Source organism: Barbatula barbatula (assembly GCF_947034865.1).
Source record: "Barbatula barbatula genome assembly, chromosome: 14".
Taxonomy (NCBI): domain Eukaryota; kingdom Metazoa; phylum Chordata; class Actinopteri; order Cypriniformes; family Nemacheilidae; genus Barbatula; species Barbatula barbatula.
In genome coordinates this window covers 14,614,492-14,686,580 of record NC_136777.1, presented here as the reverse complement: position 1 = coordinate 14,686,580, position 72,089 = coordinate 14,614,492, and positions in this window count along the sequence as shown.

The following is a 72,089-nucleotide window of genomic DNA, read 5'->3' as shown; positions in this document are numbered from 1 at the left end:
GTATGCGGCTGGCGATCATATACTTTTAATCTTCATGCTGAGAAAAATTCCTCAACGTGGTTGAGTAGGGTGAGAGGAACTCCACCAGCATCCTGTTGTGGGCCGCAAACCATTGCCTGATGATGTTGGAGCGATGGAAACTGACATTGTCCCAAACTAACACGTACTTTGGCAGGTCATCTCCAATCTGCCCCCTCTCTTGTTCAGGGATGAGATCCCTGTAGAGAGTGTCAAAAGACTGTTTAGGTGTGAAAAGGGGCCGTCTGCAACACAGTGAAGTTGTCTTGCAGTCCTATGTGGAAAGAATATAGCAATGCAAAACACTAAATTGAGTAAAATAAAATGCCACTGTTTACTTAAAGTATACTTACTGTATATTGTAAAACTAGTGCTTAAATGTCGTGGGGATTATACTATTCTACAGAGACCCATTATAATGCATTTTGATCAACATGACATAAGCAATTGATAATGTAGGAATCTGCACAGAATTTTGTCATAATCATTTGCATGGATGTACCAAAGCATTTGCAACTTGTTCAAAGAAATGAGAAAATGCTTGTTTGATGTGCACACGTGACACAAGGATGTAAGGATTGAACAAGAAGTTTTGAGAATTTCAAATCGGATCTGAGAAATGTACCAAATTGACTCAGAAAAAACTGTATTTAAAGTGCGGGGGGGGGGTACTTTTGGGGCAGTTTTGTTTCACCCAAGTGACCCATTTCCACCCCTCTCAAACTAATGCATGGATGCATATAGCCAGAAACAATTCATTTGATGCATGCAAAGAAGCAACACTGTGTGTCTCAAGAAGCATTTATTCATGATTACGTAGACATGCTAAAATTTCAAGGCCACACACTACACATTACACATTACACATGACATTACACATTTCATAAAATGTACATTTAGTCATTTAGCAGACGTTTTTATCCAAAGCGACTTACAGACGAGGAAACATTGGAAGCAATTATAACAATATAGGCAACAAAATGCATAAGTTAATTAAATCCAGTCCATTAAAGCCTAGCACAGTATACAAAGCTAAGAATAGTGAGGTAAGTAAAAAAATAATTTTTTAAGAAGACAGAAAATAATAAGAGGTTAAAATCAGTCATCTACATTTTGACGGAAGATATGCATTTTCACACACTACACCGGCCTGTAGTGTTCTAGCAGTGTAAGGTTGATAGTGAGTTTCTTCAGTAGCAGTGTGATGCAGGCCTCTTTGAAAGCAGTGGGAAATGTCCCAGTGGTGAGCAAAGAGTTGATGATGCGGGTCAGACCAGGCACAACTGCTGGAGAGATGGCATGGAGGAGATGGGTGGGGATGGGATCCAGTGGGCAGGTGGTAGGGTGGTTGGAACCAATGACCTTGGAAACATCATCTTCAGACATAGGAGAAAAGAAGGGTGATGGTGGTGTAGAAAATTGGCTGTTGATGGCGGTAGTTTTCTTTACGAAGAACGATGCAAAATAATCAGCCGTTAAATGCGATGAAGGTGTGGGAGCAGGCGGACAGAGGAGAGCAGAGAAGGTTTTTAAGAGTGTGCGAGAGTCAGGAGAGTTGCTGATCTTCGAGTGGTTATAATCAGTTTTTGCAGAGGTGACGTCAACGGAGAAAGTAGAGAGAGAGAGGTCAGTATGGTCTTTTGACTTGTGTCATTTCCTCTCAGCTGACCGGAGGCTGGTGCGATGCTCACGTGGTACATCCGATAACCAGGGGGCAGACAGGGATGCACGAGCTGGTCCAGATGTAAGAGGGCATATGTTGTCCAAGCAGGATGTAAGCGTGGAACACAGAGTGTCTGTGGCACTGTTGGTATTCAAAAGAGAGAGCTCCTCAGAGGGGGGGAGTGCAGACAAGACAGCAGAGGAAAAGCAGGAGGGAGGGACCGTAGGTAGCGCCGGAAAGTGACCAGCGGTAAGACATCTGCGTTGTCTGGAGCGGTGAGGTCGGGGGTGACAAAGAAGTGATCAGACGTGTGCAGCGGAGTGACCTGAGAGTGATGAGTGGAGCATTTCTCGAATCATCCTTGTCATTTGCAAAACAGTAAGTGCATTTCTGGTTTTGATTGTTTGATTGCAAGAGACGGCACATGATTCACGTTAACGCTTTTACTGTTTGTACAATAATTTATTGACAGACAGTGTCATTGTGATGCAGACAGGAAAAGACAGCACTGCATAGCACAAACAAATGTAGAAATCTGAACATAAGACAATCTCCTTAGGGAAAACTGTACATGCATTGCAGTGGAATTACAGTGCAGTCTTCCTACACCTCCTGACGTTCCTGTCTTTGGGCAACGGATTCTCATCCACATCACAACAAATATCTTCTCACGCGATACAGCGTGAAAATCATCTTTCAGAGTGTCTAATCCAGCCTCTGCAGGCATCAGCTGTGATGTCATCACACGTTACATCCATGGCAGCCAGAAGGGTCATCTGTGTATGCGGCTGGCGATCATATACTTTTAATCTTCATGCTGAGAAAAATTCCTCAACGTGGTTGAGTAGGGTGAGAGGAATTCCACCAGCATCCTGTTGTGGGCCGCAATCCATTGCCTGATGATGTTGGAGCGATGGAAACTGACATTGTCCCAAACTAACACGTACTTTGGCAGGTCATCTCCAATCTGCCCCCTCTCTTGTTTAGGGATGAGATCCCTGTAGAGAGTGTCAAAAGACTGTTTAGGTGTGAAAAGGGGCCGTCTGCAACACAGTGAAGTTGTCTTGCAGTCCTATGTGGAAAGAATATAGCAATGCAAAACACTAAATTGAGTTAAATAAAATGCCACTGTTTACTTAAAGTATACTTACTGTATATTGTAAAACTAGTGATTAAATGTCGTGGGGATTATACTATTCTACAGAGACCCATTATAATGCATTTTGATCAACATGACATAAGCAATTGATAATGTAGGAATCTGCACAGAATTTTGTCATAATCATTTGCATGGATGTACCAAAGCATTTGCAACTTGTTCAAAGAAATGAGAAAATGCTTGTTTGATGTGCACACGTGACACAAGGATGTAAGGATTGAACAAGAAGTTTTGAGAATTTCAAACCGGATCTGAGAAATGTACCAAATTGACTTAGAAAAAACTGTATTTAAAGTGGGGGGGGGGGTACTTTTGGGGCAGTTTTGTTTCACCCAAGTGTCCCATTTCCACCCCTCTCAAACTAATGCATGGATGCATATAGCCAGAAACAATTCATTTGATGCATGCAAAGAAGCAACACTGTGTGTCTCAAGAAGCATTTATTCATGATTACGTAGACATGCTAAAATTTCAAGGCCACACACTACACATTACACATTACACATGACATTACACATTTCATAAAATTTACATTTAGTCATTTAGCAGACGTTTTTATCCAAAGCGACTTACAGACGAGGAAACATTGGAAGCAATTATAACAATATAGGCAACAAAATGCATAAGTTAATTAAATCCAGTCCATTAAAGCCTAGTACAGTATACAAAGCTAAGAATAGTGAGGTAAGTAAAAAAATAATTTTTTAAGAAGACAGAAAATAATAAGAGGTTAAAATCAGTCATCTACATTTTGACGGAAGATATGCATTTTCACACACTACACCGGCCTGTAGTGTTCTATCAGTATAAGGTTGAGAGTGAGTTTCTTCAGTAGCGGTGTGATGCAGGCCTCTTTGAAAGCAGTGGGAAATGTCCCAGTGGTGAGTAAAGAGTTGATGATTCGGGTCAGACCAGGCACAACTGCTGGAGAGATGGCATGGAGGAGATGGGTGGGGATGGGATCCAGTGGGCAGGTGGTAGGGTGGTTGGAACCAATGACCTTGGAAACATCATCTTCAGACATAGGATCAAAAGGCGGGTGATGGTGGTGTAGAAAATTGGCTGTTGATGGCGGTAGTTTTCTTTACGAAGAACGATGCAAAATCATCAGCCGTTAACTGCGATGAAGGTGTGGGAGCAGGCGGACAGAGGAGAGCAGAGAAGGTTTTTAAGAGTGTGCGAGAGTCAGGAGAGTTGCTGATCTTCGAGTGGTTATAATCAGTTTTTGCAGAGGTGACGTCAACGGAGAAAGTAGAGAGAAGAGACTGGTAGAGAGAGAGAGGTCAGTATGGTCTTTTGAATTGTGCCATTTTCTCTCAGCTGACCGGAGGCTGGTGCGATGCTCACGTGGTACATCCGATAACCAGGGGGCAGACAGGGATGCACGGTCTGGTCCAGATGTAAGAGGGCATATGTTGTCCAAGCAGGATGTAAGCGTGGAACACAGAGTGTCTGTGGCACTGTTGGTATTCAAAAGAGAGAGATCCTCAGAGGGGGGAGTGCAGACAAGACAGCAGAGGAAAAGCAGGAGGGAGGGACCGTAGGTAGCGCCGGAAAGTGACCAGCGGTAAGACATCTGCGTTGTCTGGAGCGGTGAGGTCGGGGGTGACAAAGAAGTGATCAGACGTGTGCAGCGGAGTGACCTGAGAGTGATGAGTGGAGCATTTCTCGAATCATCCTTGTCATTTGCAAAACAGTAAGTGCATTTCTGGTTTTGATTGTTTGATTGCAAGAGACGGCACATGATTCACGTTAAGGCTTTTACTGTTTGTACAATAATTTATTGACAGACAGTGTCATTGTGATGCAGACAGGAAAAGACAGCATTGCATAGCACAAACAAATGTAGAAATCTGAACATAAGACAATCTCCTTAGGGAAAACTGTACATGCAGTGCAGTGGAATTACAGTGCAGTCTTCCTACACCTTCTGACGTTCCTGTCTTTTGGGCAACGGATTCTCATCCACATCACAACAAATATCTTCTCTTGCGATACAGCGTGAAAATCATCTTTCAGAGTGTCTAATCCAGCCTCTGCAGGCATCAGCTGTTATGTCATCACACGATACATCCATGGCAACCAGAAGGGTCATCTGTGTATGCGGCTGGCGATCATATACTTTTAATCTTCATGCTGAGAAAAATTCCTCAACGTGGTTGAGTAGGGTGAGAGGAACTCCACCAGCATCCTGTTGTGGGCCGCAAACCATTGCCTGATGATGTTGGAGCGATGGAAACTGACATTGTCCCAAACTAACACGTACTTTGGCAGGTCATCTCCAATCTGCCCCCTCTCTTGTTCAGGGATGAGATCCCTGTAGAGAGTGTCAAAAGACTGTTTAGGTGTGAAAAGGGGCCGTCTGCAACACAGTGAAGTTGTCTTGCAGTCCTATGTGGAAAGAATATAGCAATGCAAAACACTAAATTGAGTAAAATAAAATGCCACTGTTTACTTAAAGTATACTTACTGCATATTGTAAAACTAGTGCTTAAATGTCGTGGGGATTATACTATTCTACAGAGACCCATTATAATGCATTTTGATCAACATGACATAAGCAATTGATAATGTAGGAATCTGCACAGAATTTTGTCATAATCATTTGCATGGATGTACCAAAGTATTTGCAACTTGTTCAAAGAAATGAGATAATGCTTGTTTGATGTGCACACGTGACACAAGGATGTAAGGATTGAACAAGAAGTTTTGAGAATTTCAAATCGGATCAGAGAAATGTACCAAATTGACTTAGAAAAAACTGTATTTAAAGTGGGGGGGGTACTTTTGGGGCAGTTTTGTTTCACCCAAGTGTCCCATTTCCACCCCTCTCAAACTAATGCATGGATGCATATAGCCAGAAACAATTCATTTGATGCATGCAAAGAAGCAACACTGTGTGTCTCAAGAAGCATTTATTCATGATTACGTAGACATGCTAAAATTTCAAGGCCACACACTACACATTACACATTACACATGACATTACACATTTCATAAAATTTACATTTAGTCATTTAGCAGACGTTTTTATCCAAAGCGACTTACAGACGAGGAAACATTGGAAGCAATTATAACAATATAGGCAACAAAATGCATAAGTTAATTAAATCCAGTCCATTAAAGTCTAGCACAGTATACAAAGCTAAGAATAGTGAGGTAAGAAAAAAAATTTTTTTTTAAGAAGACAGAAAATAATAAGAGGTTAAAATCCGTCATCTACATTTTGACGGAAGATATGCATTTTCACACACTACACCGGCCTGTAGTGTTCTAGCAGTGTAAGGTTGAGAGTGAGTTTCTTCAGTAGCGGTGTGATGCAGGCCTCTTTGAAAGCAGTGGGAAATGTCCCAGTGGTGAGCAAAGAGTTGATGATGCGGGTCAGACCAGGCACAACTGCTGGAGAGATGGCATGGAGGAGATGGGTGGGGATGGGATCCAGTGGGCAGGTGGTAGGGTGGTTGGAACCAATGACCTTGGAAACATCATCTTCAGACATAGTAGAAAAGGCGGGTGATGGTGGTGTAGAAAATTGGCTGTTGATGGCGGTAGTTTTCTTTACGAAGAACGATGCAAAATCATCAGCCGTTAACTCCGATGAAGGTGTGGGAGCAGGCGGACAGAGGAGAGCAGAGAAGGTTTTTAAGAGTGTGCGAGAGTCAGGAGAGTTGCAGATCTTCGAGTGGTTATAATCAGTTTTTGCAGAGGTGACGTCAACGGAGAAAGTAGAGAGAGAGAGGTCAGTATGGTCTTTTGACTTGTGTCATTTTCTCTCAGCTGACCGGAGGCTGGTGCGATGCTCACGTGGTACATCCGATAACCAGGGGGCAGACAGGGATGCACGGGCTGGTCCAGATGTAAGAGGGCATATGTTGTCCAAGCAGGATGTAAGCGTGGAACACAGAGTGTCTGTGGCACTGTTGGTATTCAAAAGAGAGAGCTCCTCAGAGGGGGGGAGTGCAGACAAGACAGCAGAGGAAAAGCAGGAGGGAGGGACCGTAGGTAGCGCCGGAAAGTGACCAGGGGTAAGACATCTGCGTTGTCTGGAGCCGTGAGGTCGGGGGTGACAAAGAAGTGATCAGACGTGTGCAGCGGAGTGACCTGAGAGTGATGAGTGGAGCATTTCTCGAATCATCCTTGTCATTTGCAAATCAGTAAGTGCATTTCTGGTTTTGATTGTTTGATTGCAAGAGACGGCACATGATTCACGTTAACGCTTTTACTGTTTGTACAATAATTTATTGACAGACAGTGTCATTGTGATGCAGACAGGAAAAGACAGCACTGCATAGCACAAACAAATGTAGAAATCTGAACATAAGACAATCTCCTTAGGGAAAACTGTACATGCAGTGCAGTGGAATTACAGTGCAGTCTTCCTACACCTCCTGACGTTCCTGTCTTTTGGGCAACGGATTCTCATCCACATCACAACAAATATCTTCTCTTGCGATACAGCGTGAAAATCATCTTTCAGAGTGTCTAATCCAGCCTCTGCAGGCATCAGCTGTGATGTCATCACACGTTACATCCATGGCAGCCAGAAGGGTCATCTGTGTATGCGGCTGGCGATCATATACTTTTAATCTTCATGCTGAGAAAAATTCCTGAAAGTGGTTGAGTAGGGTGAGAGGAACTCCACCAGCATCCTGTTGTGGGCCGCAAACCATTGCCTGATGATGTTGGAGCGATGGAAACTGACATTGTCCCAAACTAACACGTACTTTGGCAGGTCATCTCCAATCTGCCCCCTCTCTTGTTCAGGGATGAGATCCCTGTAGAGAGTGTCAAAAGACTGTTTAGGTGTGAAAATAGACCAAGATGGCGGCGCGTGTACATCGCGAGGCTCAGCGTCTCTCCAGTTTTAGCTTTTATATAGTGTATTTCTTGCTCATCTCGGGTCTGTTCGTCCAGAACAGTTGTGCATTTACATCGTACACCCGGCAGGAGCTTTTGGATATCAGTTTACGCATGTCCGGAAGTTGCATCAGCAACATTCAACTCGTCCCTGAGATCGTCAGAACACCCGATGCTACGCACCTCACACGGCCGGGCGGAAGTGCTCGTCGGCGGCGTCGAGATCGTAAACAAAGGCGAGGGAAGCGCGGAGGGCTAAGAGCTAGGCTAAAGCTAACACCACACCGGCTCTCTTTACCCAGCATTTTCCTTGCTAATGTTCGATCATTAGTGAACAAAATGGACGAGATTAGACTCCGCATCATCAACAGCAAAAGACTTTTGAACTGCAATGTCATAATCTTCACGGAAACATGGCTACACAGCGGTATACCGGACAACGCTATTGAGTTAGCGGGCTACAACACAAACCGGGCGGATAGAACGGCAGAGGAATCCGGTAAGACAAGAGGAGGTGGATTGTGCATTTACATCAACAAAACTTGGTGCACAAACTCTGTTATTGTCGGGAGACACTGCTCGGCTAACCTTGAGTTTCTCATGGTTAAATGTAGACCGTTTTATCTGCCACGGGAATTCACTTCCACCATTATAACGGCAGCTTATATTCCACCGGATGCTGATGCCAAGCTTGCTATGAAAGAACTTCATGCAGCCATCAGTAAACAACAGACTGCTCACCCGGAGGCTGCATTTATTGTTGCGGGAGATTTTAATCACTCAAACTTAAAGACAGTGCTCCCTAAATTTCATCAGCATGTTTCCTGCCACACAAGAGGAAACAAAACTTTGGACCATGTCTACACAAACATGGCTAAAGCTTACACCGCGACCCCCCTCCCCCACCTGGGTCAATCTGATCACCTTTCTTTGTTCCTCACCCCCAAGTACATTAACCTCATTAATCGTGTGAAGCCATCAGTGAAGACCATCAAGGTGTGGCCTGCCGGGGCAGACTTTACACTCCAGGAAAGGTTTCAACACACAGACTGGAGTCTGTTTGCTTCTCAGGCCACCAGTGGCTCTCACACGGACATCAACAGCTACACCTCTTCTGTATTGGACTACATAAATTCCACCATTGATAGTGTCACAACCCAGAAGCAGATCACCACGTACCCTAATCAGAAGCCATGGATGAACAAGGAAGTGCGCCTCCTGTTGAAAGCACGTAACACTGCCTTCCGATCGGAAGATGCACAGGCCTATAGTACTTCGAGGGCAAATCTGAAGAGGGGCATCAAAAAGGCCAAGCACTGCTACAAGTTGAAGCTAGAGGAGCATTTTTCCAATTCTGACCCTCGACGCATGTGGCAGGGCATCCAGGCCATCAGTGATTACAAACCCAACCACTCCACCCCCATAGCCACAGATGCCGTCTTCCTGAACGAGCTTAATGACTTTTATGCTCGCTTTGAGAGAGACAACAAGGAAACAGCTACCAAGCTCACACCCTCTGCTGACCACCCAATCATCACACTTAACTCCACTGATGTTCACAATGCACTAAGTCGGATCAACGCGCGCAAGGCTGCTGGCCCAGATGGCATCCCTGGTCACGTACTCCGGGCATGTTCAGAGCAGCTCGCTGGGGTCTTCACGGACATCTTCAACCTGTCCCTCGCCCAAGCTGTGGTTCCAGCATGTTTTAAATCCACCTCCATTGTGCCCATCCCCAAAAATTCAAACCCGACGTGCCTGAACGACTACCGCCCGGTAGCACTCACACCAATTGTTATGAAGTGCTTTGAGCGGCTGGTCCTGGCACACCTAAAGGACTCTCTACCACCCACACTGGACCCATACCAATTTGCCTATCGAAACAATAGGAGCACAGATGATGCAGTGTCCATGGCGCTGCACTATGTGCTCACACATCTGGACAATAAGGACACTTATGCCCGTATGCTGTTCGTAGACTTCAGTTCTGCTTTCAATACCGTCATCCCTTCCAAGCTAATCGTCAAACTTGGAAACCTAGGCATCAACAACCCTACCTGCAATTGGATTATGGACTTCCTGACGAACAGGCCCCAGCTTGTTAGGTTAGGCCCCATCTGCTCCACCACCACCACCCTCAACACTGGTGTACCACAGGGCTGCGTACTGAGCCCCTTTCTCTACTCCCTTTTCACACTCGACTGCAGGCCTGTGAACGGATCTAACTCCTTCATCAAGTTTGCAGACGATACAACAGTGATTGGTCTCATCAGCAACAACGATGAGACTGCATACAGGGAGGAGGTCCGGCACCTGGCCATATGGTGCTCAGACAACAACCTGCTCCTTAACACCTCCAAGACAAAGGAGATCATCGTGGACTTCAGGAAGGCGAAAGGAGACACACACGACCCCATCCACATTAATGGAATGGCTGTTGAACGTGTTTCCAGTTTTAAGTTCCTGGGGACTCACATTTCGGAGGACCTGTCCTGGACCACCAACACCTCATGCCTGGTCAAGAAGGCTCACCAGCGTCTCTTCTTTCTGAGGACACTGAAGAAGAACCAACTGTCTTCAACTATCCTGGTGAACTTCTATCGCTGCACGATAGAGAGCATCCTGACCAACTGTGTCACAGTCTGGTACGGGAACTGTTCTGTTGCTGAGCGCAAGGCACTGCAGCGGGTGGTGAAAACAGCCCAGCGCATCACAGGGACAACACTTTCTGCCATTGAGGACACCCAGAAGAAACGCTGTCTGCGTCGAGCTCGCAGCATTCTCAAGGACTCCTCTCACCCCGCTCATAGACTGTTTACTCTCCTGCCTTCTGGTAGGCGCTTCCGGTGCCTCCGGACAAGAACCAGCAGACTAAGAAACAGCTTTTTTCCCAGAGCTGTTTCATTATTGAACTCTGCCCCTCACTGATTCCAGTACCTCTCATACCCTTAACTCCAATGCTGCTACAACATTGTTTACATTGCACTACAGGGCTGCATGCATGACTGAACTGTACACACCAGTACTTCATGTTATCTGCTCTACCGGACTGTTTACACACACACAGCATCATTTGCACTCTATACTGCTCACTTGCACACCAGGAATATTTAACTGAATGCTCATTTGCACTAATGGACCACTTCCATAACTGCACTAACCTATATACTGCACTGTAATTCTATTAACTACATCTAGTCATCTACTGCACTGTAACTTCAATAACTGCATTAACTAACCAACTGTACGGTAACTCTATTAACTGCATCTACTCATCAATTGCACTATAACTTCAATAACTGCATTAACTAATCAACTGCACTGTAACCTTATTAACTGCATCTACTCATCAATTGCACTGTAACTTCAATAACTGCATTAACTAACCAACTGTACGGTAACTCTATTAACTGCATCTACTCATCAATTGCACTATAACTTCAATAACTGCATTAACTAATCTACTGCTCTGTAACCTTATTAACTGCATTAACTCATATACTGCACCGTAACTTTAATAACTGCATTAACTTCAACTGCATTAACTCACCTATTGCACTGCAATAACTTTAATAACCAATGTCAATAATCTATGCAAACCTAAGTCACTTGCACTATTTTAGTCTAAATTATTATCTTTTCATATCCACCTGTACATTAATGTTCATAGTACACAGTCATCTGTATATATTGTTCATAGTATATACCTTCTGTCATATTTTCATAGAACACACCTACTGCAAATATTTTTATAGTCCATGCCCACTGTATTATATTCTCAATATTGTATTCTGTATTTATTCTAACTGTATATCCTGCACTTGCTAACTGCACTTCTGGTTAGACCTAAACTACATTTCGTTACACTGTACTTGTATATGTGTAATGACAATAAAGTTGAATCTAATCTAATCTAATCTAAAAGGGGCCGTCTGCAACACAGTAAGTTGTCTTGCAGTCCTATGTGGAAAGAATATAGCTATGCAAAACACTAAATTGAGTAAAATAAAATGCCACCGTTTACTTAAAGTATACTTACTGTATAATGTAAAACTAGTGCTTAAATGTCGTGGGGATTATACTATTCTACAGAGACCCATTATAATGCATTTTGATCAACATGACATAAGCAATTGATAATGTAGGAATCTGCACAGAATTTTGTCATAATCATTTGCATGGATGTACCAAAGCATTTGCAACTTGTTCAAAGAAATGAGAAAATGCTTGTTTGATGTGCACACATGACACAAGGATGTAAGGATTGAACAAGAAGTTTTGAGAATTTCAAATCGGATCAGAGAAATGTACCAAATTGACTTAGAAAAAACTGTATATAAAGTTTGGGGGGTACTTTTGGGGCAGTTTTGTTTCACCCAAGTGTCCCATTTCCACCCCTCTCAAACTAATGCATGGATGCATATAGCCAGAAACAATTAATTTGATGCATGCAAAGAAGCAACACTGTGTGTCTCAAGAAGCATTTATTCATGATTACGTAGACATGCTAAAATTTCAAGGCCACACACTACACATTACACATTACACATGACATTACACATTTCATAAAATTTACATTTAGTCATTTAGCAGACGTTTTTATCCAAAGCGACTTACAGACGAGGAAACATTGGAAGCAATTATAACAATATAGGCAACAAAATGCATAAGTTAATTAAATCCAGTCCATTAAAGCCTAGCACAGTATACAAAGCTAAGAATAGTGAGGTAAGTAAAAAAATAATTTTTTAAGAAGACAGAAAATAATAAGAGGTTAAAATCAGTCATCTACATTTTGACGGAAGATATGCATTTTCACACACTACACCGGCCTGTAGTGTTCTAGCAGTGTAAGGTTGAGAGTGAGTTTCTTCAGTAGCGGTGTGATGCAGGCCTCTTTGAAAGCAGTGGGAAATGTCCCAGTGGTGAGCAAAGAGTTGATGATGCGGGTCAGACCAGGCAAAACTGCTGGAGAGATGGCATGGAGGAGATGGGTGGGGATGGGATCCAGTGGGCAGGTGGTAGGGTGGTTGGAACCAATGACCTTGGAAACATCATCTTCAGACATAGGAGAAAAGGCGGGTGATGGTGGCGTAGAAAATTGGCTGTTGATGGCGGTAGTTTTCTTTACGAAGAACGATGCAAAATCATCAGCCGTTAACTCCGATGAAGGTGTGGGAGCGGGCGGACAGAGAAGAGCAGAGAAGGTTTTTAAGAGTGTGCGAGAGTCAGGAGAGTTGCTGATCTTCGAGTGGTTATAATCAGTTTTTGCAGAGGTGACGTCAACGGAGAAAGTAGAGAGAAGAGACTGGTAGAGAGAGAGAGGTCAGTATGGTCTTTTGACTTGTGCCATTTTCTCTCAGCTGACCGGAGGCTGGTGCGATGCTCACGTGGTACATCCGATAACCAGGGGGCAGACAGGGATGCACGGGCTGGTCCAGATGCAAGAGGGCATATGTTGTCCAAGCAGGATGTAAGCGTGGAACACAGAGTGTCTGTGGCACTGTTGGTATTCAAAAGAGAGAGCTCCTCAGAGGGGGGGAGTGCAGACAAGACAGCAGAGGAAAAGCAGGAGGGAGGGACCGTAGGTAGCGCCGGAAAGTGACCAGCGGTAAGACATCTGCGTTGTCTGGAGCGGTGAGGTCGGGGGTGACAAAGAAGTGATCAGACGTGTGCAGCGGAGTGAACTGAGAGTGATGAGTGGAGCATTTCTCGAATCATCCTTGTCATTTGCAAAACAGTAAGTGCATTTCTGGTTTTGATTGTTTGATTGCAAGAGACGGCACATGAGTCACGTTAACGCTTTTACTGTTTTTACCATAATTTATTGACAGACAGTGTCATTGTGATGCAGACAGGAAAAGACAGCACTGCATAGCACAAACAAATGTAGAAATCTGAACATAAGACAATCTCCTTAGGGAAAACTGTACATGCAGTGCAGTGGAATTACAGTGCAGTCTTCCTACACCTCCTGACGTTCCTGTCTTTTGGGCAACGGATTCTCATCCACATCACAACAAATATCTTCTCTTGCGATACAGCGTGAAAATCATCTTTCAGAGTGTCTAATCCAGCCTCTGCAGGCATCAGCTGTGATGTCATCACACGTTACATCCATGGCAGCCAGAAGGGTCATCTGTGTATGCGGCTGGCGATCATATACTTTTAATCTTCATGCTGAGAAAAATTCCTCAACGTGGTTGAGTAGGGTGAGAGGAACTCCACCAGCATCCTGTTGTGGGCCGCAAACCATTGCCTGATGATGTTGGAGAGATGGAAACTGACATTGTCCCAAACTAACACGTACTTTGGCAGGTCATATCCAATCTGCCCCCTCTCTTGTTCAGGGATGAGATCCCTGTAGAGAGTGTCAAAAGACTGTTTAGGTGTGAAAAGGGGCCGTCTGCAACACAGTGAAGTTGTCTTGCAGTCCTATGTGGAAAGAATATAGCAATGCAAAACACTAAATTGAGTAAAATAAAATGCCACTGTTTACTTAAAGTATACTTACTGTATATTGTAAAACTAGTGCTTAAATGTCGTGGGGATTATACTATTCTACAGAGACCCATTATAATGCATTTTGATCAACATGACATAAGCAATTGATAATGTAGGAATCTGCACAGAATTTTGTCATAATCATTTGCATGGATGTACCAAAGCATTTGCAACTTGTTCAAAGAAATGAGAAAATGCTTGTTTGATGTGCACACGTGACACAAGGATGTAAGGATTGAACAAGAAGTTTTGAGAATTTCAAATCGGATCTGAGAAATGTACCAAATTGACTTAGAAAAAACTTTATTTAAAGTGGGGGGGGTACTTTTGGGGCAGTTTTGTTTCACCCAAGTGTCCCATTTCCACCCCTCTCAAACTAATGCATGGATGCATATAGCCAGAAACAATTCATTTGATGCATGCAAAGAAGCAACACTGTGTGTCTCAAGAAGCATTTATTCATGATTACGTAGACATGCTAAAATTTCAAGGCCACACACTACACATTACACATTACACATGACATTACATATTTCATAAAATTTACATTTAGTCATTTAGCAGACCTTTTTATCCAAAGCGACTTACAGACGAGGAAGCATTGGAAGCAATTATAACAATATAGGCAACAAAATGCATAAGTTAATTAAATCCAGTCCATTAAAGCCTAGCACAGTATACAAAGCTAAGAATAGTGAGGTAAGTAAAAACAATTTTTAATAAGACAGAAAATAATAAGAGGTTAAAATCAGTCATTTACATTTTGACGGAAGATATGCATTTTCACACACTACACCGGCCTGTAGTGTTCTAGCAGTGTAAGGTTGAGAGTGAGTTTCTTCAGTAGCGGTATGATGCAGGCCTCTTTGAAAGTAGTGGGAAATGTCCCAGTGGTGAGCAAAGAGTTGATGATGCGGGTCAGACCAGGGACAACTGCTGGAGAGATGGCATGTAGGAGATGGGTGGGGATGGGATCCAGTGGGCAGGTGGTAGGGTGGTTGGAACCAATGACCTTGGAAACATCATCTTCAGACATAGGAGAAAAGGCGGGTGATGGTGGTGTAGAAAATTGGCTGTTGGTGGCGGTAGTTTTCTTTACGAAGAACGATTCAAAATCATCAGCCGTTAACTCCGATGAAGGTGTGGGAGCAGGCGGACAGAGGAGAGCAGAGAAGGTTTTTAAGAGTGTGCGAGAGTCAGGAGAGTTGCTGATCTTCGAGTGGTTATAATCAGTTTTTGCAGAGGTGACGTCAAGGCAGAAAGTAGAGAGAAGAGACTGGTAGAGAGAGAGAGGTGAGTATGGTCTTTTGACTTGTGCCATTTTCTCTCAGCTGACCGGAGGCTGGTGCGATGCTCACGTGGTACATCCGATAACCAGGGGGCAGACAGGGATGCATGGGCTGGTCCAGATGTAAGAGGGCATATGTTGTCCAAGCAGGATGTAAGCGTGGAACACAGAGTGTCTGTGGCACTGTTGGTATTCAAAAGAGAGAGCTCCTCAGAGGGGGGGAGTGCAGACAAGACAGCAGAGGAAAAGCAGGAGGGAGGGACCGTAGGTAGCGCCGGAAAGTGACCAGCGGTAAGACATCTGCGTTGTCTGGAGCGGTGAGGTCGGGGGTGACAAAGAAGTGATCAGACGTGTGCAGCGGAGTGAACTGAGAGTGATGAGTGGAGCATTTCTCGAATCATCCTTGTCATTTGCAAAACAGTAAGTGCATTTCTGGTTTTGATTGTTTGATTGCAAGAGACGGCACATGAGTCACGTTAACGCTTTTACTGTTTTTACAATAATTTATTGACTGACAGTGTCATTGTGATGCAGACAGGAAAAGACAGCACTGCATAGCACAAACAAATGTAGAAATCTGAACATAAGATAATCTCCTTAGGGAAAACTGTACATGCAGTGCAGTGGAATTACAGTGCAGTCTTCCTACACCTTCTGACGTTCCTGTCTTTTGGGCAACGGATTCTCATCCACATCACAACAAATATCTTCTCTTGCGATACAGCGTGAAAATCATCTTTCAGAGTGTCTAATCCAGCCTCTTCAGGCATCAGCTGTGATGTCATCACACGTTACATCCATGGCAGCCAGAAGGGTCATCTGTGTATGCGGCTGGCCATCATATACTTTTAATCTTCATGCTGAGAAAAATTCCTCAACGGGGTTAAGTAGGGTGAGAGGAACTCCACCAGCATCCTGTTGTGGGCCGCAAACCATTGCCTGATGATGTTGGAGCGATGGAAACTGACATTGTCCCAAACTAACACGTACTTTGGCAGGTCATCTCTAATCTGCCCCCTCTCTTGTTCAGGGATGAGTTCCCTGTAGAGAGTGTCAAAAGACTGTTTAGGTGTGAAAAGGGGCCGTCTGCAACACAGTGAAGTTGTCTTGCAGTCCTATGTGGAAAGAATATAGCAATGCAAATCACTAAATTGAGTAAAATAAAATGCCACTGTTTACTTAAAATATACTTACTGTATATTGTAAAACTAGTGCTTAAATGTCGTGGGGATTATACTATTCTACAGAGACCCATTATAATGCATTTTGATCAACATGACATAAGCAATTGATAATGTAGGAATCTGCAAAGAATTTTGTCATAATCATTTGCATGGATGTACCAAAGCATTTGCAACTTGTTCAAAGAAATTAGAAAATGCTTGTTTGATGTGCACACGTGACACAAGGATGTAAGGCTTGAACAAGAAGTTTTGAGAATTTCAAATCGGATCTGAGAAATGTACCAAATTGACTTAGAAAAAACTGTATTTAAAGTGGGGGGGTACTTTTGGGGCAGTTTTGTTTCACCCAAGTGTCCCATTTCCACCCCTCTCAAACTAATGCATGGATGCATATAGCCAGAAACAATTCATTTGATGCATGCAAAGAAGCAACACTGTGTGTCTCAAGAAGCATTTATTCATGATTACGTAGACATGCTAAAATTTCAAGGCCACACACTACACATTACACATTACACATGACATTACACATTTCATAAAATTTACATTTAGTCATTTAGCAGACGTTTTTATCCAAAGCGACTTACAGACGAGGAAACATTGGAAGCAATTATAACAATATAGGCAACAAAATGCATAAGTTAATTAAATCCAGTCCATTAAAGCCTAGCACAGTATACAAAGCTTAGAATAGTGAGGTAAGTAAAAAAATACTTTTTTAAGAAGACATAAAATAATAAGAGGTTAAAATCAGTCATCTACATTTTGACGGAAGATATGCATTTTCACACACTACACCGGCCTGTAGTGTTCTAGCAGTGTAAGGTTGAGAGTGAGTTTCTTCAGTAGCGGTGTGATGCAGGCCTCTTTGAAAGCAGTGGGAAATGTCCCAGTGGTGAGCAAAGAGTTGATGATGCGGGTCAGACCAGGCACAACTGCTGGAGAGATGGCATGGAGGAGATGGGTGGGGATGGGATCCAGTGGGCAGGTGGTAGGGTGGTTGGAACCAATGACCTTGGAAACATCATCTTCAGACATAGGAGAAAAGGCGGGTGATGGTGGCGTAGAAAATTGGCTGTTGATGGCGGTAGTTTTCTTTACGAAGAACGATGCAAAATCATCAGCCGTTAACTCCGATGAAGGTGTGGGAGCAGGCGGACAGAGGAGAGCAGAGAAGGTTTTTAAGAGTGTGCGAGAGTCAGGAGAGTTGCTGATCTTCGAGTAGTTATAATCAGTTTTTGCAGAGGTGACGTCAACGGAGAAAGTAGAGAGAAGAGACTGGTAGAGAGAGAGAGGTCAGTATGGTCTTTTGACTTGTGCCATTTTCTCTCAGCTGACCGGAGGCTGGTGCGATGCTCACGTGGTACATCCGATAACCAGGGGGCAGACAGGGATGCACGGGCTGGTCCAGATGCAAGAGGGCATATGTTGTCCAAGCAGGATGTAAGCGTGGAACACAGAGTGTCTGTGGCACTGTTGGTATTCAAAAGTGAGAGCTCCTCAGAGGGGGGGAGTGCAGACAAGACAGCAGAGGAAAAGCAGGAGGGAGGGACCGTAGGTAGCGCCGGAAAGTGACCAGCGGTAAGACATCTGCGTTGTCTGGAGCGGTGAGGTCGGGGGTGACAAAGAAGTGATCAGACGTGTGCAGCGGAGTGACCTGAGAGTGATGAGTGGAGCATTTCTCGAATCATCCTTGTCATTTGCAAAACAGTAAGTGCATTTCTGGTTTTGATTGTTTGATTGCAAGAGACGGCACATGATTCACTTTAACGCTTTTACTGTTTGTACAATAATTTATTGACAGACAGTGTCATTGTGATGCAGACAGGAAAAGACAGCACTGCATAGCACAAACAAATGTAGAAATCTGAACATAAGACAATCTCCTTAGGGAAAACTGTACATGCAGTGCAGTGGAATTACAGTGCAGTCTTCCTACACCTTCTGACGTTCCTGTCTTTTGGGCAACGGATTCTCATCCACATCACAACAAATATCTTCTCTTGCGATACAGCGTGAAAATCATCTTTCAGAGTGTCTAATCCAGCCTCTGCAGGCATCAGCTGTGATGTCATCACACGTTACATCCATGGCAGCCAGAAGGGTCATCTGTGTATGCGGCTGGCCATCATATACTTTTAATCTTCATGCTGAGAAAAATTCCTCAACGGGGTTGAGTAGGGTGAGAGGAACTCCACCAGCATCCTGTTGTGGGCCGCAAACCATTGCCTGATGATGTTGGAGCGATGGAAACTGACATTGTCCCAAACTAACACGTACTTTGGCAGGTCATCTCCAATCTGCCCCCTCTCTTGTTCAGGGATGAGATCCCTGTAGAGAGTGTCAAAAGACTGTTTAGGTGTGAAAAGGGTCCGTCTGCAACACAGTGAAGTTGTCTTGCAGTCCTATGTGGAAAGAATATAGCAATGCAAATCACTAAATTGAGTAAAATAAAATGCCACTGTTTACTTAAAGTATACTTACTGTATATTGTAAAACTAGTGCTTAAATGTCGTGGGGATTATACTATTCTACAGAGACCCATTATAATGCATTTTGATCAACATGACATAAGCAATTGATAATGTAGGAATTTGCACAGAATTTTGTCATAATCATTTGCATGGATGTACCAAAGCATTTGCAACTTGTTCAAAGAAATTAGAAAATGCTTGTTTGATGTGCACACGTGACACAAGGATGTAAGGCTTGAACAAGAAGTTTTGAGAATTTCAAATCGGATCTGAGAAATGTACCAAATTGACTTAGAAAAAACTGTATTTAAAGTGGGGGGGGTACTTTCGGGGCAGTTTTGTTTCACCCAAGTGTACCATTTCCACCCCTCTCAAACTAATGCATGGATGCATATAGCCAGAAACAATTCATTTGATGCATGCAAAGAAGCAACACTGTGTGTCTCAAGAAGCATTTATTCATGATTACGTAGACATGCTAAAATTTCAAGGCCACACACTACACATTACACATTACACATGACATTACACATTTCATAAAATTTACATTTAGTCATTTAGCAGACGTTTTTATCCAAAGCGACTTACAGACGAGGAAACATTGGAAGCAATTATAACAATATAGGCAAGAAAAGGCATAAGTTAATTAAATCCAGTCCATTAAAGCCTAGCACAGTATACAAAGCTAAGGATAGTGAGGTAAGTAAAAATAATTTTTTAAGAAGACAGAAAATAATAACAGGTTAAAATCAGTCATCTACATTTTGACAGAAGATATGCATTTTCACACACTACACCGGCCTGTAGTGTTCTAGCAGTGTAAGGTTGAGAGTGAGTTTCTTCAGTAGCGGTGTGATGCAGGCCTCTTTGAAAGCAGTGGGAAATGTCCCAGTGGTGAGCAAATAGTTGATGATGCGGGTCAGACCAGGCACAACTGCTGGAGAGATGGCATGGAGGAGATGGGTGGGGATCCAGTGGGCAGGTGGTAGGGTGGTTGGAACCAATGACCTTGGAAACATCATCTTCAGACATAGGAGAAAAGGCGGGTGATGGTGGTGTAGAAAATTGGCTGTTGATGGCGGTAGTTTTCTTTACGAAGAACGATGCAAAATCATCAGCCGTTAACTCCGATGAAGGTGTGGGAGCAGGCGGACAGAGGAGAGCAGAGAAGGTTTTTAAGAGTGTGCGAGAGTCAGGAGAGTTGCTGATCTTCGAGTGGTTATAATCAGTTTTTGCAGAGGTGACGTCAACGGAGAAAGTTGAGAGAAGAGACTGGTAGAGAGAGAGAGGTCAGTATGGTCTTTTGACTTGTGTCATTTTCTCTCAGCTGACCGGAGGCTGGTGCGATGCTCACGTGGTACATCCGATAACCAGGGGGCAGACAGGGATGCACGGGCTGGTCCAGATGTAAGAGGGCATATGTTGTCCAAGCAGGATGTAAGCGTGGAACACAGAGTGTCTGTGGCACTGTTGGTATTCAAAAGAGAGAGCTCCTCAGAGGGGGGGAGTGCAGACAAGACAGCAGAGGAAAAGCAGGAGGGAGGGACCGTAGGTAGCGCCGGAAAGTGACCAGCGGTAAGACATCTGCGTTGTCTGGAGCGGTGAGGTCGGGGGTGACAAAGAAGTGATCAGACGTGTGCAGCGGAGTGACCTGAGAGTGATGAGTGGAGCATTTCTCGAATCATCCTTGTCATTTGCAAAACAGTAAGTGCATTTCTGGTTTTGATTGTTTGATTGCAAGAGACGGCACATGATTCACGTTAACGCTTTTACTGTTTGTACAATAATTTATTGACAGACAGTGTCATTGTGATGCAGACAGGAAAAGACAGCACTGCATAGCACAAACAAATGTAGAAATCTGAACATAAGACAATCTCCTTAGGGAAAACTGTACATGCAGTGCAGTGGAATTACAGTGCAGTCTTCCTACACCTCCTGACGTTCCTGTCTTTTGGGCAACGGATTCTCATCCACATCACAACAAATATCTTCTCTTGCGATACAGCGTGAAAATCATCTTTCAGAGTGTCTAATCCAGCCTCTGCAGGCATCAGCTGTGATGTCATCACACGTTACATCCATGGCAGCCAGAAGGGTCATCTGTGTATGCGGCTGGCGATCATATACTTTTAATCTTCATGCTGAGAAAAATTCCTCAACGTGGTTGAGTAGGGTGAGAGGAACTCCACCAGCATCCTGTTGTGGGCCGCAAACCATTGCCTGAAGATGTTGGAGCGATGGAAACTGACATTGTCCCAAACTAACACGTACTTTGGCAGGTCATCTCCAATCTGCCCCCTCTCTTGTTCAGGGATGAGATCCCTGTAGAGAGTGTCAAAAGACTGTTTAGGTGTGAAAAGGGGCCGTCTGCAACACAGTGAAGTTGTCTTGCAGTCCTATGTGGAAAGAATATAGCAATGCAAAACACTAAATTGAGTAAAATAAAATGCCACTGTTTACTTAAAGTATACTTACTGTATATTGTAAAACTAGTGCTTAAATGTCGTGGGGATTATACTATTCTACAGAGACCCATTATAATGCATTTTGATCAACATGACATAAGCAATTGATAATGTAGGAATCTGCACAGAATTTTGTCATAATCATTTGCATGGATGTACCAAAGCATTTGCAACTTGTTCAAAGAAATGAGAAAATGCTTGTTTGATGTGCACACGTGACACAAGGATGTAAGGATTGAACAAGAAGTTTTGAGAATTTCAAATCGGATCTGAGAAATGTACCAAATTGACTTAGAAAAAACTGTATTTAAAGTGGGGGGGGGGGTACTTTTGGGGCAGTTTTGTTTCACCCAAGTGTCCCATTTCCACCCCTCTCAAACTAATGCATGGATGCATATAGCCAGAAACAATTCATTTGATGCATTCAAAAAGCAACACTGTGTGTCTCAAGAAGCATTTATTCATGATTACGTAGACATGCTAAAATTTCAAGGCCACACACTACACATTACACATTACACATGACATTACACATTTCATAAAATTTACATTTAGTAATTTAGCAGACGTATTTATCCAAAGCGACTTACAGACGAGGAAACATTGGAAGCAAATATAACAATATTGGCAACAAAATATATAAGTTAATTAAATCCAGTCCATTAAAGCCTAGCACAGTATACAAAGCTAAGAATAGTGACGTAAGTAAAAAAATAATTTTTAAAGAAGACAGAAAATAATAAGAGGTTAAAATCAGTCATCTACATTTTGACGGAAGATATGCATTTTCACACACTACACCGGCCTGTAGTGTTCTAGCAGTGTAAGGTTGAGAGTGAGTTTCTTCAGTAGCGGTGTGATGCAGGCCTCTTTGAAAGCAGTGGGAAATGTCCCAGTGGTGAGCAAAGAGTTGATGATGCGGGTCAGACCAGGCACAACTGCTGGAGAGATGGCATGGAGGAGATGGGTGGGGATGGGATCCAGTGGGCAGGTGGTAGGGTGGTTGGAACCAATGACCTTGGAAACATCATCTTCAGACATAGTAGAAAATGCGGGTGATGGTGGCGTAGAAAATTGGCTGTTGATGGAGGTAGTTTTCTTTACGAAGAACGATGCAAAATCATCAGCCGTTAACTCCGATGAAGGTGTGGGAGCAGGCGGACAGAGGAGAGCAGAGAAGGTTTTTAAGAGTGTGCGAGAGTCAGGAAAGTTGCTGATCTTCGAGTGGTTATAATCAGTTTTTGCAGAGGTGACGTCAACGGAGAAAGTAGAGAGAGAGAGGTCAGTATGGTCTTTTGACTTGTGCCATTTTCTCTCAGCTGACCGGAGGCTGGTGCGATGCTCACGTGGTACATCCGATAAACAGGGCGCAGACAGGGATGCACGGGCTGGTCCAGATGCAAGAGGGCATATGTTGTCCAAGCAGGATGTAAGCGTGAAACAAAGAGTGTCTGTGGCACTGTTGGTATTCAAAAGAGAGAGCTCCTCAGAGGGGGGGAGTGCAGACAAGACAGCAGAGGAAAAGCAGGAGGGAGGGACCGTAGGTAGCGCCGGAAAGTGACCAGCGGTAAGACATCTGCGTTGTCTGGAGCGGTGAGGTCGGGGGTGACAAAGAAGTGATCAGACGTGTGCAGCGGAGTGACCTGAGAGTGATGAGTGGAGCATTTCTCGAATCATCCTTGTCATTTGCAAAACAGTAAGTGCATTTCTGGTTTTGATTGTTTGATTGCAAGAGACGGCACATGATTCACGTTAACGCTTTTACTGTTTGTACAATAATTTATTGACAGACAGTGTCATTGTGATGCAGACAGGAAAAGACAGCACTGCATAGCACAAACAAATGTAGAAATCTGAACATAAGACAATCTCCTTAGGGAAAACTGTACATGCATTGCAGTGGAATTACAGTGCAGTCTTCCTACACCTCCTGACGTTCCTGTCTTTTGGGCAACGGATTCTCATCCACATAACAACAAATATCTTCTCTTGCGATACAGCGTGAAAATCATCTTTCAGAGTGTCTAATCCAGCCTCTGCAGGCATCAGCTGAGATGTCATCACACGTTACATCCATGGCAGCCAGAAGGGTCATCTGTGTATGCGGCTGGCCATCATATACTTTTAATCTTCATGCTGAGAAAAATTCCTCAACGGGGTTGAGTAGGGTGAGAGGAACTCCACCAGCATCCTGTTGTGGGCCGCAAACCATTGCCTGATGATGTTGGAGCGATGGAAACTGACATTGTCCCAAACTAACACGTACTTTGGCAGGTCATCTCCAATCTGCCCCCTCTCTTGTTCAGGGATGAGATCCCTGTAGAGAGTGTCAAAAGACTGTTTAGGTGTGAAAACGGGCCGTCTGCAACACAGTGAAGTTGTCTTGCAGTCCTATGTGGAAAGAATATAGCAATGCAAAACACTAAATTGAGTAAAATAAAATGCCACTGTTTACTTAAAGTATACTTACTGTATATTGTAAAACTAGTGCTTAAATGTCGTGGGGATTATACTATTCTACAGAGACCCATTATAATGCATTTTGATCAACATGACATAAGCAATTGATAATGTAGGAATCTGCACAGAATTTTGTCATGATCATTTGCATGGATGTACCAAAGCATTTGCAACTTGTTCAAAGAAATGAGAAAATGCTTGTTTGATGTGCACACGTGACACAAGGATGTAAGGATTGAACAAGAAGTTTTGAGAATTTCAAATCGGATCAGAGAAATGTACCAAATTGACTTAGAAAAAACTGTATTTAAAGTGGGGGGGGGGGTACTTTTGGGGCAGTTTTGTTTCACCCAAGTGTCCCATTTCCACCCCTCTCAAACTAATGCATGGATGCATATAGCCAGAAACAATTCATTTGATGCATGCAAAGAAGCAACACTGTGTGTCTCAAGAAACATTTATTCATGATTACGTAGACATGCTAAAATTTCAAGGCCACACACTACACATTACACATTACACATGACATTACACATTTCATAAAATTTACATTTAGTCATTTAGCAGACGTTTTTATCCAAAACGACTTACAGACGAGGAAACATTGGAAGCAATTATAACAATATAGGCAACAAAATGCATAAGTTAATTAAATCCAGTCCATTAAAGCCTAGCACAGTATACAAAGCTAAGAATAGTGAGGTAAGTAAAAAAATAATTTTTTAAGAAGACAGAAAATAATAAGAGGTTAAAATCAGTCATCTACATTTTGACGGAAGATTTGCATTTTCACACACTACACCGGCCTGTAGTGTTCTAGCAGTGTAAGGTTGAGAGTGAGTTTCTTCAGTAGCGGTGTGATGCAGGCCTCTTTGAAAGCAGTGGGAAATGTCCCAGTGGTGAGCAAAGAGTTGATGATGCGGGTCAGACTAGGCACAACTGCTGGAGAGATGGCATGGAGGAGATGGGTGGGGATGGGATCCAGTGGGCAGGTGGTAGGGTGGTTGGAACCAATGACCTTGGAAACATCATCTTCAGACATAGGAGAAAAGGCGGGTGATGGTGGCGTAGAAAATTGTCTGTTGATGGCGGTAGTTTTCTTTACGAAGAACGATGCAAAATCATCAGCCGTTAACTCCGATGAAGGTGTGGGAGCAGGCGGACAGAGGAGAGCAGAGAAGGTTTTTAAGAGTGTGCGAGAGTCAGGACAGTTGCTGATCTTCGAGTGGTTATAATCAGTTTTTTCAGAGGTGACGTCAACGGAGAAAGTAGAGAGAGAGAGGTCAGTATGGTCTTTTGACTTGTGCCATTTTCTCTCAGCTGACCGGAGGCTGGTGCGATGCTCACGTGGTACATCCGATAACCAGGGGGCAGACAGGGATGCACGGGCTGGTCCAGATGTAAGAGGGCATATGTTGTCCAAGCAGGATGTAAGCGTGGAACACAGAGTGTCTGTGGCACTGTTGGTATTCAAAAGAGAGAGCTCCTCAGAGGGGGGGAGTGCAGACAAGACAGCAGAGGAAAAGCAGGAGGGAGGGACCGTAGGTAGCGCCGGAAAGTGACCAGCGGTAAGACATCTGCGTTGTCTGGAGCGGTGAGGTCTGGGGTGACAAAGAAGTGATCAGACGTGTGCAGCGGAGTGACCTGAGAGTGATGAGTGGAGCATTTCTCGAATCGTCCTTGTCATTTGCAAAACAGTAAGTGCATTTCTGGTTTTGATTGTTTGATTGCAAGAGACGGCACATGATTCACGTTAACGCTTTTACTGTTTGTACAATAATTTATTGACAGACAGTGTCATTGTGATGCAGACAGGAAAAGACAGCACTGCATAGCACAAACAAATGTAGAAATCTGAACATAAGACAATCTCCTTAGGGAAAACTGTACATGCAGTGCAGTGGAATTACAGTGCAGTCTTCCTACACCTCCTGACGTTCCTGTCTTTTGGGCAACGGATTCTCATCCACATCACAACAAATATCTTCTCTGGCGATACAGCGTGAAAATCATCTTTCAGAATGTCTAATCCAGCCTCTGCAGGCATCAGCTTAGATGTCATCACACGTTACATCCATGGCAGCCAGAAGGGTCATCTGTGTATGCGGCTGGCCATCATATACTTTTAATCTTCATGCTGAGAAAAATTCCTCAACGGGGTTGAGTAGGGTGAGAGGAACTCCACCAGCATCCTGTTGTGGGCCGCAAACCATTGCCTGATGATGTTGGAGCGATGGAAACTGACATTGTCCCAAACTAACACGTACTTTGGCAGGTCATCTCCAATCTGCCCCCTCTCTTGTTCAGGGATGAGATCCCTGTAGAGAGTGTCAAAAGACTGTTTAGGTGTGAAAAGGGGCCGTCTGCAACACAGTGAAGTTGACTTGCAGTCCTATGTGGAAAGAATATAGCAATGCAAAACACTAAATTGAGTAAAATAAAATGCCACTGTTTACTTAAAGTATACTTACTGTATATTGTAAAACTAGTGCTTAAATGTCGTGGGATTATACTATTCTACAGAGACCCATTATAATGCATTTTGATCAACATGACATAAGCAATTGATAATGTAGGAATCTGCACAGAATTTTGTCATAATCATTTGCATGGATGTACCAAAGCATTTGCAACTTGTTCAAAGAAATGAGAAAATGCTTGTTTGATGTGCACACGTGACACAAGGATGTAAGGATTGAACAAGAAGTTTTGAGAATTTCAAATCGGATCAGAGAAATGTACGAAATTGACTTAGAAAAAACTGTATTTAAAGTGGGGGGGGTACTTTTGGGAGTTTTGTTTCAGTTTTGTTTCACCCAAGTGTCCCATTTCCACCCCTCTCAAACTAATGCATGGATGCATATAGCCAGAAACAATTCATTTGATGCATGCAAAGAAGCAACACTGTGTGTCTCAAGAAGCATTTATTCATGATTACGTAGACATGCTAAAATTTCAAGGCCACACACTACACATTACACATTACACATGACATTACACATTTCATAAAATTTACATTTAGTCATTGTAATGGAAATTTTCTAGTCTAGCTTCTTGATGTGTCTGTCTATATGTTTACGAAGTGTTTATCTATGTTTTCTTTTCTAATGTTATCATGTTTTTCTCTAAACACGTCATACCACTCTGCCTTTGCCCTCGAGCAGAGGCCAAGATGTTCTGTTTGGAATAACGTAACTTCCCGTAAACCAGCTCGGGATTCTTGTTAGGGGGCAAAGGGAGGGGGTGTCACGTTTTTAATCATATATATACTCTGGGTGCAGGAGGAAAGAGCGCCTTTGCTCTGCACCATGCTCATTGCTCATGATGCAGATTAAACGACAATAAAATACTTTGCAAAGTACTTGATGTCTCTGTATATTGCGTTTGTCAAAATTGACTCACCTTGATTAAGGAATAAGAAAATTCCACAACAATTTGGCGACGAAGTATGGGATCACAAGACTGACGGAGAACGGACTAGAGTTGACTGATCATCCTGGACATCCAGCTCTAACCCCATACAGGGACGAGAGAACTCTACTCCGGACCCCAAGCTGACGTGATCCCAAAAGAACTCAGTGCAAGGCACAAAAAGGAAAAGTGGTGAGTCAGATAGATTTCTGAACAGTCTGGAACAAAAGGGGAGACTACTTAGCGCTAAACAGTCTGGGGGACTGCTTAAAACAGTCTGGTTAAAGACGGGAGACTACTCAGAATCGAGAGATTCTAAACAGTCTGGGGGACTGCTTAAAACAGTCTGGTTAAAGAGTGGAGGCTACTCAGAATCGAGAGAGATTCTAAACAGTCTGGGGGACTACTAAGAAATGATATGGATAAACCAACATACAGAGAAATGAGGAAAAATTGGGGAACGGGAAGTTTACAAAGTGTACCCTATTTAATAGAAAAAGCTAACTTTCCAGAAAACGGTACATTTAGTACCATAAAATTAGAGAAAATAAGAGAACATATGGGGAAAAAAGACATATTTAAAATGTCCAAAAAAGAAAGGGAAAAATATGATGAAGCGTGTAAATGTTTAGAGTTATGGGAGAGGGAAGCAAATAGACGTGACTATGTTTTTAAAGAAAAGGCATTGGAAGAACTGCCACCACCGAAAACTCCATTGTACCCTGTTTTGCTTGAATAAAATGATTTAACCCCTCTGTCTTCTTTACCCCCATCTATGACTTGTTACAAACACCAACCGGAGGATGATTGTGTCCCTCCTCACCGACATCTGAACCCGATTGAGGCAGCTCCAGTGCCCCCACCAGTGTCTCCACCAGCACCAGTGCCACACATGCCACAGCCCGTGGTGTGTCAAAAGCAGGAAAGAGCGCAACCAGCACCGACGTATAAAGAACTTTTGACATTTTGCAAAGAATTCTCACCCTCAATGAAAGAATTAGAGAGACTGTTGAAAGTCAAACTGAAACCATCTGACCTAAGAAAGTTACAGGGTAAATGGCCTGTGGAGGAAGTATTTAAAGAACATTCTGGACTTCAACCTGATTCAGACGGACCGGACATTGGTCCGTTCATAGGACATCTCAGATCCACTTTTCTGCGAATCTCAGAGAAGAGCTGAGACGAGAAGTGGAAAAATCGTGCATCGAGCCAGATCGTGCGAGAATAAGCGAGATCGTCCGTCATGCTGTACACGCCGAAAGACAAACAGGCAAGAAAGAGCTTCAGAAGAAAAACACACAAGATAAAGAACTCCACATGGCTCTAATGAATATCGGAGTAGAGCATGGAGGAAGAGGAAACGGGAGGAGAGGAGGTCAGTGGCGTGGACGTGGAAGAGGAGGTTTTAAACCCTCTAGCACCTATGATCCAGAGAAATGTTTCAATTGCGGAAAGACGGGGCACTGGCGAAATGATTGTCCTGAGCCTCTGAGATCGCGGAGGTCAAGAGAAAAGGTAGATGGAAGTGAGGAGGTGAGGCATCATTCCGAGGGTGGTGAGTATGATTTCCCTTAGCCAATGCAATGAAGAAATGCTTTTTCCTACTGTATGCAATGAAGATCTGCTTAGCTCACATTCCATGATGAATGAAAACGCTTTCTGAACTTTGCTAAAATGCACAATGCTCGTGTGCAACAAACTGCTTGATTTTTTGATAGATTCAGGGGCAACAAATAGCCTACTGTGATTCACAAGAAGTGTTTAAATTTGCCAGAGTCTAAACTAGCTGTGTTTTCCCTAAATGCTAGTGGCTCTAATGTAGAATAATTTATGTCAAAAGGGTGCATAAGGCCAATATTTAATGAGTTTAAAAAGATAAAAAAAGAAAAAAGAGGCATAGTTGTGCCATGTCCAAATTTACCGATGCGCAGGCCTTTGTTTCCAGTTTAAAAGATAAGAGAAAAAAAAAAACACAAAGTAAATGTCTCCAAAGTCCAGCTGGCAAAACAAGTTGTTCGTTTTTTGGGTCACGAAAATACTGACCGCGGCAGACAGCTGTCCGCAAAGCGTGTCTGCAATTACAGACATCGCAAGTCCATAAGCAAAGAAGCAATTGATATCATTTTTAGGGACCATTTCTCTGCTCAGACAGCAGAGCTCATTGCACTCACACGCGCATGGGAATTAGCAAAGAATAAAAATGTAGACATTCACACAGATAGTAGATATGCATTTGGTGTAACTCATGATTTTGGCACACTGTGGAAACACAGAAACTTTGTAAAAGATGATGGTAAAAACATTCTTAATCACACATAGGTTGCTGATATGCTATCTGCCATTCTTCTCCCATCAGCCATTGTTGTGTGTAACTGTGACGCACACACTTTTGTATCTGAAACAATTTTTTTGCAGGAAGCCGACGGCTGACCTTGCAGCAAAGCAAGCAACATCAGAGACAGACAGATTTTCTCCAGAAATCACTAACAAAACTCTTTCTCTTGCAGAGATGCAAACATTTTGCAGAACCAGCTGAGCGTGCACTCTGGAAGGAGTGCTCATGTAAATACACTGACAATGTTTGGGGAGGCCCAAATGGCCTCACCTGTTTGCCAAAACATTCTTTCCCTGCTTTTGCGATTTTGACGCATGGCCTAGACCACGCGTCAAAAGGGGGGATGTTAAAAGCAATGTGTTTTTGTGTTTTTGCTCTCAAAATATTTGTGCAGGTCAAAGGAGCAGTAGCAAACGGAGCTGACAAATCATTCCACAGCTTCCAGCCAGGAGACTTCCAAGTAGTCAAAGATTTCAGGAGGAAGTCGTGGGAAAGACACACCTCCCACAGCAAAAAGGTGTCCAAGGAGGGGCAACTCCAACCGTATGGCTCTTCGCAATGGTCGTGCTGACTGAAGCGACAGGAGGGGCACTATTGGTGCTCGCAAATGGAATCAACTGTTCGAGTCGGGGACACATCGAACCCTGAGAAATTAGAGATTATAGAATTTTGTTTCTGTCTAACACTATATTCCAAGTTTAATAAAATGGTATGGGGAGGGACAGTGTTACCCTAATTCTGCTAGGTACTGGGGAACAAATATGTATTTGTGTAGAGGTACGTGTACCTCAGTTGATGTTCTGGATAAGGCAACAAAATTTGAAAATGTGGGCAATTATGTCCCCTGGAACGGCCAAATGAAAAGGAAAAAGACTAGCTCTAACTCAGAAAAATTTAAATTATCAGGGAACCGGATTATATGACTAACAGTCTGTTGAAATGGTGGAATAGCTAAAGTTGGGGAGTGGGGCTGAAGCAGGTGGTGTTACCAATTCTAGTGGGATTTTAAGAACTGTTTAGATAGAAGAATGAAACCTGTAAGAGAAAGGGCGTTGCTCATCTTACATGGTCAAAGTATAAAGATTTTGGTTATCATATATGATAAAAGGGGGGAATGTAATGGAAATTTTCTAGTCTAGCTTCTTGATGTGTCTGTCTATATGTTTACGAAGTGTTTATCTATGTTTTCTTTTCTAATGTTATCATGTTTTTCTCTAAACACGTCATACCACTCTGCCTTTGCCCTCGAGCAGAGGCCAAGATGTTCTGTTTGGAATAACGTAACTTCCCGTAAACCAGCTCGGGATTCTTGTTAGGGGGCAAAGGGAGGGGGTGTCACGTTTTTAATCATATATATACTCTGGGTGCAGGAGGAAAGAGCGCCTTTGCTCTGCACCATGCTCATTGCTCATGATGCAGATTAAATGACAATAAAATACTTTGCAAAGTACTTGATGTCTCTGTATATTGCGTTTGTCAAAATTGACTCACCTTGATTAAGGAATAAGAAAATTCCACAACATCATTTAGCAGACGTTTTTATCCAAAGCGACTTACAGACGAGGAAACATTGGAAGCAATTATAACAATATAGGCAACAAACTTTTGGGGCAGTTTTGTTTCACCCAAGTGTCCCATTTCCACCCCTCTCAAACTAATGCATGGATGCATATAGCCAGAAACAATTCATTTGATGCATGCAAAGAAGCAACACTGTGTGTCTCAAGAAGCATTTATTCATGATTACGTAGACATGCTAAAAATTTCAAGGCCACACACTACACATTACACATTACACATGACATTACACATTTCATAAAATTTACATTTAGTCATTTAGCAGACGTTTTTATCCAAAGCGACTTACAGACGAGGAAACATTGGAAGCAATTATAACAATATAGGCAACAAAATGCATAAGTTAATTAAATCCAGTCCATTAAAGCCTAGCACAGTATACAAAGCTAAGAATAGTGAGGTAAGTAAATAAATATTTTTTTAAGAAGACAGAAAATAATAAGAGGTTAAAAACAGTCATTTACATTTTGACGGAAGATATGCATTTTCACACACTACACCGGCCTGTAGTGTTCTAGCAGTATAAGGTTGAGAGTGAGTTTCTTCAGTAGCGGTGTGATGCAGGCCTCTTTGAAAGCAGTGGGAAATGTCCCAGTGGTGAGCAAAGAGTTGATGATGCGGGTCAGACCAGGCACAACTGCTGGAGAGATGGCATGGAGGAGATGGGTGGGGATGGGATCCAGTGGGCAGGTGGTAGGGTGGTTGGAACCAATGACCTTGGAAACATCATCTTCAGACATAGGAGAAAAGGCGGGTGATGGTGGTGTAGAAAATTGGCTGTTGATGGCGGTAGTTTTCTTTACGAAGAACGATGCAAAATCATCAGCCGTTAACTCCGATGAAGGTGTGGGAGCAGGCGGACAGAGGAGAGCAGAGAAGGTTTTTAAGAGTGTGCGAGAGTCAGGAGAGTTGCTGATCTTCGAGTGGTTATAATCAGTTTTTGCCGAGGTGACGTCAACGGAGAAAGTAGAGAGAAGAGACTGGTAGAGAGAGAGAGGTCAGTATGGTCTTTTGACTTGTGTCATTTTCTCTCAGCTGACCGGAGGCTGGTGCGATGCTCACATGGTACATCCGATAACCAGGGGGCAGACAGGGATGCACGGGCTGGTCCAGATGTAAGAGGGCATATGTTGTCCAAGCAGGATGTAAGCGTGGAACACAGAGTGTCTGTGGCACTGTTGGTATTCAAAAGAGAGAGCTCCTCAGAGGGGGGAGTGCAGACAAGACAGCAGAGGAAAAGCAGGAGGGAGGGACCGTAGGTAGCGCCGGAAAGTGACCCGTGGTAAGACATCTGCGTTGTCTGGAGCGGTGAGGTCGGGGGTGACAAAGAAGTGATCAGACGTGTGCAGCGGAGTGACCTGAGAGTGATGAGTGGAGCATTTCTCGAATCATCCTTGTCATTTGCAAAACAGTAAGTGCATTTCTGGTTTTGATTGTTTGATTGCAAGAGACGGCACATGATTCACGTTAACGCTTTTACTGTTTGTACAATAATTTATAAACAGACAGTGTCATTGTGATGCAGACAGGAAAAGACAGCACTGCATAGCACAAACAAATGTACAAATCTGAACATAAGACAATCTCCTTAGGGAAAACTGTACATGCAGTGCAGTGGAATTACAGTGCAGTCTTCCTACACCTCCTGACGTTCCTGTCTTTTGGGCAACGGATTCTCATCCACATCACAACAAATATCTTCTCTTGCGATACAGCGTGAAAATCATCTTTCAGAGTGTCTAATCCAGCCTCTGCAGGCATCAGCTGTGATGTCATCACACGTTACATCCATGGCAGCCAGAAGGGTCATCTGTGTATGCGGCTGGCGATCATATACTTTTAATCTTCATGCTGAGAAAAATTCCTCAACGTGGTTGAGTAGGGTGAGAGGAACTCCACCAGCATCCTGTTGTGGGCCGCAAACCATTGCCTGATGATGTTGGAGCGATGGAAACTGACATTGTCCCAAACTAACACGTACTTTGGCAGGTCATCTCCAATCTGCCCCCTCTCTTGTTCAGGGATGAGATCCCTGTAGAGAGTGTCAAAAGACTGTTTAGGTGTGAAAAGGGGCCGTCTGCAACACAGTGAAGTTGTCTTGCAGTCCTATGTGGAAAGAATATAGCAATGCAAAACACTTAATTGAGTAAAATAAAATGCCACTGTTTACTTAAAGTATACTTACTGTATATTGTAAAACTAGTGCTTAAATGTCGTGGGGATTATACTATTCTACAGAGACCCATTATAATGCATTTTGATCAACATGACATAAGCAATTGATAATGTAGGAATCTGCACAGAATTTTGTCATAATCATTTGCATGGATGTACCAAAGCATTTGCAACTTGTTCAAAGAAATGAGAAAATGCTTGTTTGATGTGCACACGTGACACAAGGATGTAAGGATTGAACAAGAAGTTTTGAGAATTTCAAATCGGATCAGAGAAATGTACCAAATTGACTTAGAAAAAACTGTATTTAAAGTGGGGGGGGGGTACTTTTGGGGCAGTTTTGTTTCACCCAAGTGTCCCATTTCCACCCCTCTCAAACTAATGCATGGATGCATATAGCCAGAAACAATTCATTTGATGCATGCAAAGAAGCAACACTGTGTGTCTCAAGAAGCATTTATTCATGATTACGTAGACATGCTAAAATTTCAAGGCCACACACTACACATTACACACTACACATTACACATTACACATGACATTACACATTTCATAAAATTTACATTTAGTCATTTAGCAGACGTTTTTATCCAAAGCGACTTACAGACGAGGAAACATTGGAAGCAATTATAACAATATAGGCAACAAAATGCATAAGTTAATTAAATCCAGTCCATTAAAGCCTAGCACAGTATACAAAGCTAAGAATAGTGACGTAAGTAAAAAAATAATTTTTTAAGAAGACAGAAAATAATAAGAGGTTAAAATCAGTCATCTACATTTTGACGGAAGATATGCATTTTCACACACTACACCGGCCTGTAGTGTTCTAGCAGTATAAGGTTGAGAGTGAGTTTCTTCAGTAGCGGTGTGATGCAGGCCTCTTTGAAAGCAGTGGGAAATGTCCCAGTGGTGAGCAAAGAGTTGATGATGCGGGTCAGACCAGGCACAACTGCTGGAGAGATGGCATGGAGGAGATGGGATCCAGTGGGCAGGTGGTAGGGTGGTTGGAACCAATGACCTTGGAAACATCATCTTCAGACATAGGAGAAAAGGCGGGTGATGGTGGTGTAGAAAATTGGCTGTTGATGGCGGTAGTTTTCTTTACGAAGAACGATGCAAAATCATCAGCCGTTAACTGCGATGAAGGTGTGGGAGCAGGCGGACAGAGGAGAGCAGAGAAGATTTTTAAGAGTGTGCGAGAGTCAGGAGAGTTGCTGATCTTCGAGTGGTTATAATCAGTTTTTGCAGAGGTGACGTCAACGGAGAAAGTAGAGAGAAGAGACTGGTAGAGACAGAGAGGTCAGTATGGTCTTTTGACTTGTGCCATTTTCTCTCAGCTGACCGGAGGCTGGTGCGATGCTCACGTGGTACATCCGATAACCAGGGGGCAGACAGGGATGCACGGGCTGGTCCAGATGTAAGAGGGCATATGTTGTCCATGCAGGATGTAAGCGTGGAACACAGAGTGTCTGTGGCACTGTTGGTATTCAAAAGAGAGAGCTCCTCAGAAGGGGGGAGTGCAGACAAGACAGCAGAGGAAAAGCAGGAGGGAGGGACCGTAGGTAGCGCCGGAAAGTGACCAGCGGTAAGACATCTGCGTTGTCTGGAGCGGTGAGGTCGGGGGTGACAAAGAAGTGATCAGACGTGTGCAGCGGAGTGACCTGAGAGTGATGAGTGGAGCATTTCTCGAATCATCCTTGTCATTTGCAAAACAGTAAGTGCATTTCTGGTTTTGATTGTTTGATTGCAAGAGACGGCACATGATTCACGTTAACGCTTTTACTGTTTGTACAATAATTTATTGACAGACAGTGTCATTGTGATGCAGACAGGAAAAGACAGCACTGCATAGCACAAACAAATGTAGAAATCTGAACATAAGACAATCTCCTTAGGGAAAACTGTACATGCAGTGCAGTGGAATTACAGTGCAGTCTTCCTACACCTCCTGACGTTCCTGTCTTTGGGCAACGGATTCTCATCCACATCACAACAAATATCTTCTCTTGCGATACAGCGTGAAAATCATCTTTCAGAGTGTCTAATCCAGCCTCTGCAGGCATCAGCTGTGATGTCATCACACGTTACATCCATGGCAGCCAGAAGGGTCATCTGTGTATGCGGCTGGCGATCATATACTTTTAATCTTCATGGTGAGAAAAATTACTCAACGTGGTTGAGTAGGGTGAGAGGAACTCCACCAGCATCCTGTTGTGGGCCGCAAACCATTGCCTGATGATGTTGGAGCGATGGAAACTGACATTGTCCCAAACTAACACGTACTTTGGCAGGTCATCTCCAATCTGCCCCCTCTCTTGTTCAGGGTTGACTTAGAAAAAAACTGTATTTAAAGTGGGGGGGGTACTTTTGGGGCAGTTTTGTTTCACCCAAGTGTCCCATTTCCACCCCTCTCAAACTAATGCATGGATGCATATAGCCAGAAACAATTCATTTGATGCATGCAAAGAAGCAACACTGTGTGTCTCAAGAAGCATTTATTCATGATTACGTAGACATGCTAAAATTTCAAGGCCACACACTACACATTACACACTACACATTACACATTACACATTTCATAAAATTTACATTTAGTAATTTAGTAGACATTTTTATCCAAAGCGACTTACAGACGAGGAAACATTGGAAGCAATTATAACAATATAGGCAACAAAATGCATAAGTTAATTAAATCCAGTCCATTAAAGCCTAGCACAGTATACAAAGCTAAGAATAGTGAGGTAAGTAAAAAAATAATTTTTTAAGAAGACAGAAAATAATAAGAGGTTAAAATCAGTCATCTACATTTTGACGGAAGATATGCATTTTCACACACTACACCGGCCTGTAGTGTTCTAGCAGTGTAAGGTTGAGAGTGAGTTTCTTCAGTAGCGGTGTGATGCAGGCCTCTTTGAAAGCAGTGGGAAATGTCCCAGTGGTGAGCAAAGAGTTGATGATGCGGGTCAGACCAGGCACAACTGCTGGAGAGATGGCATGGAGGAGATGGGTGGGGATGGGATCCAGTGGGCAGGTGGTAGGGTGGTTGGAACCAATGACCTTGGAAGCATCATCTTCAGACATAGGAGAAAAGGCGGGTGATGGTGGTGTAGAAAATTGGCTGTTGATGGCGGTAGTTTTCTTTACGAAGAACGATGCAAAATCATCAGCCGTTAACTCCGATGAAGGTGTGGGAGCAGGCGGACAGAGGAGAGCAGAGAAGGTTTTTAAGAGTGTGCGAGAGTCAGGAGAGTTGCTGATCTTCGAGTGGTTATAATCAGTTTTTTCAGAGGTGACGTCAACGGAGAAAGTAGAGAGAGAGAGGTCAGTATGGTCTTTTGACTTGTGTCATTTTCTCTCAGCTGACCGGAGGCTGGTGCGATGCTCACGTGGTACATCCGATAACCAGGGGGCAGACAGGGATGCACGGGCTGGTCCAGATGTAAGAGGGCATATGTTGTCCAAGCAGGATGTAAGCGTGGAACACAGAGTGTCTGTGGCACTGTTGGTATTCAAAAGAGAGAGCTCCTCAGAGGGGGGGAGTGCAGACAAGACAGCAGAGGAAAAGCAGCAGGGAGGGATCGTAGGTAGCGCCGGAAAGTGACCAGCGGTAAGACATCTGCGTTGTCTGGAGCGGTGAGGTCGGGGGTGACAAAGAAGTGATCAGACGTGTGCAGCGGAGTGACCTGAGAGTGATGAGTGGAGCATTTCTCGAATCATCCTTGTCATTTGCAAAACAGTAAGTGCATTTCTGGTTTTGATTGTTTGATTGCAAGAGACGGCACATGATTCACGTTAACGCTTTTACTGTTTGTACAATAATTTATTGACAGACAGTGTCATTGTGATGCAGACAGGAAAAGACAGCACTGCATAGCACAAACAAATGTAGAAATCTGAACATAAGACAATCTCCTTAGGGAAAACTGTACATGCAGTGCAGTGGAATTACAGTGCAGTCTTCCTACACCTCCTGACGTTCCTGTCTTTTGGGCAACGGATTCTCATCCACATCACAACAAATATCTTCTCTTGCGATACAGCGTGAAAATCATCTTTCAGAGTGTCTAATCCAGCCTCTGCAGGCATCAGCTGTGATGTCATCACACGTTACATCCATGGCAGCCAGAAGGGTCATCTGTGTATGCGGCTGGCCATCATATACTTTTAATCTTCAGGCTGAGAAAAATTCCTCAACGGGGTTGAGTAGGGTGAGAGGAACTCCACCAGCATCCTGTTGTGGGCCGCAAACCATTGCCTGATGATGTTGGAGCGATGGAAACTGACATTGTCCCAAACTAACACGTACTTTGGCAGGTCATCTCCAATCTGCCCCCTCTCTTGTTCAGGGATGAGATCCCTGTAGAGAGTGTCAAAAGACTGTTTAGGTGTGAAAAGGGGCCGTCTGCAACACAGTGAAGTTGTCTTGCAGTCCTATGTGGAAAGAATATAGCTATGCAAAACACTAAATTGAGTAAAATAAAATGCCACCGTTTACTTAAAGTATACTTACTGTATATTGTAAAACTAGTGCTTAAATGTCGTGGGGATTATACTATTCTACAGAGACCCATTATAATGCATTTTGATCAACATGACATAAGCAATTGATAATGTAGGAATCTGCACAGAATTTTGTCATAATCATTTGCATGGATGTACCAAAGCATTTGCAACTTGTTCAAAGAAATGAGAAAATGCTTGTTTGATGTGCACACGTGACACAAGGATGTAAGGATTGTACAAGAAGTTTTGAGAATTTCAAATCGGATCAGAGAAATGTACCAAATTGACTTAGAAAAAACTGTATTTAAAGTGGGGGGGGTACTTTTGGGGCAGTTTTGTTTCACCCAAGTGTCCCATTTCCACCCCTCTCAAACTAATGCATGGATGCATATAGCCAGAAACAATTCATTTGATGCATGCAAAGAAGCAACACTGTGTGTCTCAAGAAGCATTTATTCATGATTACGTAGACATGCTAAAATTTCAAGGCCACACACTACACATTACACATTACACATGACATTACACATTTCATAAAATTTACATTTAGTAATTTAGCAGACGTATTTATCCAAAGCGACTTACAGACGAGGAAACATTGGAAGCAATTATAACAATATTGGCAAAAAAATATATAAGTTAATTAAATCCAGTCCATTAAAGCCTAGCACAGTATACAAAGCTAAGAATAGTGAGGTAAGTAAAAAAATAATTTTTAAAGAAGACAGAAAATAATAAGAGGTTAAAATCAGTCATCTACATTTTGACGGAAGATATGCATTTTCACACACTACACCGGCCTGTAGTGTTCTAGCAGTGCAAGGTTGAGAGTGAGTTTCTTCAGTAGCGGTGTGATGCAGGCCTCTTTGAAAGCAGTGGGAAATGTCCCAGTGGTGAGCAAAGAGTTGATGATGCGGGTCAGACCAGGCACAACTGCTGGAGAGATGGCATGGAGGAGATGGGTGGGGATGGGATCCAGTGGGCAGGTGCTAGGGTGGTTGGAACCAATGACCTTGGAAACATCATCTTCAGACATAGGAGAAAAGGCGGGTGATGGTGGCGTAGAAAATTGGCTGTTGATGGCGGTAGTTTTCTTTACGAAGAACGATGCAAAATCATCAGCCGTTAACTCCGATGAAGGTGTGGGAGCAGGCGGACAGAGGAGAGCAGAGAAGGTTTTTAAGAGTGTGCGAGAGTCAGGAGAGTTGCTGATCTTCGAGTGGTTATAATCAGTTTTTGCAGAGGTGACGTCAACGGAGAAAGTAGAGAGAGAGAGGTCAGTATGGTCTTTTGACTTGTGCCATTTTCTCTCAGCTGACTGGAGGCTGGTGCGATGCTCACGTGGTACATCCGATAACCAGGGGGCAGACAGGGATGCACGGGCTGGTCCAGATGTAAGAGGGCATATGTTGTCCAAGCAGGATGTAAGCGTGGAACACAGAGTGTCTGTGGCACTGTTGGTTTTCAAAAGAGAGAGCTCCTCAGAGGGGGGGAGTGCAGACAAGACAGCAGAGGAAAAGCAGGAGGGAGGGACCGTAGGTAGCGCCGGAAAGTGACCAGCGGTAAGACATCTGCGTTGTCTGGAGCGGTGAGGTCGGGGGTGACAAAGAAGTGATCAGACGTGTGCAGCGGAGTGACCTGAGAGTGATGAGTGGAGCATTTCTCAAATCATCCTTGTCATTTGCAAAACAGTAAGTGCATTTCTGGTTTTGATTGTTTGATTGCAAGAGACGGCACATGATTCACGTTAAAGCTTTTACTGTTTGTACAATAATTTATTGACAGACAGTGTCATTGTGATGCAGACAGGAAAAGACAGCACTGCATAGCACAAACAAATGTAGAAATCTGAACATAAGACAATCTCCTTAGGGAAAACTGTACATGCAGTGCAGTGGAATTACAGTGCAGTCTTCCTACACCTCCTGACGTTCCTGTCTTTTGGGCAACGGATTCTCATCCACATCACAACAAATATCTTCTCTTGCGATACAGCGTGAAAATCATCTTTCAGAGTGTCTAATCCAGCCTCTGCAGGCATCAGCTGTGATGTCATCACACGTTACATCCATGGCAGCCAGAAGGGTCATCTGTGTATGCGGCTGGCGATCATATACTTTTAATCTTCATGCTGAGAAAAATTCCTCAACTTGGTTGAGTTGGGTGAGAGGAACTCCACCAGCATCCTGTTGTGGGCCGCAAACCATTGCCTGATTATGTTGGAGCGATGGAAACTGACATTGTCCCAAACTAACACGTACTTTGGCAGGTCATCTCCAATCTGCCCCCTCTCTTGTTCAGGGATGAGATCCATGTAGAGAGTGTCAAAAGACTGTTTAGGTGTGAAAAGGGGCCATCTGCAACACAGTGAAGTTGTCTTGCAGTCCTATGTGGAAAGAATATAGCAATGCAAAACACTAAATTGAGTAAAATAAAATGCCACTGTTTACTTAAAGTATACTTACTGTATATTGTAAAACTAGTGCTTAAATGTCGTGGGGATTATACTATTCTACAGAGACCCATTATAATACATTTTGATCAACATGACATAAGCAATCGATAATGTAGGAATCTGCACAGAATTTTGTCATAATCATTTGCATGGATGTACCAAAGCATTTGCAACTTGTTCAAAGAAATGAGAAAATGCTTGTTTGATGTGCACACATCAGGATTGAACAAGAAGTTTTGAGAATTTCAAACCGGATCTGAGAAATGTACCAAATTGACTTAGAAAAAACTGTATTTAAAGTGGGGGGGGGTACTTTTGGGGCGGTTTTGTTTCACCCAAGTGTCCCATTTCCACCCCTCTCAAACTAATGCATGGATGCATATAGCCAGAAACAATTCATTTGATGCATGCAAAGAAGCAACACTGTGTGTCTCAAGAAGCATTTATTCATGATTACGTAGACATGCTAAAATTTCAAGGCCACACACTACACATTACACATTACACATGACATTACATATTTCAGAAAATTTACATTTAGTCATTTAGCAGACGTTTTTATCCAAAGCGACTTACAGACGAGGAAACATTGGAAGCAATTATAACAATATAGGCAACAAAATGCATAAGTTAATTAAATCCAGTCCATTAAAGCCTAGCACAGTATACAAAGCTAAGAATAGTGAGGTAAGTAAAAAAATATTTTTTTAAGAAGACAGAAAAGAATAAGAGGTTAAAATCAGTCATCTACATTTTGACGGAAGATATGCATTTTCACACACTACACCGGCCTGTAGTGTTCTAGCAGTGTAAGGTTGAGAGTGAGTTTCTTCAGTAGCGGTGTGATGCAGGCCTCTTTGAAAGCAGTGGGAAATGTCCCAGTGGTGAGCAAAGAGTTGATGATGCGGGTCAGACCAGGCACAACTGCTGGAGAGATGGCATGTAGGAGATGGGTGGGGATGGGATCCAGTGGGCAGGTGGTAGGGTGGTTGGAACCAATGACCTTGGAAACATCATCTTCAGACATAGGAGAAAAGGCGGGTGATGGTGGCGTAGAAAATTGGCTGTTGATGGCGGTAGTTTTCTTTACGAAGAACGATGCAAAATCATCAGCCGTTAACTCCGATGAAGGTGTGGGAGCGGGCGGACAGAGAAGAGCAGAGAAGGTTTTTAAGAGTGTGCGAGAGTCAGGAGAGTTGCTGATCTTCGAGTGGTTATAATCAGTTTTTGCAGAGGTGACGTCAACGGAGAAAGTAGAGAGAGAGAGGTCAGTATGGTCTTTTGACTTGTGCCATTTGCTCTCAGCTGACCGGAGGCTGGTGCGATGCTCACTTGGTACATCCGATAGCCAGGGGGCAGACAGGGATGCAGGCACTGTTGGTATCCAAAGGGAGAGCTCCTCAGAGGGGGGGAGTGCAGACAAGACAGCAGAGGAAAAGCAGGAGGGAGGGATCGTAGGTAGCGCCGGAAAGTGACCAGCGTTAAGACATCTGCGTTGTCTGGAGCGGTGAGGTCGGGGGTGACAAAGAAGTGATCAGACGTGTGCAGCGGAGTGACCTGAGAGTGATGAGTGGAGCATTTCTCGAATCATCCTTGTCATTTGCAAAACAGTAAGTACATTTCTGGTTTTGATTGTTTGATTGCAAGAGACGGCACATGATTCACGTTAACGCTTTTACTGTTTGTACAATAATTTATTGACAGACAGTGTCATTGTGATGCAGACAGGAAAAGACAGCACTGCATAGCACAAACAAATGTAGAAATCTGAACATAAGACAATCTCCTTAGGGAAAACGATGGGTTACTTAAGGTAACCTAGTTCTATGAATAAGGTCAACACGCCACAGTATGGGTCAGCCTTAGCTAAGGATGAGCTGTCAGGAGATGGTATATAAAATTAGCCATGCCCCGCTTGTATCCCGGCTATAAATATGGGCGTGAACCACCACTCATTCTCTTTTGCCGAGTAGCGAAAAGGCACTCCCCGAGTGACCACGCCGTGTGGCGTGTTGACCTTATTCATAGAACTAGGTTACCTTAAGTAACCCATCGTTCTATTTCATTTCAGTCAACACGCCACAGTATGGGTCATGTATACCAGATAAGGTCAGTAGGGGAGAACCAACCCAAGCGGGGCAATAAACTTAAGGAAACCTTTTAATGCTGAAAAGAACATTTATTAGTTTCCTTTGCTGTGTACACAGGTAACCAGAGGGCCGTTAGCACCTCGACAATATTTACCCATACACAGTTAAGTCAAAGGGCAGTCAAGCATCTTGACAACATTACACATACACAGTGAAATCAGAGGGTGTTCTGCACCTGGGCATCACTTCGACAAGTCTGGTCAGGCAGTACTGCAGTCTGAAGGACAGATGATGAGACCGTTGTAGCCACATCCAGACGATAAAACTTAGCAAAAGTCAGCGATGATGACCATCCTGCTGCTGCGCACACATCCTCCAAAGGAGCCCCACTAAACAATGCCCAGGAGGCAGCCACTCCCCTTGTAGAGTGGGCTACTACTCCCTGAGGGGGAGGCATCCCAGCACTGCGATAGGCGAGCTCGATCAGCCTGACAATCCATTTCGACAGCCTCTGCTTGGACACTGCCTGGCCTTGTACCAAGTTTCCATAACACACAAAAAGTTGATCGGTATGCCTGATCTGTTGCGTGCAAGAAATGTACCTTCTCAGTGCCCTGACAGGACAGATAAGATGGAGTCTGGCCGATTCATCCGAAGCGTGAGGAGGTGGATGGAATGGTTCCAGCACCAAGGGCCTGGAAACAAAAGAACGGGGCAGAACTTTCGGCAGAAATGAGGGGTTTTGAAGAAGCGACATAGATGAGCCTTCTTCTCCCAATCTCAAACATGCTGGATGCACAGAGAAGGCATGAATTTCACTCACCCTCTTGACTGAAGAGATAGACAAGAGAAATGCCGTCTTCAATGTCAGAAATTCCATCCCTAGCTCATGTAGAGGTTCAAAAGGAGGTTCTGCCAGAGCTTTCAAGACAACACCCAGATCCCATGAGGGAATTAGTCGAGCTCGAGATGGGCAAAGTCTTCGAGCCCCTTTGAGATAACGTCTGAGAAGAGGTTGGGACCCCACAGTGCAACCTTCATAGCCCTCATGACGGTCAGATATAGCTGCTACATAGCCTCTCAAGGTTGATTCCGTCACTCCCGTCTCGAGTACGACCTGGAGAAATGAGAGGATGGAATCCACTCCACATGAACATGGGTCTATCTCTACTGAGTGACACCATGTAGAAAACCGCTTCCATCTAGATGCATAAAGCCGCCTTGTGGATGGGGCTTTTGCCGCCTGCAATGTGGCCAGAACTGCAGTTCCTAGAATCCTGGCTGACTCCCGTCCAGTGGCCAGACATGTAACTTGAACTTCCCCGGAGTCGGGTGGAGAATCTGACCCTGGGCCTGGGACAGCATATCGTTTGTGACCGGGAGACCCCAAGGTGGCCCCATCAACAATGCGATCAATTCGGCCATCCATGGCTGTTGAGGCCAATCCGGTGCCACCAGTAGGAGTCTGGCCTTCAAAGCTCTCACCTTGGCCAAGACTGCAGGCAGTAGTGGAAAAGGAGGAAAGGCATACAGGAGCACTGGGGGCCAATCGTTCGCAAGAGCGTCCACCCCTAAGGGCCCCCTGAGGCCCCTCATCGAATACCACAGGAGACAGTGTGTGTTTTCCCGTGTGGCGAAAAGGTCTACTTTGGCCTTCCCGAAACGACGCCAGATGCCCTCTATCACCTTGGTGTGGAGTCGCCATTCTCCTGGCTTGGGACCCCCCCTCGACAAGAGGTCGGCTGCTATATTGTCCTCTCCTGGCAAATGGACAGCTCTTAGGGACACACCTCGAGCATGTGCCCACAACAGGAGATCCCGGGCCTTCCTGTGTAGGGGCATTGAACGTACCCCACCCTGGTGGTTTATGTACGACACAACCGTTGTGTTGTCTGAACGGACAAGAACTTGTCTTACCAGAAACTGAGGCAGAAAGTGAATCAAAGCTCGAAATACAGCTTCCAACTCCAAGAGGTTGATGTGTACTCCTACCCATGAGGCATCCCATTCCCCTCGTACTGGATTGCCTCGCCAGATGGCACCCCAGCCTGTTTGTGAAGCATCTGTCGTTATGGTCTCCCTTGAACATAACGGGCCCAACTTGACTCCTTCCATCAGGCCTGGAGTCAGGAGCCACCATTTTACCGCTGGAAGACAATCCAAGTCTATGGGAATCAGTCGCCATCCATTCTCGTATGGACTCACTCTGTATCTTGCGAACCATTGTTGTAATGGGCGCATATGTAGCAATCCCAACGGCACCACCTGACTGGCTGCTGCCATTAGGCCAAGCAGTCTCCGACCCGTCTTCACCATAACTTGCCTTGTTCTGATGAACTTGGACAGGCTGTCCTTCAGCACTGACTGTCTCTGTAGAGTCAGCGATGCTCTCATCACCGTTGAATTCAAACTCAAGCCCAGGAATGTCACAATTCTTCTGGGAGTGAGACAACTCTTCTTGGTGTTCAGAGTCAGCCCCAATTTCTGTAAGTGGGCCAAGACTACACTTGTGTCGGTTCGGGCCTGTATCTCTGTAGGGGAACCGATTATCCAATCGTCCAGGTAATTGGCAATGCGGAGACCTTGGCGACGGAGTGGAGTGAGCGCCGCACCCATACACTTGGTGAAGGTGCGGGGGGCCAATGACAGACCGAAGGGGAGAACGTTGTACTCGTAAGAGTTCTCCTGAAAGTGAAACCTGAGATACTTCCTGTGATCTCTGTGAATTGGGATGTGAAAGTAGGCATCCTGGAGATCTATTGTTGTGAACCAGTCCCCTTCTCTGATGAATGCCAAAAGGGTTGAAAGACGAAGCATATGGAAACTCAGCCGTTTTAAGTAATGATTGAACTTCTTGAGGTTCAGGATGGGCCGAAGACCCCCATCCTTCTTTGAAATGAGGAAGTAGGTTGAATAAAACCCCTGCCCTACTCTGAGGGCAGGCGTGTTATTGCTCCCTTCCTTAAAAGAACTGAAAGCTCTTCTTCCAGAGACCTGCGTTTCAGTTCTCCTCTCAACACAGTCGGAACAATCCCTTGAAATTGGGGTGGTTTTGCTTTGAATTGGATTCTGTAACCGGACTCCAAGGTACTGAGTACCCATGGACATCGAGTGCATTGGCGCCAGTGGGAGAGCTGTTGGCTGGAGAACTGTGGAGTCAGAGGTTGATGACTGTCATGGACGGTTCCTTCCACCACGTGTAGTGGAGAACTTTGTTTGTTGTCTCCTACGAAAGGACTGCCCAAATCCTTGGGTTGGTCCTGTGGGCGCCCTTTGAGTAGCAGAACGACAGTGACTTACCAAGGCACGGCTTGATGATTTTGTTCGATCCCAGCCACTGCTCCCGGTAAAGGTATGCGGACCCCGAGTAGCTGGTGCTCTAACCACTGATCGGGTTAGTTCTCTCGTTCTGCGAGACTGTTCCAAGGCAGCTTCGGCCGGGGGACCAAAGACCTCTCCAGGCACCAGTGGGGCTGCAATGACTGCCATGCAGTCTTGCTCAAACAGATTAGCCTGAGAAAGCCATGTCTGACGATGTGCTTGGACAATATTGGCCATGGATTGCCCCAGGGCTTGGGCATGCGCCCTTGTTCCTCGGAGTAGCATATCAACTACTCGTAGGGATTCTGGGATATTTTCCTCTTCTGTTGAGGAGGAGAACGAATCCTGCAACAGACTCTCCAAGTACACCAAGAGTAGAGAGTTTGTGCATGCTAGTCAAGCTGATAAGGCAGAGGCCTGATAGGCTTTTCGCAGTTGACCGTCAACCATCCTACCCTGCTTGTGAGGGTGTGTAGGGTCCCTTCCAGTCCTAGCCACTGCCCCGGTCAACATAGCAAATGTTGGTCCGATCTGAGGAGCTGTAGTCAGCCCCTGGGTTGCTGCTCCTTCCAGGTTTCCCAGCTGTGTTCTAGGAAGCGCCGTGGAACTAGGGGCCTTCCAGGAAGACTGCAACTCCGCTATAAAATCAGGCAGGATTGGCAACCCTTCTGATTTATTGCGCTGAGGACCTCTATCAAACACTGAGGTTGAAGTTGTGGCAGCCAGGGGAGGCAGCTTTGCACGCACCGCTGCTCTGGCAATCACTGCTCTGTCTGAAGGGTCCAGAGCCATTGCATCTGAGGCCTGGGAAGTATACTCACCCATGTCGGAGTCAGAGATGTCGTCCGTCTCAGAATACTCAGGGCGTTCGTCTCTTCCAAACCTGCCAGATGCTACCACTGATACTTCATCGGGGTGGCGGCACGGCCATTTTGGTTTTGGCAGCCCCAAGTCTTGAGGTTCCGCAGCCCCTTGCTGAGCCTCCACCAGGGATTTTAGGGTCTCCTGCATACCTTGCATTTGCATCTGCAGTTGGTCAAGGTTTATATGCTTTCTCTTGTAAGCTTGCTTACGTCTGACTCCCTCCTCCTGAGGATCCTGTCCCGACAGGAGTGGCTGTGTGCCTGCAGGCATTTCAGGGGTTAACTCCGACTGCACCTCTTGCATGCTTACAATGAAAGTCGAATCCGGAAGAAGGCTTTTGTTTTCATAAACAAAGAGGCCTCTGTGGCTGAAATAGCTGTAGCTTTCACCCTCACGGAAGGCTCTTTTCTGGTGGTTATAGTCAAGTGACTGTGAAAACACAACTTGAAATTTAACCAAACATAAGCACACAACGACTAGCGGTAGCATTCTCCCTCACGGGAGAAGAGGCTCCATTCTGGGGTTATGATCAAGTGACTGTGCAAACACAACTTGTAGTTTAACCAAACATGAACACTTAAGACTTGCGGTAGCATTCTCCCTAACGGGAGAAGAGGCTCCTTTCTGGGGGTTAAAATCAAGGTAAATTGTAATTTAACCAAACGTAAACACACAAGACTAGCGGTAGCATCTCTCCACGTGGGTGAAGAGGCTCCGATAATATTCACAACTTGTATGTTTACCAACAAAGAAACGAGCACAAATGCGCTCGTTTTGATCTTTATAATCAAAGATATTACTGTGAAATACCAAAGAATCTTACCGTGAACAGCTAGCATCAATTGCTAGGAGGCAAAAAAGAGAATGAGTGGTGGTTCACGCCCATATTTATAGCCGGGATACAAGCGGGGCGTGGCTAATTTTATATACCATCTCCTGACAGCTCATCCTTAGCTAAGGCTGACCCATAATGTGGCGTGTTGACTGAAATGAAATAGAACTGTACATGCAGTGCAGTGGAATTACAGTGCAGTCTTCCTACACCTCCTGACGTTCCTGTCTTTTGGGCAACGGATTCTCATCCACATCACAACAAATATCTTCTCTTGATATACAGCGTGAAAATCATCTTTCAGAGTGTCTAATCCAGCCACTGCAGGCATCAGCTGTGATGTCATCACACGTTACATACATGGCAGCCAGAAGGGTCATCTGTATGCGGCTGGCAATCATATACTTTTAATCTTCATGCTGAGAAAAATTCCTCAACGGGGTTGAGTAGGGTGAGAGGAACTCCACCAGCATCCTGTTGTGGGCCGCAAACCATTGCCTGATGATGTTGGAGCGATGGAAACTGACATTGTCCCAAACTAACACGTACTTTGTAGAGAGTGTCAAAAGACTGTTTAGGTGTGAAAAGGGGCCGTCTGCAACACAGTGAAGTTGTCTTGCAGTCCTATGTGGAAAGAATATAGCAATGCAAAACACTAAATTGAGTAAAATAAAATGCCACTGTTTACTTAAAGTATACTTACTGTATATTGTAAAACTAGTGCTTAAATGTCGTGGGGATTATACTATTCTACAGAGACCCATTATAATGCATTTTGATCAACATGACATAAGCAATTGATAATGTAGGAATCTGCACAGAATTTTGTCATAATCATTTGCATGGATGTACCAAAGCATTTGCAACTTGTTCAAAGAAATGAGAAAATGCTTGTTTGATGTGCACACGTGACACAAGGATGTAAAGATTGAACAAGAAATTTTGAGAATTTCAAATCGGATCTGAGAAATGTAACAAATTGACATAGAAAAAACTGTATTTAAAGTGGGGGGGGGTACTTGTGGGGTAGTTTTGTTTCACCCAAGTGTCCCATTTCCACCCCTCTCAAACTAATGCATGGATGCATATAGCCAGAAACAATTCATTTGATGCATGCAAAGAAGCAACACTGTGTGTCTCAAGAAGCATTTATTCATGATTACGTAGACATGCTAAAATTTCAAGGCCACACACTACACATTACACATTACACATGACATTACACATTTCATAAAATTTACATTTAGTCATTTAGCAGACGTTTTTATCCAAAGCGACTTACAGACGAGGAAACATTGGAAGCAATTATAACAATATAGGCAACAAAATGCATAAGTTAATTAAATCCAGTCCATTAAAGCCTAGCACAGTATAAAAAGCTAAGGATAGTGAGGTAAGTAAAAAAATAATTTTTTAAGAAGACAGAAAATAATAAGAGGTTAAAATCAGTCATCTACATTTTGACGGAAGATATGCATTTTCACACACTACACCGGCCTGTAGTGTTCTAGCAGTATAAGGTTGAGAGTGAGTTTCTTCAGTAGCGGTGTGATGCAGGCCTCTTTGAAAGCAGTGGGAAATGTCCCAGTGGTGAGCAAATAGTTGATGATGCGGGTCAGACCAGGCACAACTGCTGGAGAGATGGCATGGAGGAGATGGGTGGGGATGGGATCCAGTGGGCAGGTGGTAGGGTGGTTGGAACCAATGACCTTGGAAACATCATCTTCAGACATAGGAGAAAAGGCGGGTGATGGTGGTGTAGAAAATTGGCTGTTGATGGTGGTAGTTTTCTTTACGAAGAACGATGCAAAATCATCAGCCGTTAACTCCGATGAAGGTGTGGGAGCAGGCGGACAGAGGAGAGCAGAGAAGGTTTTTAAGAGTGTGCGAGAGTCAGGAGAGTTGCTGATCTTCGAGTGGTTATAATCAGTTTTTGCAGAGGTGACGTCAACGGAGAAAGTAGAGAGAGAGAGGTCAGTATGGTCTTTTGACTTGTGTCATTTTCTCTCAGCTGACCGGAGGCTGGTGCGATGCTCACGTGGTACATCCGATAACCAGGGGGCAGACAGGGATGCACGGGCTGGTCCAGATGTAAGAGGGCATATGTTGTCCAAGCAGGATGTAAGCGTCGAACACAGAGTGTCTGTGGCACTGTTGGTATTCAAAAGAGAGAGCTCCTCAGAGGGGGGGAGTGCAGACAAGACAGCAGAGGAAAAGCAGGAGGGAGGGACTGTATGTAGCGCCGGAAAGTGACCAGCGGTAAGACATCTGCGTTGTCTGGAGCGGTGAGGTCGGGGGTGACAAAGAAGTGATCAGACGTGTGCAGCGGAGTGACCTGAGAGTGATGAGTGGAGCATTTCTCGAATCATCCTTGTCATTTGCAAAACAGTAAGTGCATTTCTGGTTTTGATTGTTTGATTGCAAGAGACGGCACATGATTCACGTTAACGCTTTTACTGTTTGTACAATAATTTATTGACAGACAGTGTCATTGTGATGCAGACAGGAAAAGACAGCACTGCATAGCACAAACAAATGTAGAAATCTGAACATAAGACAATCTCCTTAGGGAAAACTGTACATGCAGTGCAGTGGAATTACAGTGCAGTCTTCCTACACCTCCTGACGTTCCTGTCTTTTGGGCAACGGATTCTCATCCACATCACAACAAATATCTTCTCTTGCGATACAGCGTGAAAATCATCTTTCAGAGTGTCTAATCCAGCCTCTGCAGGCATCAGCTGTGATGTCATCACACGTTACATCCATGGCAGCCAGAAGGGTCATCTGTGTATGGGGCTGGCGATCATATACTTTTAATCTTCAGGCTGAGAAAAATTCCTCAACGTGGTTGAGTAGGGTGAGAGGAACTCCACCAGCATCATGTTGTGGGCCGCAAACCATTGCCTGATGATGTTGGAGCGATGGAAACTGACATTGTCCCAAACTAACACGTACTTTGGCAGGTCATCTCCAATCTGCCCCCTCTCTTGTTCAGGGATGAGATCCCTGTAAAGAGTGTCAAAAGACTGTTTAGGTGTGAAAAGGGGCCGACTGCAACACAGTGAAGTTGTCTTGCAGTCCTATGTGGAAAGAATATAGCAATGCAAAACACTAAATTGAGTAAAATAAAATGCCACCGTTTACTTAAAGTATACTTACTGTATATTGTAAAACTAGTGCTTAAATGTCGTTGGGATTATACTATTCTACAGAGACCCATTATAATGCATTTTGATCAACATGACATAAGCAATTGATAATGTAGGAATCTGCACAGAATTTTGTCATAATCATTTGCATGGATGTACCAAAGCATTTGCAACTTGTTCAAAGAAATGAGAAAATGCTTGTTTGATGTGCACACGTGACACAAGGATGTAAGGATTGAACAAGAAGTTTTGAGAATTTCAAATCGGATCAGAGAAATGTACCAAATTGACTTAGAAAAAACTGTATTTAAAGTGGGGGGGGGGTACTTTTGGGGCAGTTTTGTTTCCAGTGGGCAGGTGGTAGGGTGGTTGGAACCAATGACCTTGGAAACATCATCTTCAGACATAGGAGAAAAGGCGGGTGATGGTGGTGTAGAAAATTGGCTGTTGATGGTGGTAGTTTTCTTTACGAAGAACGATGCAAAATCATCAGCCGTTAACTCCGGTGAAGGTGTGGGAGCAGGCGGACAGAGGAGAGCAGAGAAGGTTTTTAAGAGTGTGCGAGAGTCAGGAGAGTTGCTGATCTTCGAGTGGTTATAATCAGTTTTTGCAGAGGTGATGTCAACCGAGAAAGTAGAGAGAGAGAGGTCAGTATGGTCTTTTGACTTGTGTCATTTCCTCTCAGCTGACCGGAGGCTGGTGCGATGCTCACGTGGTACATCCGATAACCAGGGGGCAGACAGGGATGCACGGGCTGGTCCAGATGTAAGAGGGCATATGTTGTCCAAGCAGGATGTAAGCGTGGAACACAGAGTGTCTGTGGCACTGTTGGTATTCAAAAGAGAGAGATCCTCAGAGGGGGGGAGTGCAGACAAGACAGCAGAGGAAAAGCAGGAGGGAGGGACCGTAGGTAGCGCCGGAAAGTGACCAGCGGTAAGACATCTGCGTTGTCTGGAGCGGTGAGGTCGGGGGTGACAAAGAAGTGATCAGACGTGTGCAGCGGAGTGACCTGAGAGTGATGAGTGGAGCATTTCTCGAATCATCCTTGTCATTTGCAAAACAGTAAGTGCATTTCTGGTTTTGATTGTTTGATTGCAAGAGACGGCACATGATTCACGTTAACGCTTTTACTGTTTGTACAATAATTTATTGACAGACAGTGTCATTGTGATGCAGACAGGAAAATACAGCACTGCATAGCACAAACAAATGTAGAAATCTGAACATAAGACAATCTCCTTAGGGAAAACTGTACATGCAGTGCAGTGGAATTACAGTGCAGTCTTCCTACACCTCCTGACGTTCCTGTCTTTTGGGCAACGGATTCTCATCCACATCACAACAAATATCTTCTCTTGCGATACAGCGTGAAAATCATCTTTCAGAGTGTCTAATCCAGCCTCTGCAGGCATCAGCTGTGATGTCATCACACGTTACATCCATGGCAACCAGAAGGGTCATCTGTGTATGCGGCTGGCGATCATATACTTTTAATCTTCATGCTGAGAAAAATTCCTCAACGTGGTTGAGTAGGGTGAGAGGAACTCCACCAGCATCCTGTTGTGGGCCGCAAACCATTGCCTGATGATGTTGGAGCGATGGAAACTGACATTGTCCCAAACTAACACGTACTTTGGCAGGTCATCTCCAATCTGCCCCCTCTCTTGTTCAGGGATGAGATCCCTGTAGAGAGTGTCAAAAGACCGTTTAGGTTTGAAAAGGGGCCGTCTGCAACACAGTGAAGTTGTCTTGCAGTCCTATGTGGAAAGAATATAGCAATGCAAAACACTAAATTGAGTAAAATAAAATGCCACTGTTTACTTAAAGTATACTTACTGTATATTGTAAAACTAGTGCTTAAATGTCGTGGGGATTATACTATTCTACAGAGACCCATTATAATGCATTTTGATCAACATGACATAAGCAATTGATAATGTAGGAATCTGCACAGAATTTTGTCATAATCATTTGCATGGATGTACCAAAGCATTTGCAACTTGTTCAAAGAAATGAGATAATGATTGTTTGATGTGCACACGTGACACAAGGATGTAAGGATTGAACAAGAAGTTTTGAGAATTTCAAATCGGATCAGAGAAATGTACCAAATTGACTTAGAAAAAAATGTATTTAAAGTGGGGGGTACTTTTGGGGCAGTTTTGTTTCACCCAAGTGTCCCATTTCCACCCCTCTCAAACTAATGCATGGATGCATATAGCCAGAAACAATTCATTTGATGCATGCAAAGAAGCAACACTGTGTGTCTCAAGAAGCATTTATTCATGATTACGTAGACATGCTAAAATTTCAAGGCCACACACTACACATTACACATGACATTACACATTTCATAAAATTTACATTTAGTCATTTAGCAGACGTTTTTATCCAAAGCGAATTACAGACGAGGAAACATTGGAAGCAATTATAACAATATAGGCAACAAAATGCATAAGTTAATTAAATCCAGTCCATTAAAGCCTAGCACAGTATACAAAGCTAAGAATAGTGAGGTAAGTAAAAAAATAATTTTTTAAGAAGACAGAAAATAATAAGAGGTTAAAATCAGTCATCTACATTTTGACAGAAGATATGCATTTTCACACACTACACCGGCCTGTAGTTCCTTAGGGAAAACTGTACATTCAGTGCAGTGGAATTACAGTGCAGTCTTCCTACACCTCCTGACGTTCCTGTCTTTTGGGCAACGGATTCTCATCCACATCACAACAAATATCTTCTCTTGCGATACAGCGTGAAAATCATCTTTCAGAGTGTCTAATCCAGCCTCTGCAGGCATCAGCTGAGATGTCATCACACGTTACATCCATGGCAGCCAGAAGGGTCATCTGTGTATGCGGCTGGCCATCATATACTTTTAATCTTCATGCTGAGAAAAATTCCTCAACGGGGTTGAGTAGGGTGAGAGGAACTCCACCAGCATCCTGTTGTGGGCCGCAAACCATTGCCTGATGATGTTGGAGCGATGGAAACTGACATTGTCCCAAACTAACACGTACTTTGGCAGGTCATCTCCAATCTGCCCCCTCTCTTGTTCAGGGATGAGATCCCTGTAGAGAGTGTCAAAAGACTGTTTAGGTGTGAAAAGGGGCCGTCTGCAACACAGTGAAGTTGTCTTGCAGTCCTATGTGGAAAGAATATAGCAATGCAAAACACTAAATTGAGTAAAATAAAATGCCACCGTTTACTTAAAGTATACTTACTGTATATTGTAAAACTAGTGCTTAAAGGGGTACTTTTGGGGCAGTTTTGTTTCACCCAAGTGTCCCATTTCCACCCCTCTCAAACTAATGCATGGATGCATATAGCCAGAAACAATTCATTTGATGCATGCAAAGAAGCAACACTGTGTGTCTCAAGAAGCATTTATTCATGATTACGTAGACATGCTAAAATTTCAAGGCCACACACTACACATTACACATTACACATGACATTACACATTTCATAAAATTTACATTTAGTCATTTAGCAGACGTTTTTATCCAAAGCGACTTACAGACGAGGAAACATTGGAAGCAATTATAACAATATAGGCAACAAAATGCATAAGTTAATTAAATCCAGTCCATTAAAGCCTAGCACAGTATACAAAGCTAAAAATAGTGAGGTAAGTAAAAAAAATATTTTTTAAGAAGACAGAAAATAATAAGAGGTTAAAATCAGTCATCTACATTTTGATGGAAGATATGCATTTTCACACACTACACCGGCCTGTAGTGTTCTAGCAGTGTAAGGTTGAGAGTGAGTTTCTTCAGTAGCGGTGTGATGCAGGCCTCTTTGAAAGCAGTGGGAAATGTCCCAGTGGTGAGCAAAGAGTTGATGATGCGGGTCAGACCATGCACAACTGCTGGAGAGATGGCATGGAGGAGATGGGTGGGGATGGGATCCAGTGGGCAGGTGCTAGGGTGGTTGAAACCAATGACCTTGGAAACATCATCTTCAGACATAGGAGAAAAGGCGGGTGATGGTGGCGTAGAAAATTGGCTGTTGATGGCGGTAGTTTTCTTTACGAAGAACGATGCAAAATCATCAGCTGTTAACTCCGATGAAGGTGTGGGAGCAGGCGGACAGAGAAGAGCAGAGAAGGTTTTTAAGAGTGTGCGAGAGTCAGGAGAGTTGCTGATCTTCGAGTGGTTATAATCAGTTTTTGCATAGGTGACGTCAACGGAGAAAGTAGAGAGAGAGAGGTCAGTATGGTCTTTTGACTTGTGCCATTTTCTCTCAGCTGACCGGAGGCTGGTGCGATGCTCACGTGGTACATCCGATAACCAGGGGGCAGACAGGGATGCACGGGCTGGTCCAGATGTAAGAGGGCATATGTTGTCCAAGCAGGATGTAAGCGTGGAACACAGAGTGTCTGTGGCACTGTTGGTATTCAAAAGAGAGAGCTCCTCAGAGGGGGGGAGTGCAGACAAGACAGCAGAGGAAAAGCAGGAGGGAGGGACCGTAGGTAGCGCCGGAAAGTGACCAGCGGTTAGACATCTGCGTTGTCTGGAGCGGTGAGGTCGGGGGTGACAAAGAAGTGATCAGACGTGTGCAGCGGAGTGACCTGAGAGTGATGAGTGGAGCATTTCTCGAATCATCCTTGTCATTTGCAAAACAGTAAGTGCATTTCTGGTTTTGATTGTTTGATTGCAAGAGACGGCACATGATTCACGTTAACGCTTTTACTGTTTGTACAATAATTTATTGACAGACAGTGTCATTGTGATGCAGACAGGAAAAGACAGCACTGCATAGCACAAACAAATGTAGAAATCTGAACATAAGACAATCTCCTTAGGGAAAACTGTACATGCAGTGCAGTGGAATTACAGTGCAGTCTTCCTACACCTCCTGACGTTCCTGTCTTTTGGGCAACGGATTCTCATCCACATCACAACAAATATCTTCTCTTGCGATACAGCGTGAAAATCATCTTTCAGAGTGTCTAATCCAGCCTCTGCAGGCATCAGCTGTGATGTCATCACACGTTACATCCATGGCAGCCAGAAGGGTCATCTGTGTATGCGGCTGGCGATCATATACTTTTAATCTTCATGCTGAGAAAAATTCCTCAACGTGGTTGAGTAGGGTGAGAGGAACTCCACCAGCATCCTGTTGTGGGCCGCAAACCATTGCCTGATGATGTTGGAGCGATGGAAACTGACATTGTCCCAAACTAACACGTACTTTGGCAGGTCATCTCCAATCTGCCCCCTCTCTTGTTCAGGGATGAGATCCCTGTAGAGAGTGTCAAAAGACTGTTTAGGTGTGAAAAGGGGCCGTCTGCAACACAGTGAAGTTGTCTTGCAGTCCTATGTGGAAAGAATATAGCAATGCAAAACACTAAATTGAGTAAAATAAATTGCCACTGTTTACTTAAAGTATACTTACTGTATATTGTAAAACTAGTGCTTAAATGTCGTGGGGATTATACTATTCTACAGAGACCCATTATAATGCATTTTGATCAACATGACATAAGCAATTGATAATGTGGGAATCTGCACAGAATTTTGTCATAATCATTTGCATGGATGTACCAAAGCATTTGCAACTTGTTCAAAGAAATGAGAAAATGCTTGTTTGATGTGCACACGTGACACAAGGATGTAAGGATTGAACAAGAAGTTTTGAGAATTTCAAATCGGATCTGAGAAATGTACCAAATTGACTTAGAAAAAACTGTATTTAAAGTGGGGGGGGTACTTTTGGGGCAGTTTTGTTTCACCCAAGTGTCCCATTTCCACCCCTCTCAAACTAATGCATGGATGCATATAGCCAGAAACAATTAATTTGATGCATGCAAAGAAGCAACACTGTGTGTCTCAAGAAGCATTTATTCATGATTACGTAGACATGCTAAAATTTCAAGGCCACACACTACACATTACACATTACACATGACATTACACATTTCATAAAATTTAAATTTAGTCATTGTAATGGAAATTTTCTAGTCTAGCTTCTTGATGTGTCTGTCTATATGTTTACGAAGTGTTTATCTATGTTTTCTTTTCTAATGTTATCATGTTTTTCTCTAAACACGTCATGCCACTCTGCCTTTGCCCTCGAGCAGAGGCCAAGATGTTCTGTTTGGAATAACGGAACTTCCCGTAAACCAGCTCGGGATTCTTGTTAGGGGGCAAAGGGAGGGGGTGTCACGTTTTTAATCATATATATACTCTGGGTGCAGGAGGAAAGAGCGCCTTTTTGCTCTGCACCATGCTCATTTCTCATGATGCAGATTAAACGACAATAAAATACTTTGCAAAGTACTTGATGTCTCTGTATATTGCGTTTGTCAAAATTGACTCACCTTGATTAAGGAATAAGAAAATTCCACAACAATTTGGCGACGAAGTATGGGATCACAAGGCTGACGGAGAACGGACTAGAGTTGACTGATCATCCTGGACATAGCAAATCCAGCTCTAACCCCATACAGGGACGAGAGAACTCTACTCCGGACCCCAAGCTGACGTGATCCCAAAAGAAAAGTGGTGAGTCGGATAGATTTCTGAACAGTCTGGAACAAAAGGGGAGACTACTTAGCGCTAAACAGTCTGGGGGACTGCTTAAAACAGTCTGGTTAAAGAGGGGAGACTACTCAGAATTGAGAGATTCTAAACAGTCTGGGGGACTGCTTAAAACAGTCTGGTTAACGAGGGGAGACTACTCAGAATCGAGAGAGATTCTAAACAGTCTGGGGGACTACTAAGAAATGATATGGATAAACCAACATACAGAGAAATGAGGAAAAATTGGGGAACGGGAAGTTTACAAGGTGTACCCTATTTAATAGAAAAAGCTAACTTTCCAGAAAACGGTACATTTAGTACCACAAAATTAGAGAAAATAAGAGAACATATGGGGAAAAAAGACATATTTAAAATGTCCAAAAAAGAAAGGGAAAAATATGATGAAGCGTGTAAATGTTTAGAGTTTTGGGAGAGGGAAGCAAATAGACGTGACTATGTTTTTAAAGAAAAGGCATTGGAAGAACTGCCACCACCGAAAACTCCATTGTACCCTGTTTTGCTTGAATATAATGATTTAACCCCTCTGTCTTCTTTACCCCCATCTATGACTTGTTACAAACACCAACCGGAGGATGATTGTGTCCCTCCTCACCGACATCTGAACACGATTGAGGCAGCTCCAGTGCCCCCACCAGTGTCTCCACCAGCACCAGTGCCACACATGCCACAGCCCGTGGTGTGTCAAAAGCAGGAAAGAGCGCAACCAGCACCGACGTATAAAGAACTTTTGACATTTTGCAAAGAATTCTCACCCTCAATGAAAGAATTAGAGAGACTGTTGAAAGTCAAACTGAAACCATCTGACCTAAGAAAGTTACAGGGTAAATGGCCTGTGGAGGAAGTATTTAAAGAACATTCTGGACTTCAACCTGATTCAGACGGACCGGACATTGGTCCGTTCATAGGACATCTCAGATCCACTTTTCTGCGAATCTCAGAGAAGAGCTGAGACGAGAAGTGGAAAAATCGTGCATCGAGCCAGATCGTGCGAGAATAAGCGAGATCGTCCGTCATGCTGTACACGCCGAAAGACAAACAGGCAAGAAAGAGCTTCAGAAGAAAAACACACAAGATAAAGAACTCCACATGGCTCTAATGAATATCGGAGTAGAGCATGGAGGAAGAGGAAACGGGAGGAGAGGAGGTCAGTGGCGTGGACGTGGAAGAGGAGGTTTTAAACCCTCTAGCACCTATGATCCAGAGAAATGTTTCAATTGCGGAAAGACGGGGCACTGGCGAAATGATTGTCCTGAGCCTCTGAGATCGCGGAGGTCAAGAGAAAAGGTAGATGGAAGTGAGGAGGTGAGGCATCATTCCGAGGGTGGTGAGTATGATTTCCCTTAGCATATGCAATGAAGAAATGCTTTTTCCTACTGTATGCAATGAAGATCTGCTTAGCTCACATTCCATGATGAATGAAAACGCTTTCTGAACTTTGCTAAAATGCACAATGCTCGTGTGCAACAAACTGCTTGATTTTTTGATAGATTCAGGGGCAACAAATAGCCTACTGTGATTCACAAGAAGTGTTTAAATTTGCCAGAGTCTAAACTAGCTGTGTTTTCCCTAAATGCTAGTGGCTCTAATGTAGAATAATTTATGTCAAAAGGGTGCAATGCGAGTTGGGGAGTGTCAAATTTCAACACAGGTTTCTCATGTCTGACTGCTGCCCGATTGATTTGCTGTGCAGAGTCATAATGTGTATGAAGACAGATTGAGCATGATACCAACACGACCCGTGTGCAGCGCTCGTACAGCTGTACGATGTAATATTGAATTACGTAAGTATGATGTAGAATGTATTGCCTCACAGAGCCTCATGACGTTGATTGCAATGGTGTGGGGAGCTGTGGGTGTTTTGCTGCCAAATATGTGCACGCCATAGAATGGGTTAAAAGGGATGACGTGCAATATTCAAATTTGTTGCACGCCCATCGTGAGAATCATGCCTGTCTGTCAGCAACAAGGGGACTTGAAGTGTTTTCACACACAAAAAGATTAATGAAGAATTTTTGGGAAGGTGCCCGTACAACTTTGGGGAACAGGAAAATATTATGTTGGGTTGATTAGGAACTGTGAACCTGTTGTGATAACGCCCAAGGGTAATTTCCATCCACGCAAACAGCAATTCCCCCTCAAAACAGAAGCCTCAAATCAGAAGACCTCAATGGCATAAGGCCAATATTTAATGAGTTTAAAAAGATAAAAAAAGAAAAAAGAGGCATAGTTGTGCCATGTCCAAATTTACCGGTGCGCAGGCCTTTGTTTCCAGTTTAAAAGATAAGAGAAAAAAAAAACACAAAGTAAATGTCTCCAAAGTCCAGCTGGCAAAACAAGTTGTTCGTTTTTTGGGTCACGAAAATATTGACCGCGGCAGACAGCTGTCCGCAAAGCGTGTCTGCAATTACAGACATCGCAAGTCCAAAAGCAAAGAAGCAATTGATATCATTTTTAGGGACCATTTCTCTGCTCAGACAGCAGAGCTCATTGCACTCACACGCGCATGGGAATTAGCAAAGAATAAAAATGTAGACATTCACACAGATAGTAGATATGCATTTGGTGTAACTCATGATTTTGGCACACTGTGGAAACACAGAAACTTTGTAAAAGATGATGGTAAAAACATTCTTAATCACACATAGGTTGCTGATATGCTATCTGCCATTCTTCTCCCATCAGCCATTGTTGTTTGTAACTGTGACGCACACACTTTTGTATCTGAAACAATTTTTTTGCAGGAAGCAGACGGCTGACCTTGCAGCAAAGCAAGCAACATCAGAGACAGACAGATTTTCTCCAGAAATCACTAACAAAACTCTTTCTCTTGCAGAGATGCAAACATTTTGCAGAACCAGCTGAGCGTGCACTCTGGAAGGAGTGCTCATGTAAATACACTGACAATGTTTGGGGAGGCCCAAATGGCCTCACCTGTTTGCCAAAACATTCTTTCCCTGCTTTTGCGATTTTGACGCATGGCCTAGACCACGCGTCAAAAGGGGGGATGTTACAAGCAATGTGTTTTTGTGTTTTTGCTCTCAAAATATTTGTGCAGGTCAAAGGAGCAGTAGCAAACGGAGCTGACAAATCATTCCACAGCTTCCAGCCAGGAGACTTCCAAGTAGTCAAAGATTTCAGGAGGAAGTCGTGGGAAAGACACACCTCCCACAGCAAAAAGGTGTCCAAGGAGGGGCAACTCCAACCGTATGGCTCTTCGCAATGGTCGTGCTGACTGAAGCGACAGGAGGGGCACTATTGGTGCTCGCAAAGGGAATCAACTGTTCGAGTCGGGGACACATCGAACCCTGAGAAATTAGAGATTATAGAATTTTGTTTCTGTCTAACACTATATTCCAAGTTTAATAAAATGGTATGGGGAGGGACAGTGTTACCCTAATTCTGCTAGGTACTGGGGAAAAAATATGTATTTGTGTAGAGGTACGTGTACCTCAGTTGATGTTCTGGATAAGGCAACAAAATTTGAAAATGTGGGCAATTATGTCCCCTGGAACGGCCAAATAAAAAGGAAAAAGACTAGCTCTAACTCAGAAAAATTTAAATTATCAGGGAACCGGATGATATGACTAACAGTCTGTTGAAATGGTGGAATAGCTAAAGTTGGGGAGTGGGGCTGAAGCAGGTGGTGTTACCCATTCTAGTGGGATTTTAAGAACTGTTTAGATAGAAGAATGAAACCTGTAAGAGAAAGGGCGTTGCTCATCTTACATGGTCAAAGTATAAAGATTTTGGTTATCATATATGATAAAAGGGGGGAATGTAATGGAAATTTTCTAGTCTAGCTTCTTGATGTGTCTGTCTATATGTTTACGAAGTGTTTATCTATGTTTTCTTTTCTAATGTTATCATGTTTTTCTCTAAACACGTCATACCACTCTGCCTTTGCCCTCGAGCAGAGGCCAAGATGTTCTGTTTGGAATAACGGAACTTCCCGTAAACCAGCTCGGGATTCTTGTTAGGGGGCAAAGGGAGGGGGTGTCACGTTTTTAATTATATATATACTCTGGGTGCAGGAGGAAAGAGCGCCTTTGCTCTGCACCATGCTCATTGCTCATGATGCAGATTAAACGACAATAAAATACTTTGCAAAGTACTTGATGTCTCTGTATATTGCGTTTGTCAAAATTGACTCACCTTGATTAAGGAATAAGAAAATTCCACAACATCATTTAGCAGACGTTTTTATCCAAAGCGACTTACAGACGAGGAAACATTGGAAGCAATTATAACAATATAGGCAACAAACTTTTGGGGCAGTTTTGTTTCACCCAAGTGTCCCATTTCCACCCCTCTCAAACCAATGCATGGATGCATATAGCCAGAAACAATTCATTTGATGCATGCAAAGAAGCAACACTGTGTGTCTCAAGAAGCATTTATTCATGATTACGTAGACATGCTAAAATTTCAAGGCCACACACTACACATTACACATTACACATGACATTACACATTTCATAAAATTTACAATTAGTCATTTAGCAGACGTTTTTATCCAAAGCGACTTACAGACGAGGAAACATTGGAAGCAATTATAACAATATAGGCAACAAAATGCATAAGTTAATTAAATCCAGTCCATTAAAGCCTAGCACAGTATACAAAGCTAAGAATAGTGAGGTAAGTAAAAAAATAATTTTTTAAGAAGACAGAAAATAATAAGAGGTTAAAATCAGTCATCTACATTTTGACGGAAGATATGCATTTTCACACACTACACCGGCCTGTAGTGTTCTAGCAGTATAAGGTTGAGAGTGAGTTTCTTCAGTAGCGGTGTGATGCAGGCCTCTTTGAAAGCAGTGGGAAATGTCCCAGTGGTGAGCAAAGAGTTGATGATGCGGGTCAGACCAGGCACAACTGCTGGAGAGATGGCATGGAGGAGATGGGTGGGGATGGGATCCAGTGGGCAGGTGGTAGGGTGGTTGGAACCAATGACCTTGGAAACATCATCTTCAGACATAGGAGAAAAGGCGGGTGATGTTGGCGTAGAAAATTGGCTGTTGATGGCGGTAGTTTTCTTTACGAAGAACGATGCAAAATGATCAGCCGTTAACTCCGATGAAGGTGTGGGAGCAGGCGGACAGAGGAGAGCAGAGAAGGTTTTTAAGTGTGTGAGAGAGTCAGGAGAGTTGCTGATCTTCGAGTGGTTATAATCAGTTTTTGCAGAGGTGACGTCAACGGAGAAAGTAGAGAGAAGAGACTGGTAGAGAGAGAGAGGTCAGTATGGTCTTTTGACTTGTGCCATTTTCTCTCAGCTGACCGGAGGCTGGTGCGATGCTCACGTGGTACATCCGATAACCAGGGGGCAGACAGGGATGCACGGGCTGGTCCAGATGTTAGAGGGCATATGTTGTCCAAGCAGGATGTAAGCGTGGAACACAGAGTGTCTGTGGCACTGTTGGTATTCAAAAGAGAGAGCTCCTCAGAGGGGGGGAGTGCAGACAAGACAGCAGAGGAAAAGCAGGAGGGAGGGACCGTAGGTAGCGCCGGAAAGTGACCAGCGGTAAGACATCTGCGTTGTCTGGAGCGGTGAGGTCGGGGGTGACAAAGAAGTGATCAGACGTGTGCAGCGGAGTGACCTGAGAGTGATGAGTGGAGCATTTCTCGAATCATCCTTGTCATTTGCAAAACAGTAAGTGCATTTCTGGTTTTGATTGTTTGATTGCAAGAGACGGCACATGATTCACGTTAACGCTTTTACTGTTTGTACAATAATTTATTGACAGACAGTGTCATTGTGATGCAGACAGGAAAAGACAGCACTGCATAGCACAAACAAATGTAGAAATCTGAACATAAGACAATCTCCTTAGGGAAAACTGTACATGCAGTGCAGTGGAATTACAGTGCAGTCTTCCTACACCTCCTGACGTTCCTGTCTTTTGGGCAACGGATTCTCATCCACATCACAACAAATATCTTCTCTTGCGATACAGCGTGAAAATCATCTTTCAGAGTGTCTAATCCAGCCTCTGCAGGCATCAGCTGTGATGTCATCACACGTTACATCCATGGCAGCCAGAAGGGTCATCTGTGTATGTGGCTGGCCATCATATACTTTTAATCTTCATGCTGAGAAAAATTCCTCAACGTGGTTGAGTAGGGTGAGAGGAACTCCACCAGCATCCTGTTGTGGGCCGCAAACCATTGCCTGATGATGTTGGAGCGATGGAAACTGACATTGTCCCAAAATAACACGTACTTTGGCAGGTCATCTCCAATGTGCCCCCTCTCTTGTTTAGGGATGAGATCCCTGTAGAGAGTGTCAAAAGACTGTTTAGGTGTGAAAAGGGGCCGTCTGCAACACAGTGAAGTTGTCTTGCAGTCCTATGTGGAAAGAATATAGCAATGCAAAACACTAAATTGAGTAAAATAAAATGCCACTGTTTACTTAAAGTATACTTACTGTATATTGTAAAACTAGTGCTTAAATGTCGTGGGGATTATACTATTCTACAGAGACCCATTATAATGCATTTTGATCAACATGACATAAGCAATTGATAATGTAGGAATCTGCACAGAATTTTGTCATAATCATTTGCATGGATGTACCAAAGCATTTGCAACTTGTTCAAAGAAATGAGAAAATGCTTGTTTGATGTGCACACGTGACACAAGGATGTAAGGATTGAACAAGAAGTTTTGAGAATTTCAAATCGGATCAGAGAAATGTACCAAATTGACTTAGAAAAAACTGTATTTAAAGTGGGGGGTTACTTTTGGGGCAGTTTTGTTTCACCCAAGTGTCCCATTTCCACCCCTCTCAAACTAATGCATGGATGCATATAGCCAGAAACAATTCATTTGATGCATGCAAAGAAGCAACACTGTGTGTCTCAAGAAGCATTTATTCATGATTACGTAGACATGCTAAAATTTCAAGGCCACACACTACACATTACACATTACACATGACATTACACATTTCATAAAATTTACATTTAGTCATTTAGCAGACGTTTTTATCCAAAGCGACTTACAGACGAGGAAACATTGGAAGCAATTATAACAATATAGGCAACAAAATGCATAAGTTAATTAAATCCAGTCCATTAAAGCCTAGCACAGTATACAAAGCTAAGAATAGTGAGGTAAGTAAAAAAATAATTTTTTAAGAAGACAGAAAATAATAAGAGGTTAAAATCAGTCATCTACATTTTGACGGAAGATATGCATTTTCACACACTACACCGGCCTGTAGTGTTCTAGCAGTGTAAGGTTGAGAGTGAGTTTCTTCAGTAGCGGTGTGATGCAGGCCTCTTTGAAAGCAGTGGGAAATGTCCCAGTGGTGAGCAAAGAGTTGATGATGCGGGTCAGACCAGGCACAACTGCTGGATAGATGGCATGGAGGAGATGGGTGGGGTTGGGATCCAGTGGGCAGGTGGTAGGGTGGTTGGAACCAATGACCTTGGAAACATCATCTTCAGACACAGGAGAAAAGGCGGGTGATGGTGGCGTAGAAAATTGGCTGTTGATGGCGGTAGTTTTCTTTACGAAGAATGATGCAAAATCATCAGCCGTTAACTCCGATTAAGGTGTGAGCAGGCGGACAGAGGAGAGTAGAGAAGGTTTTTAAGAGTGTGCGAGAGTCAGGAGAGTTGCTGATCTTCGAGTGGTTATAATCAGTTTTTGCAGAGGTGACGTCAACGGAGAAAGTAGAGAGAGAGAGGTCAGTATGGTCTTTTGACTTGTGCCATTTTCTCTCAGCTGACCGGAGGCTGGTGCGATGCTCACGTGGTACATCTGATAACCAGGGGGCAGACAGGGATGCACGGGCTGGTCCAGATGCAAGAGGGCATATGTTGTCCAAGCAGGATGTAAGCGTGGAACACAGAGTGTCTGTGGCACTGTTGGTATTCAAAAGTGAGAGCTCCTCAGAGGGGGGGAGTGCAGACAAGACAGCAGAGGAAAAGCAGGAGGGAGGGACCGTAGGTAGCGCCGGAAAGTGACCAGCGGTAAGACATCTGCGTTGTCTGGAGCGGTGAGGTCGGGGGTGACAAAGAAGTGATCAGACGTGTGCAGCGGAGTGACCTGAGAGTGATGAGTGGAGCATTTCTCGAATCATCCTTGTCATTTGCAAAACAGTAAGTGCATTTCTGGTTTTGATTGTTTGATTGCAAGAGACGGCACATGATTCACGTTAACGCTTTTACTGTTTGTACAATAATTTATTGACAGACAGTGTCATTGTGATGCAGACAGGACAAGACAGCACTGCATAGCACAAACAAATGTAGAAATCTGAACATAAGACAATCTCCTTAGGGAAAACTGTACATGCAGTGCAGTGGAATTACAGTGCAGTCTTCCTACACCTCCTGACATTCCTGTCTTTTGGGCAACGGATTCTCATCCACATCACAACAGATATCTTCTCTTGCGATACAGCGTGAAATCTTTCAGAGTGTCTAATCCAGCCTCTGCAGGCATCAGCTGTGATGTCATCACACGTTACATCCATGGCAGCCAGAAGGGTCATCTGTGTATGCGGCTGGCCATCATATACTTTTAATCTTCATGCTGTGAAAAATTCCTCAACGGGGTTGAGTAGGGTGAGAGGAACTCCACCAGAATCCTGTTGTGGGCCGCAAACCATTGCCTGATGATGTTGGAGCGATGGAAACTGACATTGTCCCAAACTAACACGTACTTTGGCAGGTCATCTCCAATCTGCCCCCTCTCTTGTTTAGGGATGAGATCCCTGTAGAGAGTGTCAAAAATGATGTTTAATTAACAAAGTTCGGGAGGAGCCGTAGCATATAATCAGCCGGCTGGTCCACAATCAGCAATCACTGCACATACACAATTAGCCATAGCGAGCTCGCGCATAAATAGAGAATCCATCTTACCTGCTCGATCTCCTAAGATTAAGCATCAACGCGATGTCTGAGACCCCCGTCATCGACGACAATCTTTCAGCGCCGCCGAGCGCTCATCAGTCCAGCTCAGGATCGGATACGTCAAGCGATTCCCCGGCTTCATCACGAGGCCGCCAGCTCCGCCGTTCGACATCTCGTAAGGCTAAATCCACAGGTGGTAGATCGTCTCCTGGCTCAAAGAGACGTCCACCTCCTTCCCCGGCTTCTTCCTACACATCCGCTCACAACGCGATCCCCGCCATACAGAAATGGACCGTCCTGGGCTTATGCCTGGCTCTGTCCAACGCGGACGTCCACTTCCACAGGCGGATGACCAAGGCGGAGCTTTACGGCCTCTACGCCTCTTCCCTGGCGGACACCGCCTCACCGAAGGGCGCTACGGGGGGTTCCGCCACCAAGCCGGGCACGGCTCGCGGTTCTCCGTATTCCCGACCCGGGCAATCCACCTCCGCAGCTAGTCGCGGCCGCCCGCGGGGAAGCCGGAACAGCAGGGCTTCCGCGAGCGCAGGTATCGCCACGGACCCACCGGTCCCTCTCGCCGTTGGCCAGCTTCGGCCACCTGCAAACACCTGCAAACCGCCAGCAGTAGCGGGCCGCCCTCGAAGCATTGGCTCACCAGCACCTGGAGCTCCGGTGCTTTACCACCCATTTCCTGCCCCTGGCTCTTGGCCCACGGCGCCGGTCCCTAGCCATTTCCCAGCCACCCTGGTAGCCGCTGCTAGCGCGAGCATGACTCCGCTAGCCGCTCAGGCGGCCGCCATTCCCCCCCTTCTCTCTCTTCCGCAGGCTCGATCGAGCTTCTCATTGGCCTCGGCGACAGCTATGCCAGTGCCAATCAACGCACCAGCCCTGGAACGCACCAGCGCAGATCTTGACAGGTGCGGACACAGACCTTTATTTCCTCCTCTCACCATTATCACCCCCGTCAACCGAGCGGCAGATCACTTTCCGTGATCTATCGCTCACATTTAAAAATCAGTCACCCAACCACACCCGCACACTGTCTTTCCCCGAATTTACCGTTGCTTTTTCCCGTTACACTGACGTGATCTGCACTGCGTTCCCTCATAGGAGACGCGAGCTGGGCGATTACCTCGCCATCGTGGCAGAGCTCGCTCTCTCCTACGGGGGCGCGCATTTTTACACTTACCACAAACTTTTTTCCGCCAAATGTGCCATTCGTGTGGCTCAGTGGAACCAGTGCCCCTACTGGGGCGCACTGGACACTGAGCTGCATAACAGGGTTTTCTTAGGCGTTCGCAATATTTCCTGCGCGGTATGTCGCTCAGTATCGACTGTCCCCTAGTCACCCCCTCTCTTCCCTCATGCCCAGTTACGCCTCCCAAATCCACTTCCTCTGTTCCGCGCCTGCCAAACCGCCCAGCCAACCAAGCTCACGGGCAACCCAGCAGTCTGGAGGCATGCAGGAGTTTATATTCTGGCAGATGTTCCAGGCAGCGTTGTCGCTTCCTGCACGTGTGCCTTTTCTGCAGCGGTGCGCACGCTCGCATTGTATGCCCGATGTCCCAAATGCAAAATAAAAATCTAAAATTACCTCTCGACTCCCGTGAACGTTTCTTGTTTGTCTTTCGAGTTGTCTTCGCACCCCGACATTAAGTTCACTGACTACCTTCTGACCGGTCTCTCGAACGGCTTCGACCCCGGCGTTATCAGTCTTCCATCACGCAGCTTAATTTGCCCCAACCTTCAGTCCGCGCTTTCCGAACCAGAGTCAGTCGATCTCCTTATTAAAAAGGAGATTGACACAAAATTCATTATCGGCCCTTTCGAAGCTCCCCCGTTTTCCGTATTTCGCATCAGCCCCATCGGCGTAGCAACGCGTAAATTCACCTTTTCGGCATTCAATGGCGCAATAAATTTTACTTTTCTGTCCGCCTTACTTTCGGCTGCAGAAGCAGCCCCAAAATCTTCGACATGTTGTCAGAGGCAATTTGCTGGATTCTCTCTAACAATTATGCAATTCCCTACCTAATCCACCTACTAGACGATTTTTTAATCATCTCGTCTCCCGACTCGTTTCCAGCTGCGCATCTAGCAAAAGTCCAACAGGTTTTTGAAAATCTCGGCGTCCCCCTTGCCCCAGACAAAACTTCAGGACCGAGCACTTCCATCGAATTTCTCGGAATAAAATTAGACTCTCTGAAATTCCAGGCTTCACTGCCAAAAGAGAAAATCGACAGAACAATCGTCATCGCTTCCTCGCTGTTAGCTAATCCCCGCTGCTCCAAACGCGAGCTCCTGTCCGTTCTCGGCCATCTGAATTTCGCGATGAGAATAATCCCGCAAGGTCGCCCGTTCGTTTCACACCTCCTCTCTCTCGCGTCCTCCGCGCACGCTTTAGAGGACATGTTATCCATATCCAGCCCCTGCCTTGACGAGCTGAGCTTATGGATACAATTTCTCAAGCAATGGAATGGCTTGTCATTTTTCTACAGTGACATGTCCTCCTCCCCCGTCGATATTCACCTTTTCACTGACGCCGCCCCTTCTGTAGGTTTCGGAGGCTTTTACCAAGGTCGTTGGTTTGCATCCTCTTGGCCCCCCCAGCTCTTAGAGATTCCGCAGGCCTTAGCATCCTCTGCACTTTTCGAGCTGTATCCACTGGTAGTGGCAGCATCCCTATGGGGGAAAGAGTGGTCCGCTTCCAGTATTATCGTACATTGCGATAACGAGGCCACGGTTCATTGCATTAACAAAGGCCGCTCTCACTCCCCCGCTTTAATGCCGTTCCTCAGACGCCTCATCTGGATCTCAGCCTGTGACCAGTTCATTCTAACTGCCAAACACATTCCCGGAGCAAAAAATCAGATTGCTGATGCCCTTTCTCGTTTCGCTTTCCAGAAATTCAGGCAGCTGGCGCCCGAAGCAGACCCCTTGCCAACACCGATACCTCCCTATTCGGAGCTGATATTCCTGTAAACCACCCACTAAAAACCCTCCTCGATGCATCTCGAAACTCCATCATCCAAGCCGTCTCCCTTAGGACCCTCCAATCTTATCTCACTGCATGGAAAAGCTTCAAGGCGTTTCACCACGCGTTCAACATTCCCTTTCCCTCATTTTCCGTAATCTCCATCACCTCCTTCATCTCCTTCCTAAACTCGTCAAAAAACCTCCAAGCAAGCTCAATTAAAGGTTACATGAGTGGGGTCCAGTTCTTCCACAAGCTCATATTCAACTCTCCATCCGCAGCCATAGCCAGCTCCCAAACATCTATGCTCATCAAGGGCATTCAAAGAACCCAGCCTGCTCGCCCAGACGCCAGGCAACCTATAACCCTGGATATACTGACCAGATGCATTTCCACCCTCCGTAAAGGATATCACTCCAAGCACGTCGATCGCACGCTCGACTCCATGTTTGTCCTAGCCTTTTTCGGCTTTCTAAGATGTTCTGAAATTTCCACCACGTCCATCTTCAACCCCGTAATACATCCAACGTTATCTGACCTATCAGTACTCGATTCAGAGACGATCTCATTCTTAATTAAACAAAGCAAGACGGACCAAACCAGGAGGGGACATTTCATCTACATCTTCAACCTCCAGTCACCGATTCAGCCTTATCAGACCCTTCTAGCCTACCTTCACTTCAGGAAATCTCAGACCAAAACCACATCAGACCCTCTCTTCGTGGACGAATCAAGCCGCCCAGCCACACGCTTCTGGTTCCAAAAACACCTCAAAGCCGTATTGCTCTTGTCTGGCATTCCCGCAGACCACTTTTCCGGCCACTCCTTGCGCATAGGCGCAGCAACTACAGCCGCCCAAAAAGGCCTATCGCAGTCTCAAATCCAAGCACTAGGGCGCTGGACATTGGAAGCTTTTAAGAGCTACATCAGGTCAGATCTCTCAATCATCAGGGAAGCCCATCGAACCCTCATTTCCCGAATCATCTAAGAATCCATCCTTCACCCACATGGGCTCGAACCTCCACTATTCAGCCTTCATCTCCCTAGCGGGAGATCTCACTGCCACTGCAACCGCCTCAGCAATCACCAGGGATTCAGACCCCGCCTGCAGGGGCCATCGCCCAAGTCACGGGCTCTGCCACAGCAGACTTTTCAGCAGAAGCCTCCATCCAAGACATCGAAGCCAGCGTCGCCGCAGCGATCGCCTCCGCAGAGGCCAGTGCTTCCATCCAAGACGTCGAAGCCAGCGTCGCCGCAGCGATCGCCTCCGCAGAGGCCAGTGCTTCCATCTAAGACGTCGAAGCCTGCGTCGCCGCAGCGATCGCCTCCGCAGAGGCCAGTGCTTCCATCCAAGTCATCGAAGCCAGCGTCGCCGCAGCGATCGCCTCCGCAGAGGCCAGTGCTTCCATCCAAGTCATCGAAGCCAGCGTCGCCGCAGCGACCGCCTCCGCAGAGGCCAGCGCTTCCATCCAAGTCATCGAAGCCAGCGTCGCCGCAGCAATCGCCTCCGCAGAGGCCAGTGCTTCCATCTCGTGTTCTGCCATCTACAACTTTCTAAGGATCAAGCACAACAGCAGCTCTCTCCCCAGCAGGAACCTCCATCAGGTGCTCTACTTCAGCTGGATCCCTCCTTCAGTAGCCCCCTCCCAGTATCAGTCCTCATCCAGGGACACCCACGAAGACAGCAGGCATCCTCTCTCCATATCAGTCTCGACCATCCTCGGAGGAACCCCTGCCCCAGTCTTGCCTCATCTCAAACCACACCTTCTAAGGAGCCACCATCCTCCTGTCCTTACCCGAACGCAGTCCACGCCTCCATACTGTCCAGCACCGCGTTTTGGGGGGGTATGCGTATTCCGGCGGCTGTCCAACTTCTTGCTTTATGGGGGGTGTGCTCTGGGCTCAAACCGGTTCCGAGCTCGGCGCACTCACCCTGACCAAGGTGTAGTGTTTCGGGTTCGGATAGATCTGGCGAGCTCGGAGCCCGCTTCCCGGACAGCACGCCAAATACGCATAACCTTCATAACCAAGCTCTTGCTTTATTATCCCTATCAACATCGCTGTTATCTGCGCAGGTGAACTCGTGAAATGATGTTTAATTAACAAAGTTCGGGAGGAGCCGTAGCATATAATCAGCCGGCTGGTCCACAATCAGCAATCACTGCACATACACAATTAGCCATAGCGAGCTCGCGCATAAATAGAGAATCCATCTTACCTGCTCGATCTCCTAAGATTAAGCATCCCTCCTCCAACACGGCTCCTCTCCCAAACTCACTTTTCTTTTGCAAGAGCCCCGGGGGGTGTGCTCTGGGCTCAAACCGGTTCCGAGCTCGGCGCACTCACCCTGACCAAGGTGTAGTGTTTCGGGTTCGGATAGATCTGGCAAGCTCGGAGCCCGCTTCCCGGACAGCACGCCAAATACGCATAACCTTCATAACCAAGCTCTTGCTTTATTATCCCTATCAACATCGCTGTTATCTGCGCAGGTGAACTCGTGAAGACTGTTTAGGTGTGAAAAGGGGCCGTCTGCAACACAGTGAAGTTGTCTTGCAGTCCTATGTGGAAAGAATATAGCAATGCAAAACACTAAATTGAGTAAAATAAAATGCCACTGTTTACTTAAAGTATACTTACTGTATATTGTAAAACTAGTGCTTAAATGTCGTGGGGATTATACTATTCTACAGAGACCCATTATAATGCATTTTGATCAACATGACATAAGCAATTGATAATGTAGGAATCTGCACAGAATTTTGTCATAATCATTTGCATGGATGTACCAAAGCATTTGCAACTTGTTCAAAGAAATGAGAAAATGCTTGTTTGATGTGCACATGTGACACAAGGATGTAAGGCTTGAACAAGAAGTTTTGAGAATTTCAAATCGGATCAGAGAAATGTACCAA